Source organism: Ahaetulla prasina, chromosome 2 (assembly GCF_028640845.1).
Source record: "Ahaetulla prasina isolate Xishuangbanna chromosome 2, ASM2864084v1, whole genome shotgun sequence".
In the NCBI taxonomy this organism is placed as follows: domain Eukaryota; kingdom Metazoa; phylum Chordata; class Lepidosauria; order Squamata; family Colubridae; genus Ahaetulla; species Ahaetulla prasina.
The window spans coordinates 291,711,113-291,783,201 of NC_080540.1; the positions used below are offsets into that span (position 1 = coordinate 291,711,113).

Below are 72,089 nucleotides of genomic sequence, written 5' to 3' on the forward strand. Positions count from 1 at the left end.
CCCTTCCCCTGGGCGTCGCCAGACGACACTGTCTAGCTGACGGCACCCTGGGGGGTCCCTCTGTGAGAGCGCACAGGTCGGTGAGAGGTATTCGGTAGCAGTAGGCGGTCCCAGAGGTAACCCGGCCCTATGCCATGGAGCGCTTTAAAGGTGGTTACTAACACCTTGAAGCGCACCCGAAGGCCACAGGTAGCCAGTGCAGTCTGCGCAGGATAGGTGTCATCACAGAGCCACGAGGGCTCCCTCTATAACCCGCGCAGCTGCATTCTGAACTAACTGCAGCCTCCGGATGCCCTTCAAGGGGAGCCCCATGTAGAGAGCATTGCAGTAATCCAGGCGAGACGTCACGAGGGCGTGAGTGACCGTGCATAGGGCATCCCGGTCTAGAAAGGGGCGCAACTGGCGCACCAGGCGAACCTGGTAAAAAGCTCTCCTGGAGACGGCCGTCAAATGATCTTCAAAAGACAGCCGTTCATCCAGGAGGACGCCCAAGTTGCGCACCCCTTCCATCGGGGTCAATGACTCGCCCCCAACAGTCAGCCGAGGACTCAGCTGACTGTACCGAGATGCCGGCATCCACAGCCACTCTGTCTTGGAGGGATTGAGCTTGAGCCTGTTTGGAGTGTAAGCCAGAGAAGCAATGCTCTTTTATGTATACATAACTTGACTTACGACCACAATTGAGCCCAAAATTTCTGTTGCTAAGCAAGACAGTTATTACATGAATTTCACTTCATTGCTTTCCTTCTTGCCGCAGTTGTTAAGTGAATCACTGCAGTTGTTTAAGTTAGTAATGCGGTCGTTAAGTGAATCTAGCTTCCCCCATTGATTTTGCTGATCAGAAGGTCACAGAAAGGGATCACATGAACCCAGGACACTGCAACAGTCATAAACATGAGTCAGTTGCCAAGCATCTGAATTTTGATCACATGACCATGGGGATGCTGCAATGGTCATAAGTATGAAAAACGGCCATAAGTCTTTTTTTCCCCTGCCATTGGAACTTCAAGCAGTTACTGGATGAACTGTTGTAAGTCGAGGATTATCTCTATTCCGTTTCATTCTTTTTCTTCTCTTTTTTGACCAGTAGCAAGTAGAAGTGCATGAATCCTCATGGTTGTTTCCAGAGCCTTTCCTTAAATTTTTTTCCCATTTTGGTGTACAGTAGTGGCCAAAATTGTGGAAACCTTTTGGGGAAAATGTATTTTTGAGGTTTTGACGACTAATAACACCACTTTTGGGGGAGAGTTTCAAGATAATCCTATTCCACTGCTGGAATGGCCTGGGAATAAATAGCCCAGACCTTCACCCAATTGAAAAATTTATGGAGCCGACTAAAGAAACTTTTTAGTCAGAAGCGACCCGGCAATAAAACCCAGTTAATAGAAGCCATCATTCAATCTTGGTTTCACATTAGAACAGCTGCAGAACTAAAAGACTTGGTTCACTCCCTGGGAAGACATTGTAAGGCTGTAATTCATGCTAAAGGTTACCCAACTATTAACTGACATGGTGATAGTTTTTGTATATCTCGTTCTTTCTATGATGATAATTTTTGCATATCTTGTTTTTTCTACGTGTTTCACTTTTCTTCTTTATACTGCAAATCCTTCATAAAAGTTATTGCATTACATTCTCGATTAAAATATCTTTCCATTGATATATAATTTGATGATATTACTCCCAAAAAAAGTAGTATTATTAGCTAGTTTTAGAAAATACACTTAGGTTTCCACAATTTTGGCCATAGTTTTCTCTGAACAAACAGAATATTTTGGCTACATGAGAACTCAGACAGCTGAGTTCCCAATTAGCATAAATGATAGTAAATTCAATTGCTTGACCCGTCATGTGTAAACATGAATTCAGTTCCACTGCTGAGTGGGGAGTTCGCTATTGAATCAGCTTCAACCATGTTTCTTTACTGCTGTTGGCTCAACAATTGATGCCTTGGAACTATCGAATTTGGGAGTAGGATGTGAATGGTGTTACATTTGCACAGATATGAATTTTGATGAGGGAACTTGGCTGGCAACATCTCATTCATGCATTCAGAGTATCAACTCTCAGCTTCCTGAAAATTAACAGCCTGTTTGGTATAGTGGTTAAGGCTCTGGCCTAAAACCTAGGAGACTATGAGTTCTAGTCCCACCTTAGGCATAAAGCCAGACTGGTGACTTTGGACCAATCATTGGGGGGAATGTGATTTCTAGTCCTACCTTAGGCACAAAAGTTGGCTGGGTGACTTTGGGCCAATCACCAGGAAATTGTGAGCCTTAGATACAAAAAACCAGCTGGGTGATTTTGGGTCAGTCCCTCTCTCTCAATCCAACCCACCTCACAGGGTTGTTGTTCTGGGGGAAATGGGAGGAGGAAGATGTATTTGGATATATTCACCATTATTTAGAAAGTTATAAAGGCAGGACAAAAATCTAATCTGAGTAAAATAAATAAATTTATCAACAAATTTGGTTGAATATCTAATATCTCCTGTCAGATATATCAAGCCAGTCAGGTGTAGCGATTAGAGCATTAAGCTTAGGTCCAAGGTATAAATCCTTATTTGACCATGAATTTGAGTTGAATTTGAGCTGGTCACCATCTTTAATAGTCAACCAGCAAAGGTGGTAGATTGATGCTGTATTCAGTACCTTGGACAGAGCACATCAAAAGATAGAATTTATATTTCAGCAAAATGTAGAGATCTTCTCTAAGCTAATGTTGGTCCCCTTCTTCGTTATCAGGGGTGAAATGCTCCCAGTTTGGACCGGATCACCCGATCCGGTAGCAATGGCGGCAGGAGGTTCGGAGAACCGGTAGTAAAAATCCCTCCCACCCCCACAATGCCTGCCTGAGCCGCGCAATCATCAGAGGTTTTTTTTTTTACTTTTAAAAGCATTTTTTCTTCGGCCGAAAAAAATGCTTTTAAAATTTAAAAAAAAAGCCTCTGATGATCGTGCGGCTCATCTGGGATCGTCAGACACTTTTAAAAGCATTTTTTTTACAACGTCTTTGGCCGAAGAGGTTATAAAAAAATGCTTTTAAAAGGCTCCTCTGACGATCCCTGCTGAGTTGCCTGATTGTCAGAGGCTTTTTTTCTTTTAAAAGCAAAAAAAATGCTTTTAAAAGAAAACAAAAGCCTCTGCTGATCAGGGAACTCAGCTGGGATCATCAGAGGAGCCTTTTAAAAGCAATTTTTTTACAACCTCTTTGGCCAAAAATGTTGAAGAAAAAATGCTTTTAAAAGTAAAAAAAAAGAAAAAAAGTTAGCCAGGCCCACCCAATCACCTTACTCCCCCCCAAGCCATGCCCACAGAACCAGTAGTAACAAATTTTACATTTCACCACTGTTCATCCTTCTTTTATATCCACAAAGAGCTGTTGCACACTTCCCTCCCCATCACTTGTTAAGGTTCAGAATGGGGGGGTTCCAAGCGTAAGGAGTCAACAACGCAACTTCCTTGAGCTTCAAGCGTTTCCTGGTTGCTCAAATTTGCAATCTGATGGAAGAGAATATTTGTTAGCTCAGAGTTCAATTGTGGGGTCTTACTTATGACTTATGACCAGTTTTTCATGCTTACAACCATTGCACCATCCCCATGGTCATATGAACAAAATTTAGATGGTTGGCAACTGATTCATACTTATGACGGTCGCAGTATCCCGGGGTCATGTGATCACCTTTTGCAACAACTGTGGCAAGAAGGGTTGAAAACGGGGCAAAACTCTTTCCTTTTTTAAAAGATTTTTTATTTTTAAAACGAACAAACACATAAGCATTTTCCATTCAAATACAATGTGTCGGTGGATTAGTTACAAATCTTTTGTGCATTTCCAACATATTAATTTATCTGATCTTCCATTTTATCATCCAATACATAATAATATAATATATATAACAACAGAGTTGGAAGGGACCTTGGAGGCCTTCTAGTCCAACCCCCTGCCCAGGCAGGAAACCCTACACCATCTCAGTCAGATGGTTATCAATATTCAAACATTTTAATCCATTGATCCTTAGAGCTATAATATTTCATTCTCTCATTTAATATAAATTATTCTAGATCAATTTTATCTTTTAATACCATTTATTCCATCATCTTAAATCGTTTATTCCTTGAATAATTTTTCCCTTGTAAGAAACTCCAGTCTTCTTCATCGTATCTTCCCTTCTAACCGTTGATAAAATAAAGCCCATATCTTATAGTACTGCTTATCTTCCTGTTCTCTAATTTCAAATTAGAGAAACTCTTTTTAACGACTGTCTTGCTTAGCAGCAGAAATTTTGGGCTCATCTGTGGTCATAAGTCGAGGATTACCTACATTGGTCTGATCCAGGACAGCAACGATTATGGGAGATTTCCTTATGGCAGCCTTCAAAGCAAGGGGAATATTTCCCCAACTGGAACAGCCTGCTAGGCTAACTTTAATTCCACAGTCTTCAGTGGGGGTGGGTGGGAAAAAGATACTTGATTAGAAAACTTTAAAGAATTGGGGAACCAGTAGCTGTCACATTCGACAGCACTTAATTAAAGCAGAAGACACTTTCCCAGCTTCCAATCAAGAATGACTAGCTTGGATTTCAATCTGCCTTCCCATCAAACTGACATTCTCTAGACTCGTGGCTGTTCTGAATCTTAATCACTCAGCTGCTAAGAAAGTCCTTCACAAGTTCGTGGAGAACTGAGATCGTGGGGGAATGCCCACTGATTTTGAGATGTGGTGGAGTGGGGGGGGGGGGTTGAAGCTTTGGTTAAGTCCTGTTGCTAATTCGTTTTTGGTTCAATTCCGGTCGCTAATTTTTCAAAAAGAGGGATATTTTTTATGCCTGTACGTCTCCTGCTTTGCTTCCTTGCCTGTTAGCATGCATCCTGGTTAGCTATGCTAATGCTGTTCCCCTGTGCAATTTCTGCCAGACAATCTCTTTCAAAAGGTGTTTTGATGTCGCAAAAGAGGCTTCTGGTTTTGTACTTTATTCTCGGGGCTCTTTTAACATTTTTCTTGTGGTGGGAAAAGAGGCAACTGGTGGAGCTGTTGGTGTTTTGTGAGACCTTTCTCCATTTTTTTTCAGAAACTTCCTTGCTGTCCAGCATACCCGACTGAAAAGGGCTTCTGAGAATAAGCTCCCAACTGGAAACCTCTCTTATAATTTAATTTAAATTGTTAAGATGTTGAGACTCGAGAAAAAGTGCAGAGAAGAGCAACAAAAATGATTAGGGGACTAAAGGCTAAAACATATGAGGAACAGTTGCAGGAATTGGGCTTGCCTAGTTTAATGAAAAGAAGGACTAGGGGAGACATGATAGCAGTGTTCCAATATTTGAGGGGGTCGGCCTATTCTCCAAAGCACTTGAAGGCAGGACAAGAAACAATGGATAGAAACTAATCAAGGAGAGAAGCAACCTAGAACTAAGGAGAAATTTCCTGACAGAACAATTACAATTAATCAGTGGAACGATTTGCCACCAGAAGTTGTGGGTGCTCCAATACTGGAGTTTAAAAAGAGAGAGAGAGAGAGAGAGATTGGACAACCATTCGTCAGAAAGGATTTCCTGCTTGAGCAGGGGGTTGGACTAGAAGACCTCCAAGGTCCCTTGTAACTTTGTTATTGTTAACTGAGAATCCAGGGAGGCTGCCAATTTTATGCCATTCATTTAGTGACTGCTTGAAGTTACAGTGCCTCTGAAAAAGTGATTTATGACCACTTTTTCACACTTACAATCCCTGCAGCAACTCCATGGTCATGTGATCAAAATTTGGATTCTTGGCAACTGGCATTTTTTTTTTATGATATTGCAGGATCACGTGATCATCTTTTGTAACCTGCTGACAAGGAAGATCAACGGAGAAACCAGATTCATTTAACAACCATGTTACTAACTCGATTCATTTAACAACTTTGGCAAGAAAGCAAAATGGGGCAAAACTCACTTTACAACTGTCTTGCTTAGCAAGAAATATTATGGGCTTGATATGTGGACATAAGTCAAGGGCTACCTGTGGGAGCTTGCAAAAGAAGAATCCTGTTAGCCTACAGTGGCCAAAATAATGGTTCTGGCTAACCATTTTAGTTAAATGGTTGGCGCCATGTTGACGCAGTGGTTAGAATGCAGTATTGCAGGCTAATTCTATTGACTGCCAGCAGTTCGATCCTGACCAGCTCAAGGTTGACTCAGCTTTCCATCCTTCGGAAGTCGGTAAAATGAGGACCCAGATTGTTGGAGGCAATATAATGATGCTGTAAACTGCTTAGAGAGGAATGTAAAAGCACTATGAAGTGGTATATAAGTCTAAGTCTAAAGCTACTGCTAAGGCAAAAGCTTTCATGGGCTACGGTTCCCTTCACTGTCCCAAAGGTGCTTCCTTAAAAAGGCAGCTGAACTTTTATTTTGCCTTGAAGACATTTTCCTTCTCATTCAAGAAGCTTCTTCTGAAGAACTGAAGAAGCTTCCTGGATGAGAAGTGGAACGTCTTCAAGCCAAAGCAAAGTCCAGCTGACTTTTGAAGAAGCACCTTTGGGATAACTATGACCTGGAGGTGTTGTGCCTCGCTCGCCCCCCTCTCCACAGCCGGGCCCTTCTCATCTCCTGCCAGACACTGATAGTACAGAAGAATGTCCTGGCATGCCTCCAGCCCCCAGTCTTGGCACCATGCCCGGACAAACGGAGCAGCTGGGTCCTTCCCCCACAGCATGTGAGCCTGGGGAATGTGAAGCCAGTCACGAGCTGGAATTACCGACAGCTGGAGGCTGGAGAGACCCACGCTTCTGGAGAGTGGAGAGGCGACGTCAGCAAAAGGAAGGGAGGGGCAGGCCTGGATAAGTGCTGAGTCATGGAGCCACACCCCATGGCCTATATAAAGGATCTGCTTTCTGGCATTCTTTGAGTCAGGCAAAGTCTAAATTGGATTGCTGAAGTCACATCCTGGTCTACTGCCTGCCCTGAGAACTCTGACAGAACTTTGGCAAAGCTGCAGAGGCCCGCTTGATATGGACTTCCCCGACCCGGCCGTCAGAGGAGGAGTGGGACTGAGAATCTCCATAGATAGCTTCCTTCATCAGATGCGTATTATTGCCTGTGGTTGCAACTGGCCAATTTTTTTTTCACAATGCCCAATCTGGATGCATGCATCAGAGTCCCTGAGGTATTGAAGAATTAGAATTTCTCTGAAATATTCCAGGCCAGGGACACCCACCAAGCGACATAGGGAGGTCAAAAAAGTAATTTTGGCTCCTGACTGTCCCCTCTTCTCTAAGCAAATTGGAGGGTTTAGAATAGAGGAGGGATATTTTTTTTAAAAAGTCTGAAATAATGTAAGAGAGCCAGTTCGGTGTAGGGGATTAATACATTTGGTGCATGACATTCATTTTTCTCTTAAGGAGAGGATGTGTCTGGAAATCGAATCCTGGCATCTGGACTTATTGGCGGGTTGGTTGATTTGAGATGTTCTGCTGTTCAAAGACTGAAGAAACTGCTTACAGTCGTGGTCAAAATTGTGGAAACCTTTTGGGAAAAGTGTATTTTCTAAAATTAGCTAATAATACCACTTTTTTTTGGAGTAGTACCATAAAATGATATATCAATGGAAAGATAATTCAATCAAGAATGCAATGCAATAACTTTTATGAAGGATTTGCTGTTAGAATAGCAGTTACAGTATAAAGAAGAAAAATGAAACACGTCGAAAAAACGGGATACAAAAATGATCACCATAGAAAAAACGAGATACACAAAAACGATCACCAGGTCAGTTAATACTTGGTTGGGTAACCTTTAGCATGAATTACGGCCTTACAATGTCCTCCCATGGAGTGAACCAAGTCTTTTAGTTCTGGAGCTGTTATCATGTGAAACCAAGATTGAATGATTGCTTTTATTAACTGGGTTTTATTGCTGGGTTGCTTCTGACTAACAAGTTTCTTTAGTTGGCTCAATAGATTTTCAATTGGGTGAAGGTCTGGGCTATTTATTCCCAGGCCATTCCAGCAGTGGAATAGGATTATCTTGAAACTCCCCCCCCCAAAAGTGGTGTTATTATTTATTTATTTATTTTTTATTTATTTATTTATCATATTTGTATACCGCCCTATCTCCCTAGGGACTCAGGGCGGTTCACAGGCGGATAAAAAGGTACATATAAATACAGAATAAAATAACAGTTAAAAAACTTATTCTACATGGCCAAATTTTTAAAAGAACAATATAAATAATAAAACCCATTAAAACCAAAATAAAATTTAAAATCTAATCCAGTCCTGCACAGATAAATAGATGTGTTTTAAGCTCGCAACGGAAGGTTCGGAGGTCCGGAAGTTGACGAAGTCCTGGGGGGAGTTCGTTCCAGAGGGTGGGAGCCCCCACAGAGAAGGCCCTTCCCCTGGGTGTCGCCAGACGGCACTGCCTAGCTGACAGCACCCTGAGGAGTCCCTCTCTGTGAGAGCGCACGGGTCGGTGAGAGGTATTCGGTCGCAGCAGGCGGTCCCGTAAATTATTATTAATCGTCAAACCTCAAAAATACACTTTTCCCAAAAGGTTTCCACAATTTTGGCGACTACTGTATATGGACAGTGAACCATCTCAAACCAACAAGGAAATAACTCTAGTTACCAGGACTCCATTTCCAGTGTAGTCTTGATTACAGGTGCTCTTCCACTGACAATCCTTCGTTTAGCCACCATTCAAAGTTACAATGGCCCTGAAGCAAAGAGACTTACAACTTGGTCCTCCACTTAACAAGGGCTCCATCCCAGCAAGCTATGGTCATGTGATCAAGATTCAAGCCCTTGGCAACCTGCATGTAGTTATGACTATTGTGGCATCTCGGGGTCTCACAATTGTCATTGGGGACCTTCCCAAACAGCTTCTGGCAATGGGGGACCCTGGATTCATTGAACAACCACGTATTCATCTAATTGCAGTGAATCTCTTTACAACTGGGTGTGTGTGTGTGGGAGGTGGTAAAATCAGTGGTAACTCACTTAACAATTGCAATGGAAATTCTGGTCCTAAATTGTGGTCGTAAGTCGAGGACTACCTGTAAAAAGCGATAATATGAACAAAAATGTGCCTCTACAGATGTACAATATATCCAAGCAAACAACCCCGCTTAGATTTACCCAAGCACAGGGGTGAAATCCAGCAGGTTCTGGAGAACCGGTAGCAGAAATTTTGAGTAGTTCGGAGAACCAGCAAATACCACCTCTGGCTGTCCCCAGAATGGGATGGGAATGGAGATTTTGCAATAACCTTCTCCCAGGAGTGGGAAGAGAAGAGGGATTTTGCAGTATCCTTCCCCTGCCATACCCACCAAGCCACACCTACAGAACCGGTAATAAAAAAAAAAATTGGATTTCACCACTGCCCAAGCAGTTATCTATGGAGATTCTCAGTCATCCAGGTCATGGTTGTCCCAAAGGTGCTTTTTTCAAGAGGCAACTGGACTTTCTGGGGTTGTTTTTTTTTTAAAAGACATTCTGCTTCTCATCCAATGCCCCACCATTGAGTCAGAACTGAGGAAGCTTCTTGGATGAGAAGCGAAACATCTTCAAAAAAAACCCCCCAAAACTAGAAAGTCGGTAGTTACTTCTGAATAAAGAGGATGATGTCCTAAGAGGCCCAGTCCAGTTTTAATGCAGTAGGACCATTTTTTTAATGGAAAAGAGCTGGTCGGAAGGTCTTTGAGGCTGGTAGCCTGTACCATGATGGGCCACCAGTAAATAAATTTTTTGTCTCCTAGTTAATAGAGGAGTCTATTGATGTTTCTTGAGTGTGTTGTTTTTCTCAAACTAGTTTGCCAGTTCTTTCTCCAGTCTCTCATCCAGAAGTTCAAGGAAGGCATTCAGTCTCCGATTTTTATCGTTGTAATGACAAGGTTGCAGCGGCTGTGACAGAGAGTCCAAAAAGGGTCCAGGGGTGAAATCCAGCAGGTTCTGACAGGTTCTGGAGAACTGGTAGCGGAAATTTTGAGCAGTTCAGAGAACCGGCAAATACCACCTCTGGTTGGCCCCAGAGTGGGGAGCGAATGGGGATTTTGCACTATCCTTCCCCTGGAGTGGGGTAGAAATAGAGATTTTGCAATATTCTTTCCCTGGACTGGGGTGGGAATGGAGATAGTAAAAAATTTGGATTTCACCACTGGTCCATATTTGTTGATAAAAGGATCTGGGGTTTCTTTCGTCTTAATCCAGGATCCAGCAGTTAATCGATACCCATCACTGGGCTGTTGCTCAGGAAGGCAGATTTAGGGAGCCGCTAAATGAACGTAGTCAGCATTTCAATGGCGCTAGTCCTCATGCAACACTTTCTTTCTCTCTCCCCAGCTTCTCAGCACGGAACCCCAAAGGGGCCACGACGATGGCCAGCAGTCCTTTGCCAGCCCCCACCGAACTGCTTCTGACGGCCCCATCCAACGCATTCCCACCAGAACCGCTGACCCAGCCCCCTCCCGCCTCCCGTGGCTCCTCGGTCCCTTCGGCGGGCGCCATGAAGCCTAACCAGGTGGGCCAAGTGATCCTGTACGGCATCCCCATCGTCTCGCTGGTGATCGACGGGCAGGAGCGCCTGTGCCTGGCTCAGATCTCCAACACGCTGCTCAAGAACTTCAGCTACAACGAGATTCACAACCGTCGGGTGGCGCTGGGCATCACCTGCGTGCAGTGCACGCCCGTCCAGCTGGAGATCCTGCGCCGGGCCGGGGCCATGCCCATCTCCTCGCGCCGCTGCGGCATGATCACCAAGCGGGAGGCCGAGCGCCTTTGCAAGTCTTTCCTGGGCGAGAACCGGCCCCCGAAGCTGCCCGATAACTTCGCCTTCGACGTGTCGCACGAGTGCGCCTGGGGCTGCCGGGGCAGCTTCATCCCGGCGCGCTACAACAGCTCGCGGGCCAAATGCATCAAATGCAGCTACTGCAGCCTCTACTTCTCGCCCAACAAGTTCATCTTCCACTCCCACCGCACCCCCGACGCCAAGTACCTGCAGCCCGACGCCGCCAACTTCAACTCCTGGCGCCGCCACCTCAAGCTGACCGACAAAACGCCGCAGGACGAGCTGGTCTTCGCCTGGGAGGACGTCAAAGCCATGTTCAACGGTGGCAGCCGCAAACGAGCCTTGCCCTCCTCGGCCGCGCAGTCCAGCCACCCGCAGCCGCCGCAGCCGCCGCCGCCTTGCCACCCTCTGGCTTCGGTCAAGACCGGCGGGGTGGGGCGGGCCGGGGGCGGGGGGGGCGGCGGAGGCGGCCTGCTCGGCCCGCATCTCCTAGCCGGACCCCCGCCGCCTCCCCCGCCGCCGGACCTGACCCAGAAGCGGCCCCGCTTCGACGACGACAGCGAGCTCCAAGAAGCGGTGGCGGCGGCGGCTGCAGCGGCCGCGGCTATGGCCCACGGCAAAGCCCCGCGGAACTACCCGGTCATTCCGGTGCCCAGCAAGGGAGCCTCCTTCGGGGGCGTCCTGCAGAAGTTCCCCGGCTGCGGGGGTCTTTTCCCGCACCCTTACGGCTTTCCGGCCGCCGCAGCCGCCGCCTTCAGCCTCTGCCACAAGAAGGAGGAAGGCGACGGGCTGGGCGTCGGGGGTCAAGGCGGATCGGGGGCTCCCAAAACGGCGTCGGGAGCCCCGTCGGCCGGAGCGGGTCTCTCCGGTCTCTTTTGGCCCGGGAGTCGCAAAGACGCGGCGGCGGCAGCGGCCGCTGCTTTCTACCCGCCTTTCTGCATGTTTTGGCCGCCCCGCGCACCGGGTGGGCTGCCGGGGTTGCCCACTTACCTGCAGCCCCCGCCGCCCCCTCCGCAACCGCCGGGCTGCTCGGCCCTGGGCGGGGAGAGCTCCAGCCTGCTCCGCCAAGCTTTCCTGGACCTGGCTGCCGAGCCCAGCGGCGGGGGGGCGGCCGCCGGGTTGGGGGCGCCTCCCGCCGCCGCCCCCCAGGCTAGCGGTGCCGCGGGCGGGGGCAGCAGCCGGGAGCCCCGCGCTTTCGAAGGCGGCGGCGAGAGCGGCGGGTCCCCCACTTCCGAGGGCGCGGTGCCCTCTGCCCATTTGCTGGACGGCCAAGGGCGGCCCAAGGGGGGCTCTGCCTACCACCACTCCAGCGCCTTCCGCCCGGTGGGCGGCAAGGAGGATTCGGAGAGCCTGGCCAAGCTCCATCAACACCATCAGCCGCCGGGCCGGCCTTCCTCGCCGCCGCCGCCGCTCCTGCTCCTGCCGGCCGATCGCGAGCCTGCCCTCCAGCCCGCCGGACCCCGGCTTCTCTCCCCCGGCGGGACCAGTTGCAGCTTCCCCAGCGAGGACAGCAGCGAGGAGGAAGAAGAGGAAGAGGAGGAGGAGGAGGAAGAGCCGGAGGTGGACGTGGAGAGCCATCGGCAGCCCGGCGAGGAAGAAGAGGAGGAGGAAGAAGAAGAAGAGCGGAGGGAGGAGGAAGGAGAAGGAGGGGAGGCCGGCCGGGTGGATCCGGTCGGCGGGACCGGCCACTTCCAGCAAAGCCGGGGACTGACGGACAAAGCGGGCTGCCGGGAGAGATCGAACTCTTCCAGTGTTGCCCCGACGGGGCCTTTCGCTGGCCAGGATAACCCGGCTGTCCCCGAGGCCGAACAGCTGCCGCGACCGCCGCTCCCCCCGTCTGCGCCCCCCTGCCTCCCCAAAGGGCCCGGCAGCCCCACCCTCCACGCAGCCCAGGAGAGCCCAACGACGCCGTACAAAGATGTAAATAGCCCCCCTCCTCACCCTGAAATCTGCAAGTGTTGCTATGGGGGGCGATGGGGCGGGGGGGGGTTTGCTGTGAACTGGGAATTTCCCTGCTGAGTTTTTGTGTGTGTGTGTTCAAAATTTTTATCGAAGTATAATATAAATACCGAAGAAAACAATAGGGAAATAAAGGAGGAGAAAAATGTAGAGCAAGAGGGAAAATGAAAGGGGAAAAAAGTATTGACTTCCAACTCCTTTTAGTGCAGTAGATAGAATAAGGTAATAACATCAAACCGTAACTTTTTACGTTTGTGTAATAATACAAACTAGCCGTTTCTGTAAAAAACAAAAACAAAATCGGCAAAACCCAAAATCAAACTTTCATTTTGTTTCCCCACCTCGAGCATATTTATAAATGTGGAGTTTTTGTTTCCTGGGACATCTGTAGAAAGTAAGAGAAACCCTAGAGGTAATAGAGGGAAATTAAAGTAGCTTTTCTGCTGATGTCCTAAAGTCAAAAAGTATGAATCCCACTGCTGAAAATTTGCATCAAATCAGAACAATACTCTTAAGCCAGCACAATCTAAAAATGAGCTTTATAGTTTTCCTGCAAATACATTCTTTTCTCTTTAGCTTAGCTGGCAATCATTTCCATTGATTTTTAGACCTAGAGTTCACTATTTCAGGCTTGCAGGGTTAATAATCATAAAGATTATAATTTCACAACATGGGAGAAAAATCAACCGCAAGAATTTGACTGCATGCTCTCCAAACTTGGCAACTTTAAGACTTGTGGACTTCAACTCCCAGAATTCCTGGCTGTGGAATTTTGGGAGTTGGTCCAAAAGTCTTAAAAAGTTGCCAAATTTGGAGATCCTTGAATTAGAATCAGAAAGATCCCACCAAAGGATCAACGAAGGGCGTTTGGGGTGCTAGAACAGATTCGGGGAGGGGGGCAGGGAAGTATCACATTTAGAAGATTGGAACAGCTCCCTTGTAAAGACGACAATTCTGATTTGAAGAGAGGTATTGGTTAGAACCCACGCAAATCTTTACAATCCGTTGTCGAGAAATACATTTTTCCTCCCTCTTCATATTAATAAATATAAAAATAAATATTAAGATTTCAAGTCTTCCAAGGATGTTAAATGGAAGATTTAAGAAGTCGGGGGGGGGGGCGGGGGGGAAGAGCCACCTTGAGAAACTGGTCCTTGGGACTCTCTGCCCCATGATGGAGCATTCTGTATGAGGAAGAGCTGTAATAGCAGGAGGATTGTTAATATTAATGAAAAGTCTATAAGATTCTTTTCTTTCCGCTTCTGAATGTCTTGGATTGGTCCAATTCTTCTCTGTTAAACCAGAGAACGTTCACCTCGCCTTTGGGAAGCAAAGACCAGGCCACCCAATTTGTGACTGTTGTACTACAGTGGAAGTTGTAGGGATTTCTTAAGGGGCATCCTTGCTAGCTAAGGCCTCATCCCCCCCTAAGCCATTCCCAAAAGAGGGCTACAAAATTGGACCTTCGGTGCTGTTCTCAATGAACTCAGACGGACGTCTTTTGAAAAAAGATATTTGTCCAGAATGACGTAGGGCAGTGATGACTAAACTTTTTGCCATCGCGTGCTAAAAGTGGGGGGAGCATGGGATGTGTGTGTCACGCGTGTGTACCCGCGCCCATAATTCTATGTACCCTGGCCCCCCCCCCGTGCATGCGCACATGACACACACACACATCCGCTTCCCCCGTTTTTCGCACGGGTTAGCACGGTGGGCCTAGTAGGCCTGTTTTTCGCTCTCCCCAGGCTCCAGAGCCTTTCTAGGAGCCTGGGGAGGGTGAAAATGGGCTTCCCCACCCCCTGGAGGCTGGAAATGGCCCATTTGCCAACTTCCGGTGGACCCAGAAGGCCTGAAAAACAGCTGGCGGAGCCGAGCTCACGTGCCCACCGATATGGCTCCGCGTGCCACCTGTGGCACGCGTGCTATAGGTTCCCCATAATGGACATAGGGTCTGTTACTTGAATAAGGAGGCTGGACTGGAAGATCTCCAAGGTCCTTTTAAACCCTATTATTCTATGTTCTAAAGAGACCCATTTTGGCTCTTCTGGTTCAGTGTATTGAGATGGACAAGCTTTGAATGAAGCTCATTTAAGACGTTTTCTGCAGTGGATCTGTTACTATTTAAAAAAGCCACCACCTATTTTTCCATCAGGGGTACCACCCAGAGAGTGTCACTGGTGCCTTCCTCATGTTCCAGACTACAGCTCCCATAATGCTCAAGAAATAATAGTGTCCAAGGGAAGGACTATCAAAGTCCTGGGCTAAAACATAGAGTTAAACCAGGTAAACTTTCTTGCAGATAAAGCAGGGAAAGACACTAGATCCCTTTCCTGGGATCTGTGTCTTTGAGTTATGGATCTGATTGTTCATTTAATGCAGTGTTTCTCCACCTGGGTCATTTTAAGATGTGTAGAGCTTAAGAATTCTGGGGGATGAAGTCCACATATCTTAAAGTGACCAAGATTGAGAAACATTGACTTAATCCTGACTTGTTTCCCAATAGATAAACTCTACTTATCTTCCCAATAAGCTTCAGCTACAGCAGAGGTCTCCAACCTTGGCAACTTTAAGCCTGGCAGACTTCAACTCCCAGAATTCCCCAGCCAGCTTTGCTTTGCTGGCTGGGGGGTTCTGGGAGTTGAAGTCCGCCAGGCTTAAAGTTGCCAAGGTTGGAGACCCCTGAGCTGCAGGAAATAAGCTCCCCCTCCCCTTTTGAAATCGATACACTGGCGATTTGTGTAAGATATAGCGGGCACATTCACAAAATAGCTGCTGCGAGAGACTTGCTCCCTCACAAGATGCCTGTCGTGGGAAGACTGGATGCTTGCAAGACATCCAGAGTCATTTCTGCAAATAAACGTTAGCGGGAGTTAGCGGGAGATTCTTTTGTGTTGCATTGTCCTTATTCAAATAAGCCTAGGGTTGAAATGTCCATGCTTGTCAATTTGTGGACTTCAACTTCCAGAATTCCTCAGCCAGTCATGCTGGCTGGGGAATTCTGGGAGTTGAAGTCCACAAGTCTTAAAGATAGCAAGATTGGACATCCCTGGCTTTGGGGAACAAGCTATGAGGACCAGAATCTGATGGGCACCAAGAGTGGGGCAGGTTACGTTCTGCAACAATATTTAGTGCCTGGTAAATCACACCAAATTACCATCCTACCACCAATACTGGACTGGATCTAAGCCATCATTTTAAGTAGAGCCTTAAATACCATTGATTTCAGTGGGTCTCCTTTAGTTACGTCTGGAGCCAATTGCTTACCGCTAGATTGCCCAAAATAACCCTATGATCGACAGAAAGTGTCAACATCTGGATTGTCTGATTTCAAAAAAGCTAAGTAGCGTGAGATATAGATTGGACTTAGATGGAAGAACACGAGGGCAACTCAGGGAGGGAAACGGAGAAGTTGAAAAAATATAGTTAGTCCTCGCTTAGTGACTATTTGCAGTTACGAGGGTTGATGAAGAAGGAACTTCACAACCAATTCTTACCTTTACGACTTTCACAGGTCTGTAAAGCAAAGGAAAGCTGAAGGAAGTTCAGAAGCACAGTGGCTGTTTCACTTAGTGAATGCCTTGCTTAATAACCAAGTTGTCAGTCACCATTATGGTCACTAAACAAAGACTACCTGTATCTTGGAAGGAAGGAAGGAAGGAAGGAAGGAAGGAAGGAAGGAAGGAAGGAAGGAAGGAAGGAAGGAAGGAAGGCTATTTCTATACAGTTGCTAGAAAAATTACCTGTATCTGCACTGATATCATGAAAACACAGGTTTGACATATGAACTCTACTGCAATTCATCCCCCAAAATCTGGTACCCAAATCCTACAAAGAACCCTTTGGCGATGCAGCTCGGTTGATTAACCAGGACCCTCAAATCCAAGAGAATTTGCAACTTTCTCCAAATGGAGAACTCTGGCCACAGCAGAAGATGGACTTGAGCAATCTCTAAGGAACCTCAGATTTCCCCTACTGGGGTCAGTCTTCTAAAACGCAATGACCTTCCCCTCTTTTGAAGGACAGTTTTCAGCATCTCTTCATTCAGCGGAGCGAATAGTTAGGTCAGCTTACCAGACTTGGTCTGCAGACATCCACACAACCTCTCGGTGGCAGCAAAGGCAAACAACGTTCATCTCTTTGCTGCCATCTGGTGGTGATCTGGAGGTTGGTGGACCACCTTAAGGATCACTAGATAGACTAGGCAGAAACATGACCAGGTGAACGAATTCTATTGTTGTTGTGTCTGCGCCCCCCGAGCCGGGCCTTATAATAATAATAATAATAATAATAATAATAATAATAATAATAATAATAATAATAATAATAATAATAATAATAATAATAATAATAATAATTATTATTTAATTTTTATACCGCCCTTCTCCCGAAGGACTCAGGGCGGTGAACAGGCAGATAAAATAATACAATATATTACAATAAAAACACTCTTTAAAAAACTTATTCAATATGGCCTAAAATTTAAAATACAATACAAAATATAAAATAAACCCCAATAAAATCCATATTAAAAAACCCTATTTAAGCCAGTCCTGCTCGGAAGAATAGATACGTCTTCAGCTCGCGGCGAAAGGTCCGGAGTCAGGAAGTTGTCGAAGTCCTGGGGGAAACTCATTCCAGAGGGTAGGTGCCCTCACAGAGAAGGCTCTCCCCCTGGGGGTCGCCAGCCTACACTGTTTGGCTGACGGCACCCTGAGAAGACCCTCTCTATGGGAGCGTACCGGCCGGTGGGAGGCATGTGGTAACAGAAGGCAGTCCCGAAGATATCCCGGTCCTATGCCATGGAGCGCTGCCAGAAAGTGACTTGGAAAGTGAGGGGGAAGGGCTGTCAGGACTTACCTCAGGAGCACCGGCTTCCCTGGCTCAGCTCCAGGAGCCAGAGGCAGGCCAGGTGGAGGATATAACAAGGCCTCCATCCCCTGACTCTTCCCCCCCAGGCCATGCCTCCAGACCCAGCTGATGGCAATCAGGCCTGGCTGGACCCTAGGTTTCGTAGGCAGGAGAGGCGGGAACAACAGAAGCAGAGGTGGGGCAGGCCTAGGAAGTGCTGAGTCATGGAGCCACACCCCACAGGATATAAAGGCAGAAAGAGCTGCTGTGCCTCTTCGTAGCAGGCAAATTAACTGCTTAACTAAGAGCTGAAGTACTGTTTGACTCATCGGCATCGAGGGAGATAACAGAGACATTTGGCAGACGCTCGCTAGTTTGCTGCCAGAGCTGATAGTGCCGGCTAATTAAGCCATCGCTCGGACGGAGGCGAGGGGGAACAGAACAATTGTATTGTAAGATTAACAGAATCTTGTAAGGCTGAGAGTGCAAATTTTCTGCCATTTCCATTGCAGACTGATAACTTCAGAATCCTTTCTGAATCTCTTTCTCAGCCTGTTATGCAGTTGTGATCTGTGTCTTCTCTTATCTGATTATCCCTGTACCTTTCCCCTCCTACGTGGTTTCCCAAGTCCTAAAGGTGCTTTTTCATGAGACGACTTTTTTTTCCAGCTCTTAAAGCTTCGGAGCTTCTTGAATGAGAAGTGAAACGTCTTCAGAGAAAAACCAGATCGTCTGTCCAGTTGCCTCTTGAAAAAGCACCTTTGGGACAACCATGACCCAAAATTGAGAATCTCCATAGATGTTTTCCCAAGGTCATTCTCACACTCCATTGCAACACAAAACCTAGTACATTGGGGGTGGAGGTGAATCTCTGAAGTTGATCTTTTTCAGTTCAGAAAAAGGTCCCCCACATTAGTGAGATTTATATATTCAACTCAAAACCACAATCGGGATCCAATCCATTGTCACCCTTTCTAAACTGATGAATTGTAAGCTACATTACAAATTGAGTATATGTTGATTTATGAATTTTCTAAAATAAATAAAGAAACCCTAGTTAATGCTAAGAAATGAGCCTATCTCCCAATGAAAACAACCACAATTCTTTATCTGAGATTTATCCTGGATGTGTTATTCTGCCTCCCTCCCTCCCTCTCTCTCTCACACCCACCCATCATTAATGTTCTTTCACTATTACTAATTGATCATCAACTGAATTAGGGGGGGGAGACTTCCTTCCTTCCTTCCTTCCTTCCTTCCTTCCTTCCTTCCTTCCCTCCCTCCCTCTAATTTTTGCTTGTTGTTTATTTCTTTCCATGCTGGCAGATTCCGAAAAGCAAGGAAGCCCACCCCGTCAGTCTCTCTTCTACCAAGGAAGATAATTTTTCAGGCAAGGCAATGCGATGGATTCTTATTGTGTTTCCACCATGGGGTGAAATCAGGACGGAACAAAATGGACTTGCAACCCCTAAAATAGATGCCCCCCAAACTGTTTTGGTCCTTCCGTGTAGTTCCTGAAAAGCCTCAGTATCAAGATTCTGAACCTCAAACAACATGCGTTTGTGTGTGTTTGTGTTTGTGTATATGTGTATGTATACAGGATGGAGATGAAGGGTATTAAGAGAAAATACCTATTTCTCCATTTGTATCTGTCTTTTAACATTTATTTCTTACAGCCAGATAAGTGTGTTCCCTCCATCCCTTTTTTTATTGATAGCTAGCTTCTCTATCTCTTTTATAGATAAATAGAGCTGTTAAGGCTTAAAGTTGCCACGGTTGGAGACCCCTGTTCTAGTCCAACTCGCTGATCAAGCAGGAGATCCTATACCGTTCTGGACAAATGGTTGTCCAATTTCTTCTTGAGCTGGGTGATCCTCCAGTAATGGAGCAACCACAACTTCCGGGCCAAAGATAATTGACTGTATCAGTGCTTTGATTGTACCGCTGCAGCCGCCATTTTGACTTTCCTGACTCTGTTCTTGTGGATAACCCTGTTCGCCCTTGCTCTGTCCATATAACCCCTAGATTTCTAACTGATCCGAGCAGTGGTGGGATTCAAATAATTTAACAACCGGTTCTCTGCCCTAATGACCAGCTGGGTAGGTGTGGCTTGGTGGTCATGTGACCATGTGGGTGTGGCCAGTTCAACGTCACTCAAGTTGATGGGCGCTTCGCCTTAGCTGTTACAATGTAACAAGGGTTAACCAGAGAGGCAGTTTCTGTAAGCAGGGCAATAAAGATTAGGCTAGAAACACCACCAGAATGTTCCTTCCTGCCTTCCTTACAGGATTAGCCCTGTAAAGTGCGGGGGAAAAACAAAATAAGATTTCTTCCAACAACCAGTTCTCTGAACTGCTTAGAAAGTTAACAACCGGTTCTCCCAAATAGGTGCGAACTGGCTGAATCCCACCACTGGATCCGAGTAAGAGTGTCGTATGAATGTGGATAGTATGTGAAGAATAAGACATCAGCAGTGTAATGCAGGTAGTTCTCGACTTACGACGACAATCGAGCCCAAAATTTCCGTCGCTGAGCAAGATGGTTTTTAAGCGAGTTTTGCCCCATTTTACGATGTTCGTTGTCACAGTTGTTAAGTGAATCACTGCAGGGGTTAAGTTACCAACAGGTTTGTTCAATGAATCTGGCTTCCCTATTGACTTTGCTTGTCAGAAAACCGCCAAAGGGTATCATATGGCCTCAGGACACTACAACTGTCATAAATACCAGCCAGTTGCAAAGCATCTGAATTCACGTAACCCACGGGGATGCTGCAACAGTCGTAAGTGTGAAAAATGGTCATAAGTCACTGTTTTCAGTGCCGCTGTAACTTTGAACGGTCACTAACTGTTCATTAACTGTCGTAAGTCAAGGACTACCTGTATAACACCTCATTCATTCTGCATACCTCTTCTTCCAGTTTCAACAGAAATGTTAAGGAGGTTTCTCTGTTTGGGGGCAATGCAAGTAATCCTCAAGTTACGATCACAATTGAGCCCAGAATTTATGATGCTAGTTGGTTAAGTGAGCTTTGCCCCAAGTTACGACTTTTCTTTGCCACGGTTGTTAAGTGAATCTGGCTTCCCCATTGATTTCACTTGTCGAAAAGGTCACAAAAGAGGGAAATCACGTGACCCCAGGACACTGCAGCCGTCATAAACCTGAGTCAGTGGTCAAGCAGTAAATCGCGTGACCGTGGGGATGCTGAGATGGTCAGACGTGTGAAAAAATGGTCGTAGGTCACTTTTTTTAGGGCCGTCGTAACTTTGAACAGTAACTAGGGGAAAATGTTGTAAGTCAAGGAGTGCCTGCATTTACTTTTTGTTCCTCGTTTTTCTTTGTGTTTAGATAAGAACAAGGAGCACAGTTTTTTCATCACGGACGCCGAACATCCAGGAGAGTTTTGGAGAAATATAGCAGGTGGGTGTTGAATCAAACCTCGACGTCTTTACTTCAAAGTAAGCCCACTGATTTCCACTGGGTGTCTGTTCCCTACTTGCCATGCACAGATGCTCCTCTTGAAAATCCTTAATCAAACTGCCTGAATATTTGGTAGGGTTTATTTTTTTCCCCTCCGTCCCCCCAAAAAAAATAAAAATAGAACAACTCTTAATAGACGGAATAACTAAAGGGAAAATACAAATAAGCAGGGGTGGCAGTACGTTAATAGCAATAAGAATATTAATTGCGGGTCATATTTTTAGCAAGAAATTTCCGGAAATATATCAGGTTACACAATGGAGCAGGCTGGGAAGTGGCGGTGGGGGGGGAAACGGCATAAAATGACAATAATTGAAATGTTCTCTTTGAAACCTTCCATTAAAAAGGATCACAGCTTATTGCTTTTAATATCTGTCAGAGAAACATTAAAGGTGTTTTATGAGATCTAAGGCAACATTTATATTATCTCCGTGATAATGATCTCTACACAAAATGTATAATACATTGACAAAAATTACATTATACAAATTAAATGGAACCACCTTTTACTGATTGCTAAATGTCTCCAAGGGTTTTGGGGAGGGGAGGGGAGGGAGAGAAGAAAGCGGGGGGAGGGGGGACGTGATTAGAAGTTTTGATACTAAGTTGAGTATTGCCAGGGAGGGCTATAAGGAAAGAGAGGTTTTGTTTCAGGGGAGACGGAAAAGACAGGAGGGGGGGGGAGGGAGGGAATGTAATTTTCCATTTATGTAATGCAAACTGTCTCGGCTTTGACTATTCACGGTTAATTGACTGTCAAACGAGGTTGTTATCCTCGGGCTACGTCTGCAAATTTGCCTGTCAAATGAGACAGAGAAAGCAAGCCAGAGAGAGAGAGAGAGAGAGAGGGAGAGAGAGAGGGAGAGAGAGAAAGAGAGAGAGAGAGATGGGATAGAATGGAAAGCAGTTGAAAAAATTGGATCTCGAATCTTGGGCGTAAAAGCAGGAGGGAAACATTTGCAAACTTGGAATTAAAAAACACAGATCAAACCTTCCTCCAGCCTCTGTTAGAAACCTGGGTTTGGCTGGCCGAGGAGTGCATTGTAAGAAAGATTTCTGCTGATTTTTTAAAAAAAAAAATTAAAAAAAGTCTGAAAGAAGAAAGGGAAAGAGGAAACAATAGACTTTTAAATAAAGGGAAAGGATGATCAGAAGACAAATCAACATTAGAATGGGGTGAGGGAAAATGGAATGGAATGGAATAGAATAGAATAGAATAGAATAGAATAGAATAGAATAGAATAGAATAGAAAAGAAAAGAAAAGAAAAGAAAAGAAAAGAAAAGAAAAGAAAAGAAAAGGAAATATGGAATGGAATGGAATGGAATGGAATGGAATGGAATGGAATGGAATGGAATGGGATAGGATAGGATAGAATAGAATAGAATAGAATAGAATAGAATAGAATAGAATAGAATAGAATAGAATAGAATAGAATAGAATAGAAAATATGGAATGGAATGGAATGGAATGGAATGGAATGGAATAGGATAGGATAGGATAGGATAGAATAGGATAGAATAGAATAGAATAGAATAGAATAGAATAGAATAGAATAGAATAGAATAGAATAGAAAAGAAAAGAAAAGAAAATATGGAATGGAATGGAATGGAATGGAATGGAATGGAATAGGATAGGATAGGATAGGATAGGATAGAATAGAATAGAATAGAATAGAATAGAATAGAATAGAATAGAATAGAATAGAAAATATGGAATGGAATGGAATAGAATAGAATAGAATAGAATAGAAGGTTGTTTATTGGCCAAGTGTGATTGGATCCACAAGGAATTTGTCTCTCAGTGTACATACAAGCAACGAAGTGATAAATCATAAGGTACAAAAATATTAAGTATCAAAATATTATGGAGGGAATTATTAAGTCGATTGGAGGTGTTGCTTAATTTCTTGTGCGGCACGTTATGATAAGCTAAAGACTGAGTAAAAATCAGAAACAAGGGGTCCTTGGTGCCTTTTGAACTTGGTTGTTTTCTTGCAGACATTTCATTAGCCAAACTAGGCTAGCTCTGACCACGTTACCTGGTTTGGGTGATTAAATGCCTGCAAGAAGATAACCAAGCTCAGAGAGCACCAACAACCCTATGGTTCAACCCTGGGCTATGAATATTTTCCTTTACTGAAATCAGAAACACCGTTCTGGATATTTATCATCTGTCTGTCTGCCCTATTTATCTGAGATCGGTCACATCGAGTCATACCGAAATATATCTGAGAGTTTGGAAAATCTTTTAATTCTACTTAGATGGCAGTAAGCTTTTAAGGACCAGGGACTTCTTCAAGAGACACAACTGATGCTTTCAAAAGCTTAGGGAGTCATAACATATTCTCTCTCTCTCTCCCTCTTTTTCTCTTTGTCTAATCATCATCCCATTTTATTTCAAAGGTGCTTTTTTTCTTCTGGCTTTCCCCCCCCTCTTGAGGTAGAAGAAGAAGAAAACGTTTCGCTTCTCATCCAAGAAGCTTCATCGGTTCATCTGCAAAACGTTTTCTTCTTCTTCTTCCTCAAAGGATAAAAAAAACAACAATGGTCTATTTGCCTTTTGAAGAAGAAGAAAAGCAACCTTTGAGACAACTATGACCTGGGTGGCTGAGAATCTCCACAGGCATCCCAAATCATATTTTGTGCAGCCATCATAGATGGAGCTGGTCATTTGCTTCTTGGAGATTGAATCCATGTTCTGCCTCTTATCTCATTCCTGTTCTCCACAAGACAGTAATGTTAGCTTGTAAATAGTCCGGTAGCACATGAACAGCTACTGCATTTATGATGACATGATGAACTCTTACAAAAGCTAAAAATCCATTGTGAGTTGCAAAACCAAAGTGACACAGGCGGGGAGTTGCCCAGAGTTGCCTCAAACTGTGAGATGGACAGCATATAAATTTACTAAGTAATAATAAATAATAACAGTAATGTTCAAAGACATAAAGTAGCCCTCAACTTACAACCATTCATCTAGTGACAGTTACAACAGCGCTGAAAAAAGTGACTTATGATCATTTTTCACACTTACGATTGTTGCGGTATATGATCAGAATTTGGACGTTTGGCAATTGGCTCACATTTATGGCGGCTGCAGTGTCCTGGGGTCATGCGATCACCTTTTACAACCTTCTGAGAAGCAAAATCGATTACCTGCCTCTGCAAAATATAACAGACCTATAGACTTTCCCAAATCGTCTTGCTGGCCAAGGGACTAGGACAGGTGTCAGCAACCCACGGCTCCAGAGCCACATGTGGCTCTTTTGGACCTCTTCTGTGGCTCCCTGTCCCATCACTGGCTGGCCTCACCCCTTGCCCTCCCCTCCCAGTCACTCCTCGCCTGGCCTTGGAAATCTGAGATACAGAGAGGGGGGAGGAGAGAGAGAGATACAGAGAGAGGGGGGAGAGAGGGAGAGGGAGAGAGAGAGACATAGATACACGGTCACTCATGCTCTCGTGACGTCTCGTCTGGATTACTGCAATGCTCTCTACATGGGGCTCCCCTTGAGGAGCACCCGGAGGCTCCAGTTAGTCCAGAATGCGGCTGCGCGGGTGATAGAGGGAGCCCCTTGTGGCTCCCACGTAACACCTCTCCTGCGCAGACTGCACTGGCTGCCTGTGGCCTTCCGGGTGCGCTTCAAGGTTTTGGTAATTATCTTCAAAGCGCTCCATGGCATAGGGCCGGGCTATTTACGGGACCGTCTGCTGCCACCGAATGCCTCTCACCGACCTGTGCGCTCTCACAGAGAGGGACTCCTCAGGGTGCCGTCGGCCAGGCAGTGCCGACTGGCAACACCCAGGGGAAGGGCCTTTTCTGTGGGGGCTCCCACCCTCTGGAACGAGCTTCCCCCAGGACTTCGCCAACTTCCTGACCTTCGAATCTTCCGCCGCGAGCTTAAGACACATTTATTTATTTGCGCAGGACTGGACTAGAATTTTTAAATTTTAAATCTGGTTTTAATGGGGTTTTATTATTTATATTTCTATTTTAAATATTCGGCCTATTTAATAAGTTTTTTAAATTAATGTTTTATTCTGTATATATATATATATGTTTTATTTGGCTGTAAACCGCCCTGAGTCCCTAGGGAGATAGGGCGGTATAAAAGTACGAACAAATAAATAAATAAATAAATAAATAAATAAATAAATAAATAAATAAATAAATAAATAGATAGATAGATAGATACAGAGAGAGATACAGAGAGGGGGGGAGAGAAAGAGATACAGAAAGAGGGGAGAGAGGAGAAGAGAGAGGAGGAGAGAGAGAGAGGGGGGGAGAGAAAGAGAGACAGTGGGGAGGGAGAGAGAGAGACATAGATACAGAGAGAGAGAGATACAGAGAAGGGGAAGAGAGAGAGACAGAGGGGGGAGAGAAAGAGATACAGGGGGAGGGAGAGAGAGAGACATAGATACAGAGTGAGATACAGAGAAGGGGGAGAGAGAGAGTAGAGTTGAGTAGAGTAGAGCAGAGCAAAGCAGAGCAGAGTAGAATATTGTTTATTGGCCAAGTGTGATTGGATCCAGAACTGAGAATGGCATGCCAAAATAAGTTCAACTTTTCCCTCCCATTGCTGACCTCCCCATGACCAATCAGGTTCAAGCAAAATATTTTCAGAACAGACACTTCAAATGGTTGGTATGCAGCTGCCTTCTTTTCCCAGCCGGATGATCTTGAAGCAGCGTCTCAGGAAGGTACTAAAGTTACTTTTGCTTTCCCTCAAGCATCCCTCCTTCCACTTTTTTCGGTGCTTTTTTTAAACTTCCAACAGTCACGAAATAAATGGTTGTAAGTTGAGGCCTACCTATGTTGGTTTAGAAGACGGAGAGGTTTCACTCCAAATTATTGCAAAGACACCAAGTTGTGACTGATTGTTTCAAACTCTCTTCTACCTTCTTCCTTACCCAAATATTGAAACCTGTGACTTTTGCTCTGTTAATTTCTTTGTCCTCAGCTTTCTAAACTGGAAGTGGGCAACTTGGAGAACTAGAACCACAAGGTTCTGCATGAAAAATTCTCTTTAAGCGTCTATTTAGAAAGAGACTGTTGGTATAGTGCAAGGGTCTGCAAACTTGGCTCTTTTAAGACTTGTGGACTTCAACTCCCAGCCAGCTGGCTGAGGAACTCTGGGAGTTGAAGTCCACAAGTCTTAAAAGAGCCAAGTTTGCAGATCCCTGGTATAGTGGATAAGTCATCACCCTAGAAAATGGGAGACTGTGAATTCTAGTTCCACCTTGGGCACAAAGCCACCTGGGTGAGCTTGGTCCAATCCCTTTCGCTCAGATCTAGGGAGGAGACAATGGCAAACTATTTCCAAAAAAAACCTCGCCAAAGAAAACTCAAGAAGGGTGAAGAGTGTACTGGTGGCCCAAAGGTGTGGTGGGACCAGGAATGGCTGTTGCCAGAGATGGGAGAGTTCAAATGACTTGCAATTTTCCTTGCCAGCTTCCCCGTTGACTTTATATCCGGACAGGTGGCAGGGAAGGTTGCAAATTAATCAATCAATCGGAATAGAGCTGGAAGGGAGCTTCTAATCCAAACCCCTGCTCAAGCAGGAGAACTTGTACCATTTTAGACAAGTGACTTGATAGCATGACTATGATCGCATGACCATGACATGCTGCTATAGTTGCAACTACAAGGACTAAGGTCATACGTTTTCTTGTTCAGTGCCCTTGTAACTTTGATAGACAAGTGGCCATTAAATGAGTACTTCCTGTATACTTCACTGTTAGCCTTTCCAGACTGAACAGATGGCAATAGCATTTAGACTTATATACTGCTTCACAGTGCTTTACAGCCCTCTCTAAGCAAGTTTACAGAGTCAGCCTCTTACCCCCAACAATCTGGGTCCTCATTTGACCTACCTCAGAAGGATGGAAGGCTGAGTTCAACCTTGAGCCTGGTGAGATTCGATCTGTCAAACTGCTGGCAGCCGGTGATTAGCAGAAGTAGCCTGGTTAGTACTGCACTCTAACCACTGTGCCACCGCAGCTTATATGAGCTAATACTACTTTATTGAATAGAATAGAATAGAATAGAATAGAATTTTTATTGGCCAAGTGTGATTGGACACACAAGGAATTTGTCTTGGTGCATATGCTCTCAGTGTACATAAAAGAAAAGATACATTCATCAAGGTACAACATTTACAACACAATTGATGGTCAATATATCAATATAAATCATAAGGATTGCCAGCAACAAAGTTACAGTCATACAGTCATAAGTGGAAAGAGATTGGTGATGGGAATGATAAGAAGATTAATAGTAGTGCAGATTCAGTAAATAGTTTGACAGTATTGATGGAATTATTTGTTTAGCAGAGTGATGGCCTTCGGGGAAAAACTGTTCTTGTGTCTAGTTGTTCTGGTGTGCAGTGCTCTATAGTGTCGTTTTGAGGGTAGGAGTTGAAACAGTTTATGTCCAGGATGCGAGGGATCTGCAAATATTTTCATGGCTCTCTTCTTGATTCGTGCAGTATACAGGTCCTCAATGGAAGGCAGGTTGGTAGCGATTATTTTTTCTGCAGTTCTAATTATCCTCTGAAGTCTGTGTCTTTCTTGTTGGGTTGCAGAACCGAACCAGACAGTTATAGAGGTGCAAATGACAGACTCAATAATGCCTCTGTAGAATTGGATCAGCAGCTCCTTGGGCAGTTTGAGCTTACTGAGTTGGCGCAGAAAGAACTTTCTTTGTTGTCCTTTTTTAATGATGTTTTTGTAAAGCTATCTTAACAGAATCTTTGCAAGTCTGAAAATACAAGCCTCCTGCTATCTCTTTTACAGCCTGAACAATTAGGGAGATTCCTTTTTGACTATTTTTTTTTCTCCCCTGCCCATTATGAAGCTGTGGGCTAAGCCCTCTTTTATCTGATCATTCAGATGGTTGCATTTCCCCTATCATTCAGATGGTTGCTACACCCTATCTCCCCAACATACTTACAGTGTCTACGTGTAAAATTTTATGTAACATTTATGTAACACAAATATACTTAGCCTGGTTTCTCAGTTGACCCATATTCTGGGTTCTCGTGTTGAATCAAACAATCTCGGTTTGCATAGAATTTTAAGCAAATTTAGTCCATTGCGTGGATATTTCTGCTAGGCTTTTACATGGCTTGGTTAAGCTTACTACATGAATGCAACAATTCTTCTGTGTGATACTACTGCTTCCTTCCTATTCTTTCTTGCCTATTTTTGTCAAATTTAAGACTTTGAATTGCTCAAAGCAGAGATTTCCTTTTTGGGTTTTATAAGTATCTTGCATATCACTATCACTGTTTAAATTATACCATATTTGAATTGCAAAACTTGAAAATAGCCAGTAGATGGCGGCAATGGGATTCTGAAGAGGCCTTTTGCTGCCATCTTGTGATCATGTATGATCTTGTAGTCCCAATCTGGTACCGTACTCTTAGCTATATACAGTACTAGGCATCGTTTGAAATAGCCTGATGGTTTATTATCCTCTGATTTCTAAGGTTGTCTCGGTCTGAGCTGTGATTTGCCATATAGCCTGGAAGATATGCAGTTCTGGAAGAATGAATCTGAAGTTCTGTTAGACACTCAACAGCAGAATCCCTCTGCACACAGAAGAACCCAATTGTTCTGTCCCCCTCAACCACAACCCAAAAGACACGCGAGCTGACTGTATTTGCCAGCAATTTATTCCTACTACAGATATCAGTTCTGGCAACGAACCTGCGATTGCCTGCCAAGTCCTCCTATCTCTTCAGTGCAACTGCGGTCTGTTGCTGGAGCAACCCAGAGTTCAGAAATAAACAGAAATCCCAAAAGCCAATTCCTTAGTCTCACAATAAAGCAGCCAAAGTTTCCAAAAGTCAGTTTTTGTCCGTCACGAAGCCCAATGGCAGCTCCACCCACTTTTATACCCTGTGGGGTGTGGCTCCGTGACTCAGCACTCCCTGTGCCGGCCCCTCCCTTTCCTTTGCTGTGCATGTTTCCCTCGGGGTCGCTGCCTTGCATCTAGCCAAGATTGATCCTCCTCAGCTGGCTCTTGGGGCGTTGCCAGGGAGAAGGAAGGGTCAGGGGACAGAGGCTGTATCAGCTCCTCCTCCTCCACCTGGCCTGCCTCTGGAATCTGGAACGGAGCCAGAGAGGAAGGTCCTGCAGAGGGAAGACCTGTCGGCTCTTCCTTCTCACTCTCCGAGTCACTCTCTGCCAGGAGGCCAGGTTCGGGGCCCGCAGACACAACACCAGTTCAATTTATGGCATATCCAAGTAAGAGGATTGAAGGACTTTTGAGTGAGGCTGTGGATCTCTATTGCTGGTCATCCCAACTCAATACAAGTAGCCCTTGACTTACACAACAGTTCATTTAATAACCAAAGTTACAAGAGTGCTGAAAAGAGTGACATGACCATTTGTCACACTTACAACCATTGCAACATCCCCATCAGGGGTGAAATCCTCCTGGTTCGGACCGGATTGGCTGATCCGGTAGCGATGGCGGCAGGTGGTTTGGAGAACTGGTAGCAAAAATCCCTGTGTCCCCCCACCACCCATGCCTACCCAATCGCCCGCTTGCCTGCTTGCCCACTTTTCGCTTCTTTTAAAAAATGCTTTTAAAAGGCAAAAAAAAAAGGTTCTGACGATCACAGCTGAGCTGCCTGATCATCAGAGCTTATTTTTTTACTTTTAAAAGCATTTTTACAACCTATTTGGCCAAATAGATTGTAAAAAATTGCTTTTAAAAGTAAAAAAAAAAGATCGAGCGCCACAGCTGATCACCCCCCTTCACGTGCGCTATTCTACTTACCCCATGCCTCCTTTTGGCGTGCACTGCGCGCGCACCTTGCATATGGTGCGTGGTGCTCACTGCACATGCGCAGCCAGTGAACCGGGAGTAAACCGGTTCAGATTTCACCACTGATCCCATGGTCATGTGATCGAAATTCAGGTCCTTGGCAACTGACTCATATTTATGACAGTTGCAGTGTCCCGGGTCAGTGATCACCTTTTGAGACCTTCTGAGAAGTAAATTCAATGGGGACGCCAGATTCATTTAATAGCCGTGTTGCTAACTTAATAACAGTGATTCACTTTATTTATTTATTTATTTAATCACGTTTGTATACCGCCCTATCTCCCGAAGGACTCAGGGCAGTTTACAGCCTAGTAAAAACATACATATGAATACAAAATAAAACACCAATTAAAAAAACTTATTAAATAAGGCCGAATATTAAAAATTGCAATAAAAATAATAAAACCCCATTAAAACCAAATTAAAATTTAAAATTCTAGTCCAGTCCTGTGCAAATAAATAGATGTGTCTTAAGCTCGTGGCGAAAGGTTCGAAGGTCGGAAAGTTGACGAAGACCTGGGGAAGTTCGTTCCAGAGGGTGGGAGCCTCCACAGAAAAGGCTCTCCCTCTGGGTGTCGCCAGTCGGCACTGCCTGGCTGACGGCACCCTAAGGAGTCCCTCCCTGTGAGAGCGCACGGGTCGGTGGGAGGCAATCGGTGGCAGCAGACGGTCCCGTAGATAGCCCGGCCCTATGCCATGGAGCGCTTTGAAGATAGTTACCAAAACCTTGAAGCGCACCCAAAAGGCCACAGGCCACACAAGTTAACTATCGTGGCAAGAAAGATTGTAAATTGGGGCAAAACTCACTTAACAACTGTCTTGCTTAGCAACAGAAATGTTGGACTCAACTACTTGTATCACCTGAACACTCTCACTACAGGGCTATCGGATCTGGGCTGCAAGTATCTTATGACTGCTAGATGGCAGCCCTAATACACAAGAACTTTACTGTAATTATTTGCTGCCCCTAGTGGTTGTGTATCTTTTTGCGGCTGAGATCCTAAATCCTCATGGGAGCCTTGGTGGCGCAGTGGTTAGAGTGCAATACTGCAGGCTGACTGCTGGCTGCCTGCAATTTGGCAGTTCAAATCCCACCAGGCTCAAGGTTGACTCAGCCTTCCATCCTTCTGAGATGGGTAAAAGGAGGACCCAGATTGTTGGGGGCAATACGCTGACTCTAAAAACCGCTCAGAGAGGCCTGTAAAGTACTGTAAAGTGGTATATAAGTCTAAGTGCTATTACTATTGCCATTCTCAGTTTTTAGTCATATTGGTTTGGAAATCTGGCAGTCCCAACATTTCCGGAGACCATAAGATTGAAGAAACATGGAGTATGCGACATTAGGAATTGTGTGACCAATAAATCTGATTTGGTAGAATTCAGCATCTTAAATGTTGCTTTACGTATCTAATACCGGAACAGTGTGAGCTCACATGACAATAGACTCCACATTAATGGAGTGGAAAACAGATAGTATGTACTTTATGATTTAGGAAGGGACACTGAATTCTTCAGCCCTTTGCAAAATTATAGTAAGCGCTATTACTTCTATGAATCTTAAATAACACTAAGTAAATGTATTTCTTTATGACATTCTCTACCTTTTTTCACCATTAAAGCTATTTTTCAGTTCCTAGGAGTAAAGTACTGGCTTTCTTGGGGCTGCAGGTCCCAGAATTCCCAGCCATCATCACCAAAGGATCATTGGAATTTGGAATCGGTCCCACTCAGTCTTTCTTAACTTTGGCAACTTTCAGACGAGTGGACTTTAACTCCCAGAATTCCTGGGCTGGCTGCAGAATTTTGGGAGTTGAAGTCTACCCATCTTAAAGTTGCCAAGATTGAGAAGCACTGGTCCCTGGGCTGGTAAGACTTGGTTGAGAATGTCTAGCTATAACAACATAGTATTTCTATTTGACTACAATACAGGTATATGTCCTCGACTTATTTTTTCAGCTGAAAAAAATCTTTTAAAAGTTAAAAAAAAAAGCCTCTGATGATCGTGTGGCTCAGCTGGGATCATCAGAGCCTTTTAAAAGCATTTTTTTCTACAACCTCTCTCTTTGGCCGAAGAGGCTGTAAAAAAAATGCTTTTAAAAGTCTCTGGTGATCCCAGCTGAGTTGCCTAATCGTCAGAGGCTTTTTTTTTTCTTTTAAAGGCAAAAAAAAATGCTTTTAAAAGAAAACAAAAGCCTCTGGCGATCAGGCAACTCAGCTGGGATCGTCAGAGCCTTTTAAAAGCATTTTTTACAACCTCTTCAGCCAAAGAAGTTGTAGAAAAAAATGCTTTTAAAAGTAAAAAAAAAAAAGTTGGCCACGCCCACCCAGTCACATTACCCGCCCACCAAGCCATGCCCACAGAACCGGTAGTAACAAATTTTACATTTCACCACTGGTTTTGCCCCATTTTCCGACCTTTCTTGGCACCATTGTTAAGTGAATCGTTGCGGTTTTAAGACAATAACACAGTTGTTAAGTGAATCTGGCTTTCCCATTGGCTTGTCAGAAGGTCACACAAGGTGAACACATAACCCTGGGACACTGCAACCACCATATATATGAGCCACTTGCCAAGTGCCTGAATTCTTATCACATGACCCTAGGGATGCTGCAGTGGTCATGTGAAAAATGATGCTTTTTTTCAGTGCCATTATAACGTCGAACGGTCCCTGGTTGTATGTTTCTTGATCGGGATGCCTTATGCATGGTCACTCACGCTCTAGTCACTTCCCGTCTGGATTATTGTAATGCTCTCTACATGGGGCTACCCCTGAAGTGCACTCGGAGGCTTCAGTTAGTCCAGAATGCAGCTGCGCGGGTGATTGAGGGAGCCACACGCTGCTCCCGGGTAACACCGCTCCTGCACAGTTTGCATTGGCTACCTGTGGTCTTTCGGGTGCGCTTCAAGGTGTTGGTTACCACCTTTAAAGCGCTCCATGGCTTAGGGCCCAGGTACTTACGGGACCGCCTGCTGTTACCTTATGCCTCCCACCGACCCGTACGCTCACACAGAGAGGGTCTTCTCAGGGTGCCGTCCGCCAAGCAATGTCGGCTGGCGGCCCCCAGGGGAAGGGCCTTCTCTGTAGGAGCACCTACCCTCTGGAACAAACTTCCCCCTGGTTTGCGTCAACTACCTGACCTTCGGACGTTTCGCCGTGAATTGAAAACGTACTTGTTCATCCAAGCGGGACTGGCTTAATTTTTAATTTTTAATTTTTAAATTCTGAAATTTGAATTTTAATAATTTTAAATTGGGGTACTGTGTTTTATTGGGGTCAATCTGATGGTTTTACATTTAAACTTTTAAATTTTTCGGCCATTATATAATATGTTATTTTAATTTGTTGTTTTAATATTGTATATTGTATATTTTTAATTTGGCTGTACACCGCCCTGCGCAGTTTGCACTGGCTACCTGTGGTCTTTCGGGTGCGCTTCAAGGTGTTGGTTACCACCTTTAAAGCGCTCCATGGCTTAGGGCCCGGGTACTTATGGGACCGGCTGCTGTTACCTTATGCCTCCCACCCACCCGTACGCTCACACAGAGAGGGTCTTCTCAGGGTGCCGTCCGCCAAGCAATGTTGGCTGGCGGCCCCCAGGAGAAGGGCCTTCTCTGTAGGAGCACCTACCTCTGGAACGAACTTCCCACTGGTTTGCGTCAACTACCTGACCTTCGGACCTTTCGCCGTGAATTGAAAACGTACTTGTTCATCCAAGCGGGACTGGCTTAATTTTTAATTTTTAATTTTTAAATTCTGAAATTTGAATTTTAATAATTTTAAATTGGGGTACTGTGTTTTATTGGGGTCAATCTGATGGTTTTACATTTAAACTTTTAAATTTTTCGGCCATTATATAATATGTTATTTTAATTTGTTGTTTTAATATTGTATATTGTATATTTTTAATTTGGCTGTACACCGCCCTGAGTCCTTCAGGAGAAGGGCGGTATAAAAGTCTAAATAATAAATAAATAAATAAAAGTAACTTTACATTCAACCAAAGGCAAATTTTTGGAGAAAGTACCTCAGACCAATTATTGTTTGGTGTGATAGACACAGTTCCTTGCTGCTTCAAAAATTAGATAGTCGTATTTTTCTCCGCAGTTATCCTTTGATGTGAGGTTCTTCTATCTAACCCCTTGTGAATCTTTTCCACCTGAAAGAAAGAAGATGTTAATTGAGGCTCTGGGAGGCAGGAAGGAAATTTCATATCTTTCATATTCATTGAAATATGAGCTGCCGACCCATTAACAACTTCCAGTTGATTAAGCATCTTCCTTTTAATTACTCTATCAATTATATTTAAATATACAATATATTACCAAAACTTCAAGAGGAATGCCATTTTCTACCATGAAGTGATGGAAACGTAAGATAATTTTAGAATTTAATAAACAAAACAGGCATGTGTTATTATAATATTATATTATGTGTTAGTGCCATTTTATAATGCCTTGGTAAGGCCACACTTGGAATATTGCATCCAGTTTTGGTCGCCACGATGTAAAAAAGATGTTGAGACTCTAGAAAGAGTGCAGAGAAGAGCAACAAAGATGATTAGGGGACTGGAGGATAAAACATATGAAGAATGGTTGCAGGAACTGGGTATGTCTAGTTTAACAAAAAGAAGGACTAGGGGAGACATGATAGCTGTGTTCCAATATCTCAGGGGCTGCCACAAAGAAGAGGGAGTCAAACTATTCTCCAAAGCACCTGAGGGTAGAACAAGAAGCAATGGGTGGAAACTGGTCAGAGAAAGAAGCAACTTAGAACTAAGGAGAAATTTCCTGACAGTTAGAACAATTAATAAGTGGAACGACTTGCCTTCAGAAGTTGTGAATGCTCCAACACTGGAAATTTTTAAGAAAATGTTGGATAACCATCTGACTGAGATGGTGTAGGGTTTCCTGCCTGGGCAGGGGGTTGGACTAGAAGGCCTCCAAGGTCCCTTCCAACACTGATGTTATGTTAAAACAAAAAAGAGCAATCCACAGTAATTGTTGATCATTTTCTTTTTTTTATAATAGTAACACATTAGAGATAGCTTCTCTTGATGAGCCAAAATATGTTTATGACTCACAGCAACAGTAACTAACATTGACTCTCCTCAGTTATTCACACTCTAATGGATTAATCCACTAATTTAATTAATTAAAAAAAACCTCTAGCATTAATAGTAGCATATGGTATGGTATTAAATCGTCTGCTTATATCTACCAGAAGTCCTTGACTTACAACCATTTATTCAGTGGTTGTTCAAAGTTACAACAGCACTGAAAAAAGGGCTTAGAACCAGTCCTCATCCTTATGACCATTCCAGCATCCCTCAAAATTTGGCTGCTTCGCAACTGGCAAATATTTACAACAGTTACAGCAAACCAGGGTAAATGATTGCAATTTGTGACCTTCCCAGCCAACATCCGATCAGCAAAGTCAATGGGGGAAGCCAGATATGCTTAATGACCACATTATTCACTTAATAACTGCAGGGATTTGCTTAAGAACCATGGCAAAAAGATGTGAAATTGGCCACAATTCACTTAACAACCATTTTGCTTAGCAACAGAAATTCTGGTTGCAATTATGGTCATAAGTTAAGAACTATCTATCGTGTATGCAATAGGATACAATATTAGATTACCGTATATACTCGAGTATAAGCCGAGTTTTTCAGCACGTTTTTTGTGCTGAAAAACTTCCCCTCGGCTTATACTCAGGTCTATACGGCTTATACTCGAGTTTTTTTTTTTTTTAAAGCCCCTCAGCTTATACTCGAGTATATACGGCTTATACTCGAGGTTTTTTTTTTTCTTTTTTTCACATTTTACCGGACGGAAGCCCTGCCGGTGCAGTGAGAGGGCGGGGCGGGGGAGCCGCCAGCCTTCTCAGCTGAGGGAGGGAGGGTTTCCCCAACCGGTAGGTGCCTCATTTCCCACCCTCGGCTTATACTCGAGTCCCCAGTTTACCCCAGTTTTGGGGGTAAAATTGGGGACCTCGGCTTATACTCGGATCGGCTTATATTCGAGTATATACGGTATATCAAACTAGTTTTCAGTCTTGAGCTGATTGTTTAGAATAAAGTCTCTATTGCATAATAGAAGAATAGAATAGAATAGAATAGAATTTTATTGGCCAAGTGTGATTGGACACACAAGGAATTTGTCTTGGTGCATATGCTCTCAGTGTACATAAAAGAAAGATACGTTCATCAAGGTACAACATTTACAACACAATTGATGATCAATATATCAATATAAACCATAAGGATTGCCAGCAACAAGTTATAGTCATACAGTCATAAGTGGAAAGAGATTGGTGATGGGAACTATGAAACGATTAATAGTAGTGCAGATTCAGTAAATAGTCTGACAGTGTTGAGGGAATTATTTGTTTAGCAGAGGGATGGCCTTCGGGAAAAAACTGTTCTTGTGTCTAGTTGTTCTGGTGTGCAGTGCTCTATAGCGTCGTTTTGAGGGTGGGAGTTGAAACAGTTTATGTCCAGGATGCGAGGGGTCTGTAAATATTTTCACGGCCCTCTTCTTGGTTCATGCAGTATACAGGTCCTCAATGGAAGGCAGGTTGGTAGCAATTATTTTTTCTGCAGTTCTAATTATCCTCTGAAGTCTGTGTTTTTCTTGTTGGGTTGCAGAACCAAACCAGACAGTTATAGAGGTGCAAATGACAGACTCAATAATTCCTCTGTAGAATTGGATCAGCAGCTCCTTGGGCAGTTTGAGCTTACTGAGTTGGCGCAGAAAGAACATTCTTTGTTGTCCTTTTTTAATGATGTTTTTGATGTTAGCTGTCCATTTGAGATCTTGCGATATGATAGACAGACAGACAGACAGATCTTGCGATAGACGGACAGACAGACAGACAGACGGATGAATCGTTGATAGGAGAGAGATGATAGGTAATAGAGGTAGAGATAGACAGACAGACAGACAGACAGATAGATAGATAAGAAACAGATCAGACAGATATCTATATCTGTCTATCTATCTATCTATCTATCTATCTATCTATCTATCTATCTATCTATCTATCTGTCAGCCTCCGCTTATTACTTTAAATGTTTATTTACTTAGTAGAGTGTTTAACTGTTTTATCATTTCATTAAATGTTTTATTGCTACTTGTTGTTATGTGTGGCTAATGGGGTGATGGCCCCTTTAAACGCTCCGGCTGTCATATGACAGGAGGAGAGAAGAAGGATTCAAACATAAAAGACACGTGCAGCTTTAACGAGCTCTGCATGCCAGGCATACCAACCAGAAGACAGACAGAGGAATAACATCAGAAGTGAAGTACCACGTGGCCAAGGAGGAGAAGGACAATGGACTAGAATGGTTTGACTTTTGGAGGGAGGAGGGCTGAATAAGGGGAAATGTATCTGTAAGCCATATCTATTTCCAGTTTTAGCTTTGCTTCTATTGCTATCTGACGTGCTCAGTAAAAGTTACTGTTCTCTATAAACAAATGGAGTCAGGGTTATTCTTTCTTGAGTATTGATCGGAGGCAATCTGACACTATCTACCTACCTACCTACCTACCTACCTACCTACCTATCTATAATCTCTTAATAAAATGGGAAAAATAGTTAAGCAAATTATGTTTAGCAAAAATTAAAATACCCAAAATAGCTATAAAGGAAAAAAAAGAAAAGGAATTATTCAGTTTCTAACATAATTTGCACAACTACTAATATCCCCTATTTTAGACATTTAACCCTAACCATTAGAACTTTGATTGGGATTGTATTTGCCCTGCTGTGTGCTGTGTATTGCATGAAGAGTAACCATTCTTGCTTACATTTTAGAATAGAATAATATAGAATTTTTTATTGGCCAAATATGATTTGACACACAAGGAATTTGTCTTGGTGCATAAGCTCTCAGTGTACGTAAAAGAAAAGATCATCAAGAATTCTAAGGTACAACACTTAATGATAGTCATAGGGTACAAATAAGCAATCAGGAACCAATCAATATCAATTTAAATCGTAAGGATACAAGCAACAAAGTTATAGTCATACGGTCATAAGTGGAAGGAGATGGGTGGTGGGAACGATGAGAAGATTAATAGTAGTGTAGATTTAGTAACTAGTTTGACAGTGTTGAGGGAATTATTTGTTTAGCAGAGTGATGGCGTTCGGGAAGAAACTGTTCTTGCATCTAGCTATTCTTGCTCTGTAGCGTTGTTTTGAGGGTAGGAGTTGAAACAGTTTATGTCCTGGATGTGAAGGGTCTATAAATATTTTCACAGCCCTCTTTTGGACTCATGCAGTATACAGGTCCTCAGTGGCAGGCAGGTTGGTAGCAATTGTTTTTTCTGCAGTTCTAATTTTAAGTTACAATTTCTATTGTTCAGTTAACCATTAGTTTTTGTGTTGTTGTCTGTCCTTCAAATTTAGGCTACCCGTCGGATATTAATAGAATCTTTCTTCTGATGTTGAGCAAAATTTATTTTTGCTGCTACAAGCATAGATTTCATTAAATTATTATATTTCTTGTTGATTTTTTTCCTGAGATTTTACCTAAGAATATTTTCATTTCTCTTTGGAGGGTGTAAATCATTTGCCTATCCGGGCTGCCATCGTGGTCATTTTGAAATCCCCCTGTAGATATCTTTGCCACTTAAGGTGGATTCTGCAAAAAAATAAATAATGCATGATTGACATGTTGCCCTCTGGAGTCATACAGAGTTGGCTTAAACAGGAACGTTTCTGAACATGTTTTGCTATTTTGCAAGAATGCAATATGATATATTGAGAGAAAAAGGTCAGAAAATTTAAGCTGATGGTCACAATTACCTGATCAAAATTTAGCCACTGTCTTAAATTATTTATTTATTATTTATTTATTTAAATTTTTATACCGCCCTTCTCCCGAAGGACTCAGGGTGGTGTACAGCCAAAATTAAAACAGTTAAATATACAAAATTAAAATATAAAATTAAAATACATATTCAATAATGGCCAAATTAAAACCATCAAATTGACCCAGCCTAAAATACCCCATATAAAATTACTCAAAATTAAAAATTTGAAAAATTTAAAAAATCTAAAAAATCAAGCCAGTCCCGCTTGGATAAATAAATAAGTTTTTAATTCCCGGTGAAAGGTCCGAAGGTCAGATAGTTGGCGCAAACCGGGGGGAAGTTCGTTCCAGAAGGTAGGTGCTCCAACAGAGAAGGCCCTTCCCCTGGGGGCCGCCAGCCGACATTGCTTGGCGGACGGCACCCTGAGAAGACCCTCTCTGTGAGAGCGTACGGGTCGGTGGGAGGCATAAGGTAACAGCAGGCGGTCCCGTAAGTACCCGGGCCCTAAGCCATGGAGCGCTTTAAAGGTGGTAACCAGAACTTTGAAGCGCACCCGAAAGACCACAGGTAGCCAGTGCAGACTGCGCAGGAGTGGTGTTACCCGGGAGCAACGTGGAGCTCCCTCAATCACCCGTGCAGCTGCATTCTGGACTAACTAGAGTCTCCAAGTGCACTTCAGGGGTAGCCCCATGTAGAGAGCATTGCCATAATCCAGACGAGAAGTGATGAGAGCATGAGTGACCGTGCATAAGGCATCCCGGTCCAGAAAGGGGCGCAAATGTTTTGAACTCTTTCAAAGGATACTACTATAAACACTTGACTTGATCAAATGTAGCCTGGTAGATGGTGCAAAGCAATAAGAACGGGATGGGATGGGATGGGGGAATGGAATGGAATGGAATGGAATGGGATGGAATGGAATAGAATAGAATAGAATAGAATAGAATAGAATAGAATAGAATAGAATAGAATAGAATAGAATAGAATAGAATTCTTTATTGGCCAAGAGTGATTGGAGACACAAGGAATTTGTCTCTGGTGCAGAAGCTCTCAGTGTACACACAAACAATAAAATGATAGGTCATATATCATATATCACAGATACAATCATTAATCATAAGATACCAATAGGAGAAAATAGTAGGAAAGATGAGAAGGATAATAGCAATACAGCCTACTACATTGGTAAATATCTGTAGCCCTAAGACAGTGCTGTGGGAATTAAAAGTTTAGCAGAGTGATGGCAGGGTGGGAAGACCATCTTTGGGTCTAGTTGTTTTGGCATGCAATACCCTATAGCAGCGTCCTGAGGGGAGAAATTGAAACAGTTTATGTCCAGGATATGAGGGGTCTGTAGATATTTTCTCAGCCTTTTTCTGGTTCATGCCATGTACAGATCCACAATGGAAAGCAGGTGGTTTGCAATTGTTTTTTTTTCCCCTGCAGTTCTAACGCCCCGTTAAAGTCTATGTCTGTCCTGTTTGGTTGCTGTGCCAAACCCAACAGTTATAGAGGTACAAATGACAGTCTCAATATTTCTTTTATAGTAATAATTCTCTTTTCATTCAGGTGACCCCATCCAGGAACCCAGCGAACCCCATTCTCTGAAAAAGGACATGGAAAACATGGGAAAAGGTAAAAAAGGTGGGGGATTTTTATAAACAATAAATAGATGCAAAACTCTTAGTGAGGCTGACTTTTGTTTTAGCGGAATATCAAGACAATTAAGGGTAATATATGTTTTTTACTCCCAACCATATTTTAAGTTTGACAAGCAACATATGAATAATATATGGACCTTTTGTGTGGCTATAATTGAGATTAATGCATATGTATCAATCAATATACGACACTGGGCTATAATACTTTAAAATAATATATTGCATTGATTTGTATTCATGGATTTCTGCACAAAATCTATCCAAAGCTGCTCAAGGCACGCTGCAGCCACCCTTAAGCTGCCAAAATATTTTTTCCTTTTGTAATTGTGAACGTTAGGTCTTAAGAGTCCGTATGCTCACAAAATTCTTTTTTTCTTCTTTTTTCTTTTTCCTCTTTGGTCTAGAAGAACTTCAGAAGGTCTTGTTTGAACAGATCGATTGGCGTAGGAGGCTTGAACAGGAATTCCAAGTGCTCAAAGGAACCACCTCATTCCCAGTTTTCAGTAAGGTTTTATCCTTTTAATTCGTTTTAACTTGAGATAATGCACTGAACTACAATACCCAGGACCCAAGCCAATGTGACCAATAAAGGGATGATCAGATATAGATCTTATATCATCACACATAGATCTAAACTAACCATTTTGAAAAGTGCAGGTCACATTTCTAGGCGCATTGGCACAAATCATGTGAAGTCATGTGAAGTATTAGTACTGCTTCATAAAATCTTAGTATGACCACACCTGGAATACTACATCCAGTTTTGGTCACCACATTACAAAAAAGATGTTAAGACTTTGGAAAAAGTGAAGAGAAGGGCAACTAAGATGATTAAAGGCAGGGGTGAAATCCAAATTTTTTCCCTACCAGTTCTGTGGGCATGGCTTGGTGGGCGTGGCAGGGGAAGGATATTGCAAAATCTCCATTTCCACCCCAGTCCAGGGGAAGTACTGCAAAATCCTCATTCCCTCCCCGCTCCTGGGGGACGGATATTGTAAAATCTCCATTCCCACCCCACTCTGGGGCCAGCCAGAGGTTGTATTTGCTGGTTTTCCAAACTACTCAAAATTTCCGCTACCGGTTCTCCAGAACCTGTTAGAACCTGCTGAATTTCACCTCTGATTAAAGGCCTTGGAGGCTAAAATATAGGAAGAACGGTTTCTGGAATTGGGGATGGCTAGTCTAGAGAAAAGAAGGGCTAGGGGTGACATGATGGCAGTATTCCAATATCTCAGGGGCTGCCACAAAGAAGAGGGGGGTCAACTTATTTTCTAAAATACCAGAAGGCAAGGCAAGAAACAATGGATGGAAACTAAACAAGGAGGCAAGCAACTTGGAAGTAAGGAGAAACTTCCTAACAATGAGAACAATTAATCAATGGAAGAACTTCCCTTCAGCAGTTGTGGGTGCTTCATCACAGGAGGTTTTTAAGAAGTGGCTAAATAGCCACTTGTCTGAAATCATATAGGGTCTCCCACTTGCGCAAGGGGTTGGACTAGAAGACCTCCAAGGTCCCTTCCAGCTCTATTCTGAATGAATTGAATTTAAAAACGTGTGTATTATTTCAAAAGGGGATATACTCAAACTCACACTATTCCTATAATAATAGGGATAATATGATAGCGAATGTGAACTGGAGAAAATAAAAATAGAAAGATCTGCAAATAGAAGTGGAACAACTGTGGCAAAAGAAAGCAAAGATAGTACCAATAGTGACAGGTGCCTTGGGTGCCATCCCAAAACACCTGGAACCCCACTTGAACAACATTGGCATTGAGAAAAACCATCATTGGTCAATTATTTGCAGATCCCTCGCATCCTGGACATAAACAGTTTCAACTCCTACCCTCAAAACGACGCTATAGAGCACTGCACACCAGAACAACTAGACACAAGAACAGTTTTTTCCCGAAGGCCATCACTCTGCTAAACAAATAATTCCCTCAACACTGTCAGACTATTTACTGAATCTGCACTACTATTAATCTTCTCATCGTTCCCATCACCAATCTCTTTCCACTTATGACTGTATGACTGTAACTTTGTTGCTGGCAATCCTTATGATTTATATTGATATATTGACCATCAATTGTGTTGTAAATGTTGTACCTTGATGAACCTATCTTTTCTTTTATGTACACTGAGAGCATATGCACCAAGACAAATTCCTTGTGTGTCCAATCACACTTGGCCAATAAAATTCTATTCTATTCTATTCTATTCTAAAAAGGCAATTTTACATAACAGCTTACACCCTCCAACGATAACTTTAATAGCATCAAAGATACATATCTCCCTGTCCCAGATCCTTGGGAAGGACTTGATAGGTAGATAAAAATGCCAAATCCAGTCTAAACATCTAGCTGACTGTGTGACAAACCATAATCCCTTGGGAAAGCAGGTTTTCCAGAGTATTAAAACGTACTATTTGATATCACTGGAATTTCCAGCTAAGAATAACAGAGTTGGAAGGGACCTTGGAGGTCCTCTAGTCTAACCCCCTGCTAAAGCAGGAGGCTCGATACCATTTCAGACAAATGACTGTCCATCCTCTTCTTAAAAACTTCCAGTGTTGGAGCATTCACAACTTCGGAAGGCAAGCCTGATTAATTGTTCTCACTGTCAGGAAATTTCTCCTTCGTTCCAGGTTGCTTCTCTCCTCGATTAGTTTCCATCCATTGCTTCTTGTGCTTTGGAGAACAGCTTGACTCCCTCTTCTTTTTGGCAGTCTCTTAGATATTGGAAGACTGCTATCATGTCACCTCTAGTTCTTCTTTTCATCAAACGAGACATACCCAGTTCCAGCAACCGTTCTTTATGGGTTTTAACCTCCAGTCCCCTGTTCATCTTTGTTGCTCTTCTCTGCACTCTTTCCAGAGTCTCCACATCTTTTTGGAAGAGTTTCTCTTTCATGATCTCGTTTTGTTGTTGATTCTCCCTAGCTCAGGGGTCTGCAAATTTGGCTCTTTTAAGACTTGTGGACTTCAACTCCCAGAGTTCCTCAGCCAGCTGGCTGAGGAACTCTGGGAGTTGAAATCCGCAAGTCTTAAAAGAGCCAAGTTTGCAGACACCTGCCCTAGCTTAAGTGAAGCACAACAGCAAAAGTGTGTTTACAACCACACTTGTCACAAAAGCCACGGTGCTCAATCTCTGCCAAGGTAAGAGAAATCCAACCAGGATCTCCCACTGGTTAATCTGGAAGAGCTAAGCAGATACAAAGCACCTCCCAAAGCTTTTTCATTGTTGTCGAGGGAGGAAACATTTATTATCAGAAACCCAAGGACACAAAGAAAGCAGAGGACAATGGATCATCTGAAAAAAAGCCAAGGAACTAATTTATAGGCTCCCATTTGCTGAGCCAAGAGCCTTAAAGAGACAGTGCACCACACAGGTCAACCCAAAGAGACATTTAAAAAAAAAAAAGCATGATGTACAAGGTTGTTGTAAAGGTTAGGACGAGTAATGCATATTAGCCACTTTGACCACAGTATATCAGAACTTTATAGAGATGGTTGTATACACATACATGCCAGTCATACGGTCTCCTTCCAGGGAAAGAAATGTGATACATAGTGCAGAAAAGAAGAGAAAGTCAAAGAAAGATAAGACATGAAAAAGAAAATAAAACTTTTTTCACACACAACCCAGACAAGAGCATGCACTGTATTTCTCCATAGCTTTCTATTCTTGCAAACCATCTAGATTCATCTACCGTAGGGATGGTCCAGTCTTGGTAACTTAAAGACTTGTGGTCTTCAGCTCCCAGAATTCCCCAGCCAACATGGCTGGCTGGAGAATTCTGGGAGTTGAAGTCCACAAGCTTTTAAGATGCCAAAGTTGGACATCCCTGATGTGCCACTTCATATGTGGCATTTTGTCGTTCAGTCTTCTCATCTTTCCCTTTCTGAGGATCTCCTCAACCTCATCTTAGTGTGATTTTTCTCCCTCTTCCTCTCCCTCTTTCACTCTTCCTTCGTGTAACAGTACTACAAGTCAACCTTAATTCTCTTTACATGACCAAAACACCTCAGCCTGTTGATTTCATCCAGGAATTCATAATTCAATTTTATATTTAGATAGATGATAGATAGATAGATAGATAGATAGATAGATAGATAGATAGATAGATAGATAGATAGATAGATAAGAGATGATAGATAGATTAGATAGATAGATACAGGTGATAGATTAGATAGATCATAGATAAATAGATAGATAGATAGATAGATAGATAGATAGATAGATAGATAGATAGATAGATAGATAGATAGATAGATAGATAGATAGATAGAAGATAGATCATAGATAGATAGATAGATAGATAGATAGATAGATAGATAGATAGATAGATAGATAGATAGATAAGAGATGATGGATAAATTAGATAGATCATAGATAGATAGATAGATAGATAGATAGATAGATAGATAGATAGATAGATAGATAGATAAGAGATGATAGATTAGATAGATAGATAAAGAGTGATTAGATAGATCATAGATAGATAGATAGATAGATAGATAGATAGATAGATAGATAGATAGATAGATAGATAGATAGATAGATAGATAGATGTAAAATAGGAAGAAATATATATAATATATATGTAAAACAGGAGGAGAATTTATTGCTTTTTCTCCTTTCAGCACTCAGCCAGGATGGATCCTACCTGTTAGATGTTAAATTTCATTGACCACTTTTTCCTCCTTTTTTTGTACACTATTTTTGTTGTTGTTAGGGTTGAATGTATGTTTTTGTTTTGCTTCATTTGGTTGGTTGGTTTTGCTGTTCTGTATTTTCTTCTCTATGACAGAACAATCAATTTATATATTAAAAAAAAAGAACTTTCTGTGCTAAGCACGGAGGTTATTAAATGAAGCAGGCCTGATCTTACAACTTTTTTTTGCCATAGTTGTTAAGTGAATCACTGCAGTTGTTAAGTGAATCAAGTGGTCGTTAAGCAAATCTGGCTTCCCGCCCCCACCCCCACCCCCCCATTGACTTTGCTTGTCAGAAGCTCCCTAGGAAGGTTGCAAATGACAATCCCAAAACCCCGGGATGCTATATAATCATTGTAAATTGTTAAGATTTTAAAATTCAGTAGCTGGAGCTGTGAGGTTGTACAATGAGCCAGAAAGAACACACAAGTTATAGTTGATTGACTGGAGACGGCTGGCTCCTGCGTGAGGCAATCTGCACTGTGATTGGTTGTTATGGGTGTGGAGGGGGAGGTTCCCTTTTTTCCCGCCTTTTTCTTCTGTTTCCTCTGTGTGCTCTGAGATTTACCTCATGACGCTCCTGTTGGCCTGACTATCTAGTTCAGAGGTAGTCAACCTTTTTTATACCTACCGCCCACTTTTGTATCTCTGTTAGTAGTAAAATTTTCTAACCGCCCACCGGTTCCACAGTAATGCGCCGTGTATCATCGTCTGCGCATGCCTCTTGCGCGTCGTGGATTGGGTTGGGGGGAGGCGCCGGCTACCAGCTCTGCTTGTCTGTTACAGCTGGGTAGTGTGGGGGGAGATGCGCGAGCTATTCTGGGACGAGGCTCTTTTGTTTGCGGTCGCACTATAGCGCCATTTAGTTTCACTTCCGTAACGTGAACTAAACTTAGGCGCGGGCGATACAAATAGTATATTTTCAGAAATTTAAATTGTCACGGGGAATTTTATGAAAACCTAATGAAAATGTTTTTAAATAAGGCTGTGAATTTTTTTTTAAAAAAGCCAATTAAATTAAAAAAAAGGAAAGTGCTTCAGTATCGGACAAAACCCCTACCGCCCACCATGAAAGCTGGAACGCCCACTAGTGGGCGGTAGTGGGCGGTAGGGACCAGGTTGACTACCACTGATCTAGTTTGATGTCAAATATATTTCTTTATATAAAACTCCCAAGTTCTCTTTAATCAAAACTTTCTAATACATCTTACAACTGGCCCACAAATGTGCAACCATTGCAGCCAGCACCCCTGTGTTCACATGATCGTGACCCACATTATTGGCACTTAACAACGGTTGCAGCTTCCCTTTATCTTGTGATTGGCATTTGAGATCTTTCCTCCCAGCTTCCGACAAGCAAAATCAATGGGAAAGCCAGCAGGGAATGTTGCAAGTCACTCAAGTAAGTCTCCCCCACATGGTAACAACCACCCCAGGCCCAAACTCGCTCACCATACACCTGCAGCCACCTGTGCATCTTCCCAGCAGCAGTTACTTAACTCCCTGTGGAGCAGCTTGTGAACCCCCTGGGACTTACAACTTCCTGCTGGCTTCTCCAGTGACTTTGCTCATTAGAAGCTAGCAGAAAGTTGCAAGGAGGGCCTTTGTTTAAGGAACCTATCTAGACCCGTTCCAGTCCGGTTTCCGGCCCGGCTACAGCACAGAGATGGCTTTGGTCGCGTTGTGGATGATCTCTGGAGGGCCAGGGATAGGGGTTGTTCCTCTGCCCTGGTCCTATTAGACCTCTCAGCGGCTTTCGATACCATCAACCATGGTATCCTGCTGCGCTGGTTGGAGGGATTGGGAGTGGGAGGCACCGTCTATCGGTGGTTCTCCTCCTATCTCTCCGACCGGTCGCAGACGGTGTTGACAGGGGGGCAGAGGTCGGCCCCGAGGCGCCTCACTTGTGGGGTGCCGCCGGGGTCGATTCTCGCCCTTCTGTTCAACATCTATATGAAGCCGCTGGGTGAGATCATCAGTGGCTTCGGTGTGAGGTACCAGCTGTACGCTGATGACACCCAGCTGTACGTTTCCACACCGGGCCACCCCAATGAAGCTATCAAAGTGCTGTCCCGGTGTTTGGAAACCGTACGAGTCTGGATGGGGAGAAACAGGCTCAAGCTCAATCCCTCCAAGACAGAGTGGCTGTGGATGCCGGCATCCCGGTACAGTCAGCTGAGTCCTCGGCTGACTGTTGGAGGCGAGTCATTGGCCCCGATGGAGAGGGTGCGCAACCTGGGCGTCCTCCTGGATGAACGGCTGTCTTTTGAAGACCATTTGATGGCCGTCTCCAGGAGAGCTTTCCACCAGGTTCGCCTGGTGCGCCAGTTGCGCCCCTTTCTAGACCGGGATGCCTGATGCACGGTCACTCACGCCCTCGTGACGTCTCGCCTGGATTACTGCAATGCTCTCTACATGGGGCTCCCCTTGAGGGGCATCCGGAGGCTGCAGTTAGTTCAGAATGCGGCTGCGCGGGTGATAGAGGGAGCCCCTCGTGGCTCCCGCGTGACACCTATCCTGCGCAGACTGCACTGGCTACCTGTGGCCTTCCGGGTGCGCTTCAAGGTGTTGGTGACAATCTTTAAAGCGCTCCATGGCATAGGGCCGGGCTATTTACGGGACCGCCTACTGCTACCGAATACCTCTCACCGACCCGTGCGCTCTCACCGAGAGGGACTCCTCAGGGTGCCGTCGGCCAGGCAGTGCCGTCTGGCGACACCCAGGGGAAGCGCCTTCTCTGTGGGGGCTCCCACCCTCTGGAACGAACTCCCTCCAGGACTTCGTCAACTTCCGGACCTCCGAACCTTTTGTCGCGAGCTTAAAACACACTTATTCATCTGCGCGGGACTGGATTAGATTTTAAATTTACTGGTTTTAAATGGGTTTTTATTATTTATACTGTTTTTTAATAATTCGGCTATAGAATAAGTTTTTTAATTGTCATTTTAGTTTGTATTTATATGTATTTTTAGTTGCCTGTGAACCGCCCTGAGTCCCTAGGGAGATAGGGCGGTATATAAATATGAAAAATAAATAAATAAATAAATAAATAAACCATGAATCTCGCTCAATAACGGCAATGGGGAGAGCTAAGCAATGCAGTCAAGTGACATCATGCTTTACAACCATATTGCTTAGTGATAGAAATTCCACTCCCAATTAGCGTCATTAACTGAGGATCATCTGTATACAGGCTGAGGATAATTGCTTAAATACTTCATTTCATTTAAGGTAACAGACTTCCTATGATCTATTTATTTTTTTTATTTTTTATTTATTTATTTATTTTGTCAAACACAACAATATATATAAGCATGAAATAACCACACAAATTGAATACAGCCAAAGGGAACATCATCATCATCATCATTATTATTATTATTATTATTATTATTATTATTATTATTATTATTATTATTATTATTATTATTATTATTAATTATTATTATTAATTATTATTATTATTATATTTGTATACCGCCCATCTCCCGAAGGACTCAGGGCGTTTCACAGCCAATAAAACAACAGAAAACATATAATACATATAAAACAGCAAAAAGAATAGACAATTAAATTCAGTTGATGCCCTAAAACTTTTAAATACAAATTTAAAACCCCATTTAAACCCCTGATTTAAAAACCCCAGTTTAAAACTACGTTCAAGCTAGTCCTGCTCTTCGAAACAGCAACATCTTCAGCTATTAGGACAGGAATGGTAGGGACGCTGGTGCTCTTATGGATGACCCTTACGGACCTCTTAGGAATGGGGTGAGGTCAACAGTAGACAGTCTTTGGTTAAAGCTTTGGGGATTTTGGGAAGAGACCACAGAGTCTGGTAGTGCATTCCAGGCATTAACAACTCTGTTACTGAAGTCATATTTTCTGCAATCGAGATTGGAGCGGTTCACTTTAAGTTTGTATCTATTGTGTGCTCGTGTATTGTTGTGATTGAAGCTGAAGCAGTCTTCGACAGGAAGGACATTGTAGCAGATGATTTTATGAGTTATACTCAGGTCATACCGAAGGTGGCGGAGTTCTAAATTTTCTAAACCCAGAATATCATGTCTGGTGGCATAAGGTATTTTGTATCTAACACATCTGCACACCCAGGTCTGCTCTTCTTTCAGTAACCAATTTCTTTTTTCAGTACAAAATTACCAGAGAGTAACAAACTGCGGCTTTTAGGGGAAAAAATTGAACTGGCAGTGTCTAACGAGAAAATTATTCATGTACTTTTTCTCTGTTTTTGTCCTTTTTTTTTTCCTTTTTGCACAGATAATTTTCAAGATCAGATGAAGCGGGAGTTGGCCTACAGAGAAGAAATGGTTCAACAATTACAAATTGTAAGATTCTCCTCTGCTGAGTGGCTTTGGATTAAAAATGCACTCATCTAATACGGTAGCTTAGCACAGATATCTATGAATATTTGCCCTGGTTGGAACAAAGGAATTTGGGATTTTTTTTCCTTTTCATGCAGAGCCTTAATTATTTTCTTTTCTTTGAGACAGTCTTGGCTCTCGGCAACTGCCTGCAATTTTTCTTGGCCACCTTGTCAGAAGTACCGTAGTTTACCATTGCCTGCTTTTTAGGGCTGAGAAAGAGGGCTGGCTTCGTGCATAAAGTGGGATTAGAACTCGCTGTCTCCCAATTTCTACCTTGGTGCTGTAACCACTATATTTAGCCCTCAATCTATGACCTTAATACGGTCCAGAATTTCCATCATATGTCATGCAATGTTTTATCAGTTTCCAGGATTTTGGGGCAGTTTCTGCAAAAAAATCCCCATAGGAATGTATAAATTCGTTTTATGACCGCAGTGTTCGCTTTAGAACTGTCGCGTTTCCTTAATGACCGCCACACAAAAAAAGATCATAACATTGAATTCAGTTACTTATAAGTCAAGTCACTCATGTGACCAATCCAATTTTATGACCTTTTTTTTGTGGTGGTCATTAAGCAAACGAGGCAGTCGCAAAGCGAGTTCATACATTCCTATAGGGATTTTTTTTTTTTTGCAGAAACTGCCCAAAAATCCTAAAAAGTAGAAAAACATTCCAACGCTCTTCATTTCATGAATCAAGGCAGAGCTAGTTTGGTACAGTGATTAAAGCAGCAGGCTAAAAACCTGGAGATCGTGAGTTCTAGTCCTGCCTTAGGCATAAAAACGGGCTGAGTGACTTTGATCAATCACCAGGAGATGGTGAGTTCTAGTCCAACCTTAAGGACGAAAGCTGGCTGGGTGACTTTGGGCCGGTCCTTCTCTCTCAGCCCAGCCCACCTCACAGGGTTGTTGTGGACAAAATAGGAGAAGGAAGGAGTAATAGGTATGTTCGCCACCTCTATTTATTTATTTATTTGTTTGTTTATTTATTTATTTATTTATTTATTTATTATTTAATCAAATTTTTATACCGCCCTATCTCCCGAAGGACTCAGGGCGGTTTACAGCCCGATAAAAATACAAATATAATACAAGATAAAACACTAAATTAAAAAACTTATTTAAATGTTGTACCTTGATGAACGTATCTTTTCTTTTATGTACACTGAGAGCATATGCACCAAGACAAATTCCTTGTGTGTCCAATCACACTTGGCCAATAAAAATTCTATTCTATAAAAATTCTATTCTAAATAGGCCAAAATTTAAAATTACAATTAAAATGGTAAAATACCCATTAAAATTAAATTTAAAATTAAAATTCTAGTCCAGTCCTGCACAGATAAATAAATGTGTTTTAAGCTCGCGGCGGAAGGTTCGAAGGTCAGGAAATTGACGGAGTCCTGGGGGAAGTTCATTCCAGAGGGTGGGAGCCCCCACAGAGAAGGCCCTTCCCCTGGGTGTCGCCACCTATATAAGTAATCACGATGGGAAAAAAAAAATCCAAGATAAATAAATGTTACTCCTAAGAAGAGTTCGGCTGATGGTTTGACCAGCTTACTGTCAAAGATCCAGAACCCAGCTGGGCTTTTTCTTAGTCATGAAACATATGAGCTGTAGATCCGTTTGGCCAACCATGGGAGATGCCTCCTGCCAGTGGTAGAATCCAATGTTTTTTACTATTGGTTCTGTGAGCGTGGCTTGGTGGGCGTGGCAGGGGAAGGATACTGCAAAATCCCCATTCCCATCCCACTCCAGGGGAAGGATACTGCAAAATCCCCATTCCCTCCCCACTCCTGGAGGAAGGATACTGCACAATCCCCATTCCCTACCCATTCCTGGAGGAAGGATACTGCACAATCCCCATTCCCTCCCCATTCCTGGAGGAAGGATACTGCACAATCCCCATTCCCTCCCCACTCCTGGAGGAAGGATACTGCAAAATCCCCATTCCCTCCCCACTCCTGGGGGAAGGATACTGCACAATCCCCATTCCCTCCCCACTCCTGGAGGAAGGATATTGCAAAATCCCCATTCCCTCCCCACTCCTGGAGGAAGGATATTGCACAATCCCCATTCCCTCCCCACTCCTGGAGGAAGGATACTGCACAATCCCCATTTCCTCCCCACTCCTGGAGGAAGGATACTGCACAATCCCCATTCCCTCCCCACTCCTGGAGGAAGGATACTGCACAATCCCCATTCCCTCCCCACTCCTGGAGGAAGGATACTGCACAATCCCATTCCTCCCACTCCTGGGGAAGGATACTGCACAATCCATTCCTCCCACTCCTGGAGGAAGGATACTGCACAATCCCCATTTCCTCCCCACTCCTGGAGGAAGGATACTGCACAATCCCCATTCCCTCCCCACTCCTGGAGGAAGGATACTGCAAAATCCCCATTCCCTCCCCACTCCTGGGGGAAGGATACTGCACAATCCCCATTCCCTCCCCACTCCTGGAGGAAGGATATTGCACAATCCCCATTCCCTCCCCACTCCTGGAGGAAGGATACTGCACAATCCCCATTTCCTCCCCACTCCTGGAGGAAGGATACTGCACAATCCCCATTCCCTCCCCACTCCTGGAGGAAGGATACTGCACAATCCCCATTCCCTCCCCACTCCTGGAGGAAGGATACTGCACAATCCCCATTTCCTCCCCACTCCTGGAGGAAGGATACTGCACAATCCCCATTCCCTCCCCACTCCTGGAGGAAGGATACTGCACAATCCCCATTCCCTCCCCACTCCTGGAGGAAGGATACTGCACAATCCCCATTCCCTCCCCACTCCTGGAGGAAGGATACTGCACAATCCCCATTCCCTCCCCACTCCTGGAGGAAGGATACTGCACAATCCCCATTCCCTCCCCACTCCTGGAGGAAGGATACTGCACAATCCCCATTCCCTCCCCACTCCTGGAGGAAGGATACTGCACAATCCCCATTCCCTCCCCACTCCTGGAGGAAGGATACTGCACAATCCCCATTCCCTCCCCACTCCTGGAGGAAGGATATTGCAAAATCCCCATTCCCTCCCCACTCCTGGAGGAAGGATATTGCACAATCCCCATTCCCTCCCCACTCCTGGAGGAAGGATACTGCACAATCCCCATTCCCTCCCCACTCCTGGAGGAAGGATACTGCACAATCTCCATTCCCTCCCCTCTCCAGGGGAAGGATACTGCAAAATCTCCATTCCCTCCCCACTCCTGGAGGAAGGATACTGCACAATTCCCTTCCCTCCCCACTCCTGGAGGAAGGATACTGCACAATCCCCATTCCCTCCCCACTCCTGGGGGAAGGATATTGCAAAATCCCCATTCCCTCCCCACTCCTGGAGGAAGGATATTGCAAAATCTCCATTCCCACCGCACTCTGGGGCCAGCCAGAGGTGGCATTTGCCGGTTCTCCGAACTACTCAAAATTTCTGCTACCAGTTCTCCAGAACCTGCTGAATAGCACCCCTGCCTCCTGCCCCACCAACTTTCTTCAGTTTCCGGGGATTTCTATGAATGCCCACAAAAACCTAAGAAGACAAAATTGCCTTTAAGAGGAGCTTGATTGTACACTCACACATCCCTGTACTTTTCTTGCCAAGGTGATGGAAGGGTTTCAAGCTAGAATAGGCTTTTTAAGGCAACCCACAGTGCCCTCTGCTGCTTTCTTTTAGTACTGCACCCTGTAGCAGCTCAGCAGGGAAAGCCATTAGTTATTATTATTTTTTTATTATTTTATTTTTGTCACACAGTATATATAAGCATAGGCATGAAATAACTATACAATATATAAGCATATATATAAGTATGAGTATGTAATAACTATATTAATTGAATATAACGAAAGGAAACAATAGGACAGGAACAGTAAGGACACTTGTGCTCTTATGCACGCCCCTTACAGACCTCTTAGAAATGGGGTGAGGTCAATAGTAGACAGTTTTTGGTTGAAGCTTTGGGGAATTTGGGAAGAGACCACAGAGTCAGGTAGTGTATTCCAAGCATTAACAACTCTGTTACTGAAGTCATATTTTCTGCAATCAAGATTGGAGCGGTTCACATTAAGCTTAAATCTATTGTGTGCTCGTATATTGTTGCAATTGAAGCTGAAGTAGTCTTCGACAGGAAGGACATTGCAATAGATGATTCTATGAGTTAAACTCAGGTCATGTCAAATTTATTATTATGTTATTATTATTTATTTTTTTTATTTATTTATTATTAATAAATAAATAAATAAATAAATTTAATTTATTAAATTAAATTAATAATTAACTAAATAAATAATATTTATTATTTTATTAATTTATTTATTTATTTATTATTATTTATTTATTATTATTATATTATTTTAGTACCTGCAATTACAATAAACCTCAATCAGGAGGGGTCTTTTTCAGTTTTTCTCCATTGGTGGGTTTGTAAAGAACCTTCTTGTTTCTGGTGGATTGACCTCCTAGGTTTTATTTATTTATTTGATTTTTATCCCACCTTTATTATTTTATAAATAACTCAAGGCGGCAAACATACATACTAAGCTTTCCTCCTCCACAGCAACAACACCCCTGTGAGGTGGGTTGGCTGAGAGAGACTAACTGGCCCAAAGTCAGCCAGATGGTTTTCACGCCAAGGGTGGGACTAGAACTCACAGTCTCCTGGTGATTGGTCCAAAGTCACCTTGCCAGGTTTCGTGCCTAAGGCAGGGCTAGTACTCACTGTCTCCTGGTGATTGGCTCAAAGTCACCTTGCCAACTTTCATGCCTACAGTGGGACTAGAACTTATTGTCTCCTGGTGATTGGCCCAAAGTCACCTTGCCAATTTTCATGGCTAAGGTGGGATTAGAACTCACCATCTCCTGATGATTGGTCCAAAGTCACCTTGCCAGATTTCATGCCAAGATGAGACTAGAACTCCCAGTCTTGTTGTTTCTAGCTTGGTGCACTAATCACTAGACCAAACTGGCTCTCACTGGATCCCAAAACATTGACCTTTTGTAGATCAATGGGAAATGGGTCATAGGGACTTTCTCCTTGACTGCTTTTCCCTTGCCAACAGAGAGCCAGCACCTGTGAGCTGGGGTTATTGTGAGAAAGCACGACAACAGAAAGTCTTCTTGCCCACTGCTGTACATTAGCCGTTCACCGTCTCCACCAAGAGAGCATTGTGTTTTATTCCTGCCTGCGTAGGTTGCTGTAGCCCTAGGAGTTCAAGCAAGCGCAGATGGGGCTTGTCATGTTTTTATCCTCACAACAAAGGGTTGCCGTGTTGAAGCGATGCTTTGTGCAATGACCCTTTGTAGTCATTGCGCATATATTTGGTTTTTCAATGAAGAGAGTCATGCACAGAACCTGGCCATCTCTGCGACATTCCCACTGGTTAAGTTAGCTTAACCCCCGTGCATGACTGAGCGTGTTTGGAGCTGAGTGCAACAACATCCTGAAAATTAATTGATTGGGCCAGCTGATCCTATCAAGGTTCTCCCGGCACATTAACCCTCTCATTAAACCAGTTAGGCAGATTGTAGGGACAACTTCAATTGATTGCAAAAAGGTGGAAGAGTGATTGCAATTTATTTTATTTCCTCTCGGAGCTAGCAAAAAGTATCACAACCGACTGCAGAAATCCAAACATTATTTTTATTTATTTATTTATTTATTGTTTATATTTATATACCGCCCTATCTCCCAAAGGACTCAGTAGAGGGCAACAAAAATTGGGAACTCAGATGCGCTGCTGCCATCTAGTGGCGGTACAGAGACTTGCAGCCTAGATTTATTTGCTGTGGTGGTATGGGGAATGGGTTACCTATAAACTGGGTTACGAATAAAAGTGGTCGACAAAATTAGAAATGAGGAGGTGATAAGCTGCTTGGGAAAGCCAAGGGAAATCATCAAAACCATTAAAAAACAAAAGTTAGAATATTTCAGACATGTGATGTGACACCCGGAAAAATACGGTATGCTTCACTTAATCCTCCAGGGAAAGATTGAAGGCAAACGAGGTCCAGGCAGAAGAAGAACATCATGGCTTCAAAATCTAAGGGACTGGTTTGGACAAAACTCAGCAGCACTTTTTCGTGCGGCTGTTGATAAAAATAGGATCGCCAACATGATCGCCAATATCCGATGATGGATATGGCACAACAAGAAGAAGAAGTGTGGAGTGGGATGCTTTTTGTAGCTTTTATGATGTGAACCTCAACTCCCAGATATGGACTTCAACTCCCAGAATTCCCTCGCCAGCTGGCTGGGGAATGCTGGGAGTTAAAGTCCACACTCCTTAAACTCACTGAGGTGGAGAAACTGGTAGAGTGTGTTATCTGAAGATTGGCAAAGGAGAAGAGAAGCATAAGTCATCTTTAACCTGATTTGTGAGGGTGGGGAAATGAAACATGTTGGTGTGAAAAAGTTCTTGATACCCTCCAAGATCATCTAAAAATTAAAACTTGATTGAAGTATTATATTACACTACAGGGGTGAGCATCTATGACCCCTTTACGCTCTGTGGACTTCAACTCCCAGAATTCATGGTACTCGACATGACTGGCTCAGGAATTCTCAGCGTTGTAGTGCACAGGGCATAAAGTTGGCTACCCCGTAGTACAATATTGTAACCCAGGCATTCAATGGCATTTTGCCCCCTGCACTTTTTACTTTAATAGAAGATCATTTTCTGCAGGCGCCTCCCTTTTGTTCTATTATATATTTACTTATTTCAAGTGAAATATGTACACCTTATTCTTATCTACATCCGTCTTATGGTCTGCATAATAGATATGATTGCGTTCCTACCAGGATTTTTAGATTTTTGGGTTTTAAGGTGCCTTCTTTGATATCTCTTCTTTCTTCGCTAACTCATTGCTGTTGAGTGAGATATTTCTCTGTTTTCTTTCAGATCCCCTATGCAGCAAGCTTGATCAGGAAAGAAAAACTTGGCACACATCTCAGCAAAAGCTAAAAGGTAAGTGTCGGTTTTGGAAGGCAATTTTCTTTTTGCTTCTTAACTGCCACATATTTTAGCTGGGGAAGTTGGGAGGGAGTTGTTGTTGGAGCGGTAGAAAGTTAGTCATAACAACATTCCGTATTCAAGGACTTTTGCCTGCGTCTGATGGAGACTGCCTGAAGATTGTATCCAACTGAGTGTGAAGAGTTGATTGGACAATGTGATGAACTTGTGGGTGTGGGGCAGGGCTGTGAACTGTCAACTGGGTATGGAAAACCTGGAAGCTTTCAGATTCGGGTTTTCCCAGCTGTGCCAACGTGACATCTCTAATAAATTGGAACTTTGAGGAACCTCAAGCCTCAGAGCTTTATTTCGTTGGGGCTGTTCCTATTTTTTGCCAGTGTGGCTATTAAATCTTTGCTATATGTCCTTCTCTGAAGATGTGAATTTCGTAATCCTGCTGCACCGTAATAAAACAAAACAGGCACACTTAAAATGTTAAGAAGTATAAGTACAGGTGGTCCTCAACTTACAACAGTTCATTTAGTGGCCATTAGAAGTTACACCACCCCTGAAAAAAATGACTAATGACCAATTTTCATACTTACAACTATTGCAGCATTCCTATGGTCATGTGAATTCAGATGTGTGGCAACTGACACATATTTGCAGTGTCCCGGGGTCACGTGACCCCCTTTTGTGACCTTCTGACAAGCAAAGTCAATGGGGAAGCCAGATTCACTTAACAACCATGTTACTAACTTAACAACTGCAGTGATTCATTTAACAATTGTGTCAAAAAAGGTCGTAAAATGAGGCAAAACTCACTTAACAAACGTCTCACTGAGCAACCAAAATTTTGGGCTCAATTGTGGTTGTAAAACTGAAATACATTTTGGGGAGAACCCCCTGCAGTCGGTTATTTGATGAAGTTAACTTGGCTGAGTAATGAAACTTCTCAGATTAACAAACTTTGGTCCAGTTGCCATGATTTTAACCTTTTTAAATACTTTTGGCCTGAATGTTGAAGTATGTCTTCATTGACATACTGCAACATTTCTTTTAAGCAGAGTCAAGAAAAAAAAGTTGCTTCAGATGTTGACACGACTGTATTTCCCTCTTATTGCCTGCTGTTTAGGACAGTGAGGAATTAGGTGAATAAATTCAGTATTTTGAGTGGCACTGCTGAACAATCACCCCATCGCTCTTCTGCCCGAGAGCTAAAATTAAAGGCACTGTCACAAGGCTGCGATTTTCAGCCCTCAATCTCTCCAGACACATTTGAATTTGACCTGCAGTCACTTTCTGTTTTGCTGACTCAGAAATGCCGAGAACAAATAGCAAAGAAAGCCATTCACTCACTATCCTGTCCCTGGAGGTTTTTTTTTAAAAAGCCCTGCAGTAGCTGGACCAAACAAAGATTTTGCCAGATCAGACTTGACTCTTGACGATGTACCTTGGGCATATCCATTAATCTTTCATTGCTATAATATGGAATTAGGTTGCCATTGCCACCTTCTCAAGTTTTGCTTAAACCCCCCCTAATCTATGGCCTCAGGATCTTCCGGTGGCCTCATGTCTAAATACTATCTTGATATAATCCAACTTAATGTATAATCCCACTTGGTATACTGTATCCAGTTTGGATCACCATGATATAAAAAAGATGTTTGAGACTCTAGAAAGAGTGCGGTTAATAGCAACAAAGATTATTAGGGGACTGGAGGTTAAAACATAAGAAGAACATTGGAGGAAGCGTTACTAGTCTAACAATGAGAGTAGTAATAGCATCTAGATTTATATACCACTTCACAGTGCTTTACAGCCCTCTCTAAGTGGTTTACAGAGTCAGCATATTGCCCCCATCAATCTGGGTCTTCATTTTACTGACCTTGGAAGGATGGAAGGCTGAATCAACCTTGAGCTGATGAGAATAGAACTGCCGAACTGCAGGCAGCCAGCAGGCAGCAAAAGTAGCCTGCAGTACCGCATTCTAGAGGTGACATGATAGCAGTCTTCCAATCTATGAGCCGGTGTCACAAAGAAGAGAGGTCAACCTGTTTTTCATAGCACCCGAAGGCAGAACAAGAAGCAACAGGTGGAAACTAATCAAGGAGAAAATCAAGCTAGAACTAAGGAGACATTTCCTGACAGTGAGAACAATTAATTAATGGAACATCTTGCTTCAGAAGTTGTAAATGCTTGAACAAAATTGGAAAGCAGAGAAAATACATCTGGAAGGAGAAGTAATTAAAAAAATTTTTAGACTGTGCAGAAATGAATAGATTAACTTTGATAATTAAAGAAAGAGAGGATTCAGAATATTTTAAGATATGGGATCAATTTTACCATTGGTTAGAAAAGAGATATAGATAAGCAAATTAATAGTTATGTAAGAAAATGGTATAATTAGAATATTATACTTTTGGAAAAATGTTGTAATAGATTAAGTGAAAATGAAGACAGAAGAAACAACAAAGAGATGAAGTCATGGAGAAAACACCGAGATGTCACATGGAAGGAATGACTGGTGTATTAAATGTTTGTTTGTGTATAAAATAAAATTTAAAAAAAGAAGAAGTTGTGGATGCTCCATCAGTACAGGTGTTCGAGAAGAGATTGGACAGCTATTTGTCCAGAATGGCATAGAGTCTCCTTCTTGAGCATGGGTTAAACTAGAACAGGGGTCTGAAACTTGGCTCTTTTAAGACTTAACATAACATAACATAACATAACATAACATCAGAGTTGGAAGGGACCTTGGAGGCCTTCTAGTCCAACCCCCTGCCCAGGCAGGAAACCCTACACCATCTCAGTCAGATGGTTATCCAACATTTTCTTAAAAATTTCCAGTGTTGGAGCATTCACAACTTCTGCAGGCAAGTCGTTCCACTGATTAATTGTTCTAACTGTCAGGAAATTTCTCCTTAGTTCTAAGTTGCTTCTTTCCTTGATCAGTTTCCACCCATTGCTTCTTGTTCTACCCTCAGGTGCTCTGGAGAACAGCCCAACTCCCACTTCTCTGTGGCAGCCCCTGAGATATTGGAACACTGCTATCATGTCTCCCCTAGTCCTTCTTTTTGTTAAACTGGACATACCCAGTTCCTGCAACCGTTCTTCATATGTTTTATCCTCCAGTCCCCTAATCATCTTTGTTGCTCTTCTCTGCACTCTTTCTAGAGTCTCAACATCTTTTTTACTTATGGACTTCAAAGCTGGCTGAGGAACTCTGGGTGTTGAAGTCCACAAGTCTTAAAAGAGCCAAGTTTGCAGACCCCTGAACTAGAAGGCCTGCAAGGTCTCTTCCAACTCTGTTATTCTATATTCAGTTTTGAAGACCGATCAAGGTTGGCTAACCGAGCTGGATTTTAGCTGCATAGTGAGATCCATTCAGTGGGCTCAAACCTTTCTGATGTTTCCTTTTCTCTGTCTTTCTAGCAGGACCACAAGACCCTCTTGTAAGATACTACTCATCACTCTGAGTTTGGATGTATCTAAAGACTGAAAACGGAAGGACTCTGGGGATTTCAGAAAAATGATACGGAAGAAATAAAAACGGCTCTTCTAAGGACAAGTGGCCCCAAAGCTTTATGGACAACCATAGACTTTAGAAAGTAGCAGCCATTTATTAATTTAAGAACCAAAAGGGAAATTTAAAAAAAAACCCGGAAACACGTCTTGGATTATTATTTTTTTTGATGGTACCAAAGGTTGGTTCAGTGATTTTTAGAAGGACTCTGGAATGTGATAGAAACTGTGGAAAGGCTGTGGCCATCCAGACTGATCCACGGACATAGGATCTCATGGTGCTTCCGATTCCAATGCTATGAAACACATTTTGGGATGTTAGCTCTTCTCCTTCGGCAGAACGATCCTTCTACAGAATGAGGTCTAAACAGACATGGGGGCGAGTCATCCCTGGACATATTGATGGAAATGCATTAGCCATATCCGGCATTTTCTGAAAGGAGACTGCACTCACAACTTCCTTCTTCTTTTTCCAAGTTTTCCCCTGATACTTTGCTTGCTGTACAAATGAAAATGATAATCCTTCCGGAAATATTTTACAATGTACGATTGAGTGTAATTAAAAAAAAAAATATAACCACTCAGACTAAAAAAAAAAACCAAACAAAACCAAACAAAGGTATTTAACTCTGTTGTAGTTTCTTTAACATTCATGTCGATTAAAACAAAGTCTATAATAAAAACTGAAAATTATACGAGGTGACGGTTTGTCCTTTCTCGCACTTCAGTTCCTGCCTTGTTTGATGAACTTCTTACCTTCCTTCCTACGTGTCACAACTAGGGGAAATTCTGTTGGTTACAATACTGATTACATTACAAATATGGGAATTTAATTCTGCCTTAATCTTGGTGAGTCAGTTAACTGGCTGATCTTTGAACTGAATAAAGATAGTTCTGGACTGGCAACAGTTCATTTAGTGACCACCCAAAGTTCTAACGACATTGAAAAAAAGTGACCTGATCATTTTTCACACTTACAACTGTTACAGCATCCCCACAGGGCCCCATGATCAACATTCAAACAGTTGGCAACTGACTCATATTTATGACGGTTGCAGTTTCCCGGGGTCACCTGATCACCATCTGCGACCTTCTGACAAGCAAGATCAATAGGGAAGCCAGATTCACTTAACAACCATGCTTCTAGCGTAACAACTGCAATGATTCACTTAACAACTGTCGCAAAAAAAAGTTATAAAATGGGGCAAAATTCATTTAAAACTGTCTCGCTTAGTAACAGAAATGTTTGGCTCAGTTGTGGCTGTAAGTCAAGGACTAGTTGTAAATCACTTTCCAGCACTTAAGAGACAAAGATCAAACCACGTTCTTTTTTCCGTGAAAAATCAGGCTTGTCCCACAGTGGCAATATCCCACATCTGTTCCTGGCGACAGTGCCAGCTCCTTCCATGAATTAAAACCCTTGTTCTTGATTTTTCCCCCAGAAAAGCAAGTTTATTCATGATCATTTCCCCCACAAAATAGTAAACATGGGCTAGACGCTTCTACTGCTGTAATACTACCGGTAGATGGACTTATAATTGACTCAACTACAGTCAACTCATACTTGATGCTGGGTTCAGTTCCAAATGGGGGAGGGGAAGGACACGGGAAACATGGAGACTGCTTGGAAAGATGGTTTAATGGTGGACAGGCCCACATGGTTTTGAGGTCCTGGGCAAAAAGGCAAATGGGTGAGAGAGAAAGAGAGAGATTTATACCCTCTGTTGGGCTTTGAATTTGAGCTTGTATTCTGATTGGTTGTCAGACTCCCACGGGGTCATACAGGGGTAACTTAGCTTGGTTGAGCCTTGCTGGGTGATGATGTAATGAAGGGGCTTTGGACAATTCCTACTATGGCTCTGCCTGAAGGAGATAGGTAAAGGTAAAGATTCCCCTCGCACATATGTGCTAGTCGTTCCCGACTCTAGGGGGCGGTGCTCATCTCCGTTTCAAAGCCGAAGAGCCAGTGCTGTCCGAAGACGTCTCCGTGGTCATGTGGCTGGCATGACTCAATGCCAAAGGCGCACGGAACACTGTTACCTTTCCACCAAAGGTGGTCCCTATTTTTCTACTTGCATTTTTTGCTAGGTTGGCAGAAGCTGAAGGAGATAGATCTTTGTTATGTAGAATAGACTGGCCCAGGCCTTAATGGCCCATTGACAAAGGGGGGCGGCTGAGTTTCTGCATACCTTTTAGGGGAAATATTCTGCCCTTTTAATATTTCCTAAAATATCTCATTTTCCTAGGAGAGGGGTGGGTGCTAACGTCCTTCAATGCCAAAGATTGTCCATGAATGGGGCCGCTTCATCTTGAAGGAAGAAATATTGGCTCAGTATTTACCAGCCGGGGAATTCGGGCCTGCTTTCAGTGCGATCCACCCAGCTTTGGGGGGGGATCCCCAAAAGACACCTCTGGAAGCCACATTGAATTCGGCACAAGACTCCGAAAGTGGGGTGCTTCTCCACAGCTATTATCATAACGGAGGCAAAAGATCCAACAGCTCAAACGAATCAAAACATATGGACTACAAATCTTGATCAAGGCAAAACAATAGATGCAATCTACATAGACTTCTGCAACATTTTTGACTCAGTAGTACACGATAAACTTCTCCTAAAACTAAAATCCTATGGCATTTCAGGACCCCTTCACAAATGGATATCTGCTTTTCTGTCTAACAGACAACAAGTGGTCAAAATTGGCAATGCTCTATCAAATCCTGTTCCTGTCAAGAGTGGCGTTCCTCAAGGCAGCGTCCTTGGACCAACACTCTTCATACTATACATTAATGATCTTTGTGACCATATCGCAAGTAATTGTGTTCTCTTTGCTGATGTTGTCAAACTATTTAACACCACAGACAATACATCTATCATTCAAAAAGACCTTGATCATCTAACCGCTTGGTCTAAAACTTGGCAACTCCAAATCTCAACCAACAAATGCTCAGTCTTACATATAGGAAAAAAGAACCCAAACACTAAGTACATATTTGATGGACATTACCTTATAGATGATCCCCATCCCGCTAAAGACCTTGGAGTTTTCATGTCAAATGATCTAAGTGCCAAAGCCCACTGCAACTACATAGCAAAAAAAGCTCTAAGAGTTGTAAACCTAATCTTACATAGCTTCTTTTCCAAAAACACTACACTACTAACCAGAGCATATAAAACATTTGCTAGACCAATTCTAGAATACAGCTCGCCTGTTTGGAACCCTCACCACATCTCTGACATCAATACAATTGAACGTGTCCAGAAATATTTTACAAGAAGAGTTCTCCATTCCTCTGAAAACAACAAAATACCTTATCCCACCAGACTTGAAATCCTAGGCTTAGAAAACTTGGAACTCCGTCGCCTTCGACAAGACCTAAGTTTAACTCATAGAATCATCTATTGTAATGTCCTTCCTGTTAAAGACTACTTCAGCTTTAATTGCAATAATACAAGAGCAACCAATAGATTTAAACTTAATGTCAACCGCTTTAATCTAGATTGCAAAAAATATGACTTCTGTAACAGAATCATCAGTGCTTGGAATACTTTACCTGACTCTGTGGTCTCTTCCTATAATCCTAAAAGCTTTAACCAAAAATTTTCTACTATTGACCTCACCCATTTCTAAGAGGACCATAAGGGACGTGCATAAGCGCACAAACGTGCCTAGCGTTCCTGTCCTATTGTTTTTTTCTTTTCTTCTTCCTATATATATATATGCTTATACCTCTTAATATTTACTCATATATATGTTTATATACTATATACTATATATATATACTATAAATGTTGTACCTTGATGAACGTATCTTTTCTTTTATGTACACTGAGAGCATATGCACCAAGACAAATTCCTTGTGTGTCCAATCACACTTGGCCAATAAAATTCTATTCTATTCTATTCTATTCTATTCTATTCTATTCTATTCTATTCTATTCTATATAATCTTTTTGTATGATGTTGTGACAAAATAAAAAAATAAAAATAAAAAAAAAATTATACACCCAGCTTGTCTTATTCTGGCTCCCTGCCAGATATGAATTTGGTGGGGGCCTTTCCTTTCTAGTTTATTTTCAGTGCAAATCTGTGAAGTAATCAGGGGCCCATGCTCCATCTCAGTGGTGGTATTTGGCTGGTTCTATCCGGATTGCACGAACCGGTAGCGGCGACTGCAGGAGACTCCGCCCACCCGCCCAGACATTTATTTATTTATTTATTTATTTAATCATATTTATATACCGCCCTATCTCCCGAAGGACTCAGGGCGGTTCACAGGCGCTTAAAAACATATAAATACAGAATAAAAACAATTAAAAAACTTATTTTAAAGCCCGTTAATTAAAATATACAAATAAAACCCAATTAAAACCCAGAAATTTAAAATCTAGCTCAGTCCTGCACAATTAAATAAGTATGTTTTAAGCCCGCGGCGGAAGGTCCGAAGGTCCGGAAGCTGACGGAGTCCGGGGGGTAGTTCGTTCCAAAGGGTGGGAGCCCCCACAGAGAAGGCCCTTCCCCTGGGCGTCGCCAAACGACATTGCCTCGCTGACGGCACCCTGAGGAGACCCTCTCTGTGAGAGCGCACGGGTCGGTGAGAGGTATTCGGTAGCAGTAGGCGGTCCCGTAAATAACCCGGCCCAATGCCGGCCCAAAGTGAAACTACTGCGTATGCGCAGGTGGTCATGGGCATGCAAAGAAGGTTGTACGTATGCGCAGAAGGTTGTGCGTATGGCGTGTATGAGCAAAGCGAGCGAGTGCGCACGCGGGGTCACATTTGTGAACTGGCAGGGAAGATATGTGAAACCTACTTCTGCTCCATCGGCATGTGTGATCACAACAAAGATGTTCCTCCAGCAGCAGTGAAGGGTCTTTCAGATTATGTCATCAATTGCCACACTCGGTGGTGCCCTTTCCCTTTTGAGTTTTGGGGTTCACTTGGGATCCAGGAATATTTATATAAATATTGATTCTATTGTTAATACTTGTCCATGGAGCTGAACCTGAAGACTAGCACAAAACATTTGCTTTTAAAAAGCACCTGAGGACTCACTTTATAATTCCTTGGTAAGGCCACACTTGGAATATCGCATCCAGTTTTGGTCGCCACCATATAAAAAAGATGTTGTTGTGACTCTGGAAAGAGTGCAGAGAAGAGCAACAAAGATGATTAGGGGACTGGAGGATACAACATACGAAGAATGGTTGCAGGAATTGGGTAGGACTAGTCCCATGATGGTGAACCTATGGCACGCATGCCACAGGTGGCACGCGTAGCCATATTGGTGAACTCAGCTCCGATGCACGCCAGCTGATTTTCGGGCCTTCTGGGCTAACCGACAGTAGGGAAACAGGCTGTTTCCTACCTCCGGAGGGCCTGGGGGCATTCGGGAAGGCCCACTTTTTGCTCTTCCCAGGCTCCAAAGCCTTTCTAGGAGCGTCGGGAGGGTGAAAATGGCCTTCCTCACCCACCCCGGAGCCCCTCTGGAGGCTGGAAATGGCTTGTTTGCCGACTTCTGGTAGGATCAGAAGGCCCGTTTTTTGCTCTCCCCAGGCTCCAGAGCCTTTCTAGAAGTTGGCAAACGGGTCAATTTCGGCCTCCGGAGGGGTGAGGAAGGCATTTTTGCTCCCCCCCAAGCTCCTAGAAAGGCTCTGGAGCCTGGGGACAGCAAAAAACGGGCCTACCGGGCCCACCGGGCCAAAAGCAGGGGGAGTGCGGGGGGTGTCGCGTGCGCATGCACTGGGATGGGGCACATAAAATTATGGGTGTGGGCAGGCATGCGCGCGACCCCCCCTCCCTCAGATGACAAAAAGGTTCCCCATCACTGGACTAGTCTAATAAAAAGAAGGATTAAGGGAGACATGATAGCAGTCTTCTAATATTTGAGGGGTTGCCACAAAGAAGAGGGAGTCAAGCTATTCTCCAAAGCACCTGAGGGTAGAACAAGAAGCAATGGGTGGAAACTCATCAAGGAGAGATGCAACTTAGAACTAAGGAGAAGTTTTCTGACAGTTAGAACAATTAATCTCTCTCCCCCCCGCCATCTCTCCCTCCCTCTCTCTTTTCCTAAAATATTCAAGAAGGAGAAATGTCTATGAAGATCCTCAATCATCCAGGCCATGGTTGTCCCAAAACTTTTTTTTCAAAAGGCAACTGGACTTACTTTCTTTTTTTCCCCTTGAAAACGTTTCACTTCTCATCCAAGAAGTTTCTTCAGTTCTCTCACTTCTTCAGGACTGAAGAAGCTTCTTGGATGAGAAGCAAAATGTTTGCAAGGCAAAATAATAATAATAATAATCCAAGAAAGTCTATTTGCCTTTCGAAAAGCACCTTTAGGATAGCCAAGGAGAGAATACTTAATTCAATTAGGGAATGTGAAGTACCACCCAGCAGACAATATGGGATGCATCCTGATTTAATGGAAAACAATCTCATTCTAATCGTTTCCTCACGGGACGGCAGTAGCATATGTTCAAGGGAATCTGCATTTCTTCCATTTCTGTTGAAATCAAGGGTATTACAATGTTTTCAGGTACCGTATTTTTCAGACTATAAGGCACCAGAGCAGGGGTGAAATGCTCCTGGTTCGGACCAGCTCACGTGATCCGGTAGCGATGGTGGCTGCTGGGTCAGAGGACCGGTAGCAAAAATCCCTGGCCCCACCCCCCTGCCTCTGCTGAGCCCCACCATGAGCAGATGTGGTTTTTTTTACTTTTAAAAGAAGGTTTTGCTTCATCCGAAACATGCCTTTAAAAGTAAAAAAAAGCCTTTGAGGATCCTGCCCCTCAGCTGAGATCGGCAGAGCCTTTAAACTTAAAAAAAATATTTAAACGCTACTCTGGGGATCTCACCTGAGTTCCTCATCAGCAGAACCTTAAAAGACATGTTTTCTGTAGAAAACATGTAGAAAACCTCCTTTTAAGAGATTCTAAGGCACTTACCTGATTACTGATCCACCGCATGGCTTTTTTCCCAGCCGGAAAGCCCCAGTTTCGCTTTTAGCACCAAACAGAACTAATCTAAACTTAGCTAATCTATTTCATCACTGAGTGATTAATGCTGTCTGGCTTTGCTTGCTGAGGAACTCTGGGAATTGAAGTCCACAATAAAATAAAATAAAATAAAATAAAATATTTGTGCAGCTTTCTGAGATTTGGTGTGTTTCTGTAGTGTTGCACTCTAACTACACAAACACACAAAATCTCAGAAAGCTGTATGTGATATTTTGTGTGTGTGTGTGTGTCAGTTGTGTTGTGTGTGTATAAAGTGTGAAAGTTGGTTTTTGAGCTTTTTTGTGGCTGTGTGAAGTGTGAAGTGCAGCTGCTTTTACATTGTGTATGAGTCAGTTGTGTTGTGTTGTGTGTGTGTAAAGTTTGAAAGTTGGTTTTTGGTACCTCTTATTGTTTTTTATACTTGGTTTATTATTTTTATTATTTATTGTTATTGGCCACGCCCAGCCAGCCATCTGACCACCAAGCCATGCCCACCAATTAAGCCACACCCACAGAACTGGTAGGGAAAATTTTTAGATTTCACCCCTGCACCAGAGTATAAGACGCACCAAGATTTCGAAGAGGAAAACAAGAAAAAAAATAGTTTTTGCCCTCCCCAGCCCCCAGGAGCACTCTGCAGGCTTCCCAAACCCTCTGCGCGTCCCATTTTTACAAAAAACGGGCCCGTTTTTCGCAAAAAACGGGTTGTACAAAGGGTTTGGGAGGCCTGCAGAGTGCCCCTGGGGGCTTGGGAGGGCAAAAATGTGATGTGTGGAAGAGTTGGGAGGCCAAAACCTCCCAATCCCCCCATCCCACATTTATAGTTTTTAAGTCTAGAAATTGCTGCTGTCTGGCAGATAGGACAAAAAAAAAAAATGAGCCAAGTTATTGCAAAAATCAAGTGTGATAAGTTTGATTTAATTTACATCAGATCAAATTAATTAAGTACAATGAACAAGATGCTTCTCTGAGGTACTTAATAATTACACTCCTTTGGCACATTAAAAATTTGGTGGTAACCTTTGAAAGAACGCTAAATCTCTTTTGTTTCACTGGATCTACGAATGTGCTCCAAAACCGCCTCTTGAGACCCAAATCTGTCCAGTTCAGCTGGCAAGAGTTATTTAGCCGGACAGAGTAAATTCAAATATTTGAGAATGCACTCTAGGTAGTCCTTGAGTTACGGTCACAATTCAGCCCAAACCTTCCGTTGCTAAGTGAGACAGTTGTTAAGGAGGTCTTGCCCCATTTTGCAACTTTTCTTGCCATAGTTGTTAAATGAATCACTTTGGTTTTTAAGCTAGTAAGACGGTTGTAAAGCAAATCTGGCTTTCCCACTGAATTTGCTTGCAAAAGAAGATCACGTGACCCCGGAACATTGAAACCGTCATAAATACAAGCCAGTTGCCGAGTTTTGTTCATGTGACCATGGGGGTGCTGCAAACAGTTGTAACTGTGAAAAACGGTCATGTCACTTTTTTCATTGCTGTTGTAACTTCGAATGGTCACTAAACGAATGGTCGTAAGTCAAGGACTATCTGTACCTGTTCTTGTTAATCAAGTAAATGTAGCTCTCATTTTGGAGCAGAATACCTTTGTAAACCAAACACCAGAGGATAATGGGCATATACTGTATGTCTACAGGTAGTCTTAGTGGGAAAGACGCTGAGCTTGTCGATCGAAAGGTTGGCAGTTCAGATGTTCGAATCCCTAGTGCCGTGTAATGGGGTGAGCTCCCGTGACTTGTCCCAGCTTCTGCCAACCTAGCAGTTCGAAAGCAGGTAAAAAATGCAAGTAGAAAAATAGGGACCACCTTTGGTGGGAAGGGAACAGCATTCCGTGCACCTTTGGCATTGAGTCATGCTGGCCACATGACCACAGAGACGTCTTCGGACAGCGCTGGCTCTTCGGTTTTGAAACGGAGATGAGCACTGCCCCCTAGAGTCAGCAACAACTAGCACGTATGTGCGAGGGGAACCTTTACCTTTACCTTAGTCCTTTACTTACAATAGTTTGCTTAGTGACCAGTCAAAAGTTACAATGGCACTGGAAAAAGTGAGTTCTGACCATTTTTCACAGTTATGACCGTTTCAGTATCCCCAGGGTCATGTGAATTACATTTGGATGCTTCACAACTGAGTCAGATTTATGATGGCTTGCAGTGTCCCGGAGTCACATGATCACATTTTGCGACCCTGTGAGAAGCAAAGTTTTATTTATTTATTTATTTATTTATTTTGTCACAACATCATACAAAAAGATTATATAGTATGTAAACATATAAACATATATAGGAAGAAGAAAAGAAAAACAATAGGACAGGAACGGTAGGCACATTTGTGTGCTTATGCACGCCCCTTATGGTCCTCTTAGGAATGGGGTGAGGTCAATAGTAGAAAGTTTTTGGTTAAAGCTTTTAGGATTATGGGAAGAGACCACAGAGTCAGGTAAAGTATTCCAAGCACTGATGATTCTGTTGCAGAAGTCATATTTTCTGCAATCTAGATTAAAGCGGTTAACATTAAGTTTAAATCTATTGGTTGCCCTTGTATTATTGCAATTAAAGCTGAAGTAGTCTTTGACAGGAAGGACATTACAATAGATGATTCTGTGAGTTAAACTTAGGTCTTGTCGAAGGCGACGGAGTTCCAAGTTTTCTAAGCCTAGGATTTCAAGTCTGGTGGGATAAGGTATTTTGTTGTTTTCAGAGGAATGGAGAACTCTTCTTGTAAAATATTTCTGGACACGTTCAATTGTATTGATGTCAGAGATGTGGTGAGGGTTCCAAACAGGTGAGCTGTATTCTAGAATTGGTCTAGCAAATGTTTTATATGCTCTGATTAGTAGTGTGGTGTTTTTGGAAAAGAAGCTACGCAAAATTAGGTTTACAACTCTTAGAGCTTTTTTTGCTATGTAGTTGCAGTGGGCTTTGGCACTTAGATCATTTGACATGAAAACTCCAAGGTCTTTAACGGGATGGGGGTCATCTGTAAGGTAATGTCCATCTAGTATGTACTTAGTTTTGGGTTCTTTTTCCTATATGTAAGACTGAGCATTTGCTGGTTGAAATTTGAGCTGCCAATTTTAGACCAAGCGTTAGATGGTCAAGGTCGTTTTGAATGATAGAAGTGTTGTCTGTGGTGTTAAATAGTTTGACATTGTCAGCAAAGAGAACACAATTACTTGAGATATGGTCACAAAGATCATTAATGTATAGAATAAAGAGTGTTGGTCCAAGGCGCTGCCTTGAGGAACGCCACTCTTGACAGGAACAGGATTTGATAAAGCATTGCCAATTTTGACCACTTGTTGTCTGTTAGACAGAAAAGCAGATATCCATTTGTGGAGGGGTCCTGAGATGCCATAGGATGTTAGTTTTAGGAGAAGTTTATCGTGTACTACTGAGTCAAAAGCTTTGCAGAAGTCTATGTAGATTGCATCTATTGATTTGCCTTGATCTAGATTTGAAGTCCATATGTTTTTGCAGTGGAGAAGTTGTAAGTTACATGATAACTTTTTCCTGAAACCAAATTGTTTGTTGGAGAGTAGGTTGTTAGTTTCTAAGTGTGAGGTAATGGATTGGTTGATGATAGATTCCATGACTTTGCAGGTGATGCAGCAAAGGGAGATCGGTCTGTAGTTTTCGACTAAGCTGGGGTCTCCTTTTTTGAAGATGGGGATGACTGTGGCTAGTGACCAAAGTTTGGGAAGAGAACTGGTAGTGAAAGCTTTATCAAAGATAATACTTAGGGGTTCAGCTATATTAATGGAAAGTTTTTTTAAGAAATATGCACATAGTCCATCGGGTCCAATAGAAAGCGATGGTTTTAAGTTGTGAAGAGCTTTACCAACGTTGTCTTCAGTCAATGGGGAAGTCAGATTCACTTAACAACCATGTTTACTAACTTAACAACTGCAGTGATTCACTTAACAACTGTGAAAAGAAAGGTCGTAAAATGGGGTAAAGTCACTTCACAATTTTCTCACATAGCAACATAAACGTTGGGCTCAATTGCAGTTGTAAGTTGAGGACTACTTTATTTGCATTTGATTGTCCAAGCAACACGGTTGGAAACAAAACACTCCATTCCTATCGACCACATGGAAATGCATGTGAGGTTTTGGGTAAAAGCATGGAAATATTTCCAGTTATCTTCCCTTGAATTTATTTTTTAATCTTCCAATTTTGCCTACAGTTACAAATGGGTTTCCCATTGTAGGATTAAGCAGACGCTGATGAATTCATTTAACAACTGCCTTGCTTAGCCACAGAAATTTTGGGCTTAATTGTAGCCGTAAGTTGAGGACTACCTGTAGACCTACTTGAAAGGTTATATGATCATAAGACCTTATCTTGAGAAATTAATTTATGAATTAGGGTAATCATATAATACAGAATAGGTGATACCTGGCTCAACAGTAGTAACAGCAAGTGGAATATTGGAGTCCTAGTGGAATATGAGCCAGCACTGCGGCAGCAGTCAAAAAAGCTAACACAATCATTGCTTGTATAAACAGAGACATAGAATCAAAATCAGGTGTAGTATTAGTACCACTTCATAAAGATAAAACCACACTTGGAATACTGCATCCAGTTTTGGTCGCCACAATATAAAAAAGATGTGGAGACTCTAGAAAGAGTGCAGAGAAGAGCAACAAAGATGATTAGGGGACCAGAGGCTAAAACATATGAAGAACGGTTACTGGAATTGGGTATGTCTTGTTTAATGAAAAGAAGGACGATGCCATGATAGCAGTCTTCCAATATCTCAGGGGCTGCCACAAAGAAGAGGGGGTCAACCTATTCTCCAAAGCATCTGAATGCAGGACAAGAAGTAACAGGTGGAAACTAATCAAGGAAAAAACCAACCTAGAAATAAGGGAAAAATTCCTGACAATGAGAACAATTAAGCCAGTGGAACGACTTGCCACCAGTGCTCTAACACGGGAAGTTTTCAAGAAGAGATTGGACAACCATTTGTCTGAAAAGATATAGGGCTTCCTGCTTGAGGATGGGGTTGGACTAGAAGACCTCCAAGGTCCCTTCCAACTCAGTTATTCTGTCATTCTATGTATCTATCCTGGGCTATCACTAGGGCTGTTTCTGGAATCTTTAGTAATTTCAAATATACAGTTTTAATTCAATGCCCAGTGGAATCT

The 72,089-nt window shown here is 43.0% G+C and overlaps 1 protein-coding gene across 1 annotated transcript; it reads left to right on the forward strand.

Annotated features, from left to right (window-relative positions):
- Positions 1–10,352: 10,352 nt before the first annotated feature.
- SKOR2 (SKI family transcriptional corepressor 2) lies at positions 10,353–56,423 on the forward strand. The gene is made up of 8 exons (XM_058168107.1): positions 10,353–12,329; positions 12,546–12,683; positions 18,897–18,960; positions 20,916–20,987; positions 40,273–40,338; positions 40,769–40,867; positions 49,358–49,425; positions 56,361–56,423. Exons 1-8 carry the CDS (start codon positions 10,353–10,355, stop codon positions 56,421–56,423), a joined length of 2,547 nt encoding a protein of 848 aa, XP_058024090.1.
- The last annotated feature ends 15,666 nt before the right edge of the window (positions 56,424–72,089 follow it).

What these genes read in the sequence shown, in the direction of transcription:
- SKOR2 (XM_058168107.1), top strand. Translation starts at nt 10,353, where the DNA reads ATGGCCAGCAGTCCTTTGCCAGCCCCCACCGAACTGCTTCTGACGGCC. An exon ending in GTTTTGGAGAAATATAGCAG is followed by an intron (nt 20,988 to 40,272) that starts GTGGGTGTTGAA and finishes CTTTTCATTCAG; the next exon opens with GTGACCCCATCCAGGAACCC. An exon ending in CACCTCATTCCCAGTTTTCA is followed by an intron (nt 40,868 to 49,357) that starts GTAAGGTTTTAT and finishes CTTTTTGCACAG; the next exon opens with ATAATTTTCAAGATCAGATG.